The sequence below is a fragment of the Miscanthus floridulus genome, chromosome 18 (genome assembly GCF_019320115.1).
Source record: "Miscanthus floridulus cultivar M001 chromosome 18, ASM1932011v1, whole genome shotgun sequence".
Taxonomy (NCBI): Eukaryota; Viridiplantae; Streptophyta; class Magnoliopsida; order Poales; family Poaceae; genus Miscanthus; species Miscanthus floridulus.
Window position 1 is genome coordinate 60,342,378 of NC_089597.1, and position 72,089 is coordinate 60,414,466.

Genomic DNA, 72,089 nt, shown 5'->3' on the forward strand with positions numbered 1-72,089 from the left:
GGACGTATTCCGAATGTGGCGGGATGATGACCACGCTCTAGAACCAGGATGCCAAGTACGGTACAATGAGCTTGTTAATGAACTCCTTCCACCAATCCAATGGACTGAACGTGTGCTCATAGCTTAAGACCATATTGTTGTCGCAGTCATCCAAGAAGAGCCACCTGCACAGAGCACCTTGCTAATTGTTTATGTAGGACTCCTAAAGAAGGTGAACCATGGTATCTGGTGATAGCTCAGTGCCCCATCTCATTAGATCATCAAGACATGCTACCGCATGTGCCATTCTTGACATCAGCTTGTCACGGACCCCTCCTAGTTCGCGCATCACGTATGTCACGATAACCCGTTGGCCAACTCGCTCCAAACGTCATCCCAAGCAGCGTTCTTCCATGGAACCACCATGTTGTAATTTTTGTAGGCGCCTTCGCCGGTAGACTTGGTCAGGAGGTTCTTGAGGGATTTGAGCACCATGTGTACCAGTGGCTCGAGGAACTGCCGCCTGATGATGGACATCTATGGACACAACCGTACCCATCTTGGTTCTGCTTCCCACGCCGCATTGAACCTCTCAGTGGACTTGGATAGCTCTGGCTTCACCACATCCTATAGGAATGACTACAAGGGCGGGAGCTACGGTGGTAGCCTTAGCAAGAATAGTACCAGTTCATTTTTCCGTGGGTAGTTGATTGTCCATGACCTCCTTAACTCCGCTAGATTGGGGCCAACCACCAACTCTGCTAGCAACGCGATGTACCGACGGATCTATCGGTGCGGTCGGTGCCCAAACCCATGCACCAATGGTGCAGTCATCCCTACAGTTGACATCCCCTTGATGGTGCCTACCCAGGCCATGGCCACCCTTCTATCCCCAGCATTTCATCATTTACTACATCTCTATGTTCTTGAAAAGAGTCGACGTAAAAGTGCCTACCGCCGAGGTAAGTGTTCTCCAATGGCCAGAAGATGACTCCAAGCAGGACTACAGATCCATAATGCCCCCCAAAAAAATTTGATGGGTTGATTGTAATCCATACCTGTAGCTAGCATGGCGCCAGAGATAGCCTCTAGTTCCAACAGTGTCGGCGCCGCATAGTCACTGTTGCCATTGGCATCACTGTAGTTGTACTCTGGTGCCGACATATGCTAGAAGTTGTCACCAATGAGCTCATTGAAGTCCATGGGAAGAGTCGACTGAGGACTGAGTGGGATGCGAGTGCTCAGCTATTGCAGAACCGTCCAATTTATAAGAGCACAAGTACAAAAACGATCATCAAAACGATTAAATTCTCGCACTTGAGCCCATATAAACCCTGTAGTCAACTGAAACCACGAAGGATTTCAAACCAACTTGCATACAACCAAGATCATAGTAATTCAACATAACACATCACACATTACAACATTTCACAAACAGTTCATAGATAGATTACAACACATTAGAGTCATAGTTATTACAAACCAAGTCTTGTAAAATAGCGGAAGCAAATAGTTTAACTCACACGCCCGAGTTCAAATACAAGTACTAGCTTGCCGATCACATCCCACAAAAGCATTCGGATAAGATAAATAGAGATCATGCCCGTGATCTAGTCTTCGTCACCCGTCGGGTGGAGACAGTACTTACAGCAGCCCTGATAAAGAAGGTCATCTACAACAAGAGGGAATAAACCACAAAAATGCTTGGTTTCTTGCTCTTTCATCTTGCGCTTGATGTGGAACACACCTAGATCTATCTTCTGTAGCTCAATAATTCGACTCTATAGAGTACAACTGATAGTGATGTTGTGAAGGACTACAGGATGTAGGAGTCTTGACAGATGGAGGTCACTTTCAGTCAAAGAGTGGCAATGAGATTTCCTGCTTAAGGCATCCGCAATGACGGTTGCCTTGCCAGGATGATAGTGCACTTGGAGGTCATAATCCTTGATCAACTCGAGCCATCTTCTCTGACGCATATTCAACTCAGGTTGAGTGAAGATGTACTTAAGACTTTTATGATTAGTGTAGATGTGGCACACATTGCCAAGCAAGTAATGTCTCTAGACCTTCAAAGCATAAACAACTGTAGTGAGTTCTGAGTCATGTGTAGGATAATTCACCTCATGCTTCTAAAGTTGGCGAGAGGTATAAGCAATGACTCATCCTTCCTGCATAAGAACACCTCCTAAACCTGTGTCGGATGCATCACAAAACACATCAAAAGGTTTCTTGATGTCCAATTGCGCCAAAACTAGAGCCGAAGTTAGAAGGGTTCGTAGGGTGTGAAAAGCCGCATCACACTCGGGAGTCTAGACAAACCTTGTGTCTTTTTGTAGCAACCGAGTCATAGGCTTGGCTATTTTAGAGAAATCCGGGATGAAGAGACGATAATAACCAGCCAACCCTAGAAAACTCCGAACCTCGTGCACAGAGATTGGAGCCTTCTAGTCCAACACTTCTTGCACCTTGGTGGGATCCACCATAATTCCACCATCAGACAACACGTGTCCGAGAAAAGGTAACTCACGAAGCTAGAATTCACACTTGCTGAACTTTGCATAAAGCTTGTGTTCACGCAATCTAGTGAGAACCACTCGCAAATGTTCAACGTGATCTTCTTCATTCTCAGAATAGACCAAGATATCATCTATAAATACCACCACAAATTTGTCCAACTCGGTCATAAACACCGAATTCATCAAATACATGAAGTGTGCGGGGGCATTGGTCAATCCAAAAGACATAACAAGATACTCATAAAGACCATATCTTGTAGAGAAGGCAATTTTTGCAATATCCTCAGGTCAGATTTTTATTTGATGATAACCAGATCTCAAATCAATCTTGGAAAAGACTTTTCCTTTAGACAACTGATCAAATAAGATATCTATGCGTGGCAGAGGATACTTATTCTTGATTGTGACTGCATTCAAGGCCTATAATCTACACACATGCATAGTGATTGATCCTTCTTCTTCACAAAAATAGCCAGACACCCCCACAGAGACGAACTAGGACAGATAAGGCCTTTCTTTAGAAGTTCATTCAACTGGGTCTTAAGTTCAGCTAGTTCGTTGGGAGGCATTCTATAAGGTCTTCTAGATATGGGCGTTGTACCAGGTAGCAACTCTATCTTGAACTCCACATCCCGATCTAGAGGCAAGCTAGGCAAATCATCAGGAAAAACATCTAGAAAATCACACACTACTAGGATATCTGCAATAGCCTTTGCTTGCACCGCATTTGCCGCACAAGAGAGATTGATGTCCCTAGGTAGTTGCACTAGAAAACCTTCCTGATTACTAGGATCTCTGAGCATGACTACTCTAGTCGATGTATCAATAAGCACCCCATGGCTGCTCATCCAATTCATTCCCAATATCACATCAATACCCAACCTCGGTAAAACTACTAGATCCACCTGATAACTTTGTCCCTCTACCTCAAGTTGCACACCCCCAACAACTAGCTTTGTGGGGTTAGTACCACTGGTAGCCCTAATACAATAACCCTCACCTTCTACAGTGTATGTTTTCTATTTAGACTTGGATGCAAATGCGGGGCTCATAAAAGAATGTGAAGCACCCGAATCAAATAGTACAACTGCAGGGAGTTGATCAACCAGAAACTTACTAACAGTGACTACCTCTCCTAAAGGAATATCAGCAATATTAGTGTAGTTCACCTGCCCCTGGCGGCCACCTTGGTTGTTATTATTCCTAGGATAAGGACACTTCCTTGCCCAGTGACCTAGCTTGTTGTAGTTCCAGCATGGCATGTTGCTTGGAGGAACATTGGAGCTGCCTTGACTAGTAGTGCCCTTGGGAAGAGCAACTGTAAAAGCCTTGCGAAATCCAATCTTGCCTAGATTCTTCTTCAGCAGTGGCGGAACTTAATAGCTGATGTCGGAGGATGGAATGGAGCCTTAGATGTGACTAGAGCTTTGGACTGTGAGGCACCTACCTCATAGGCTCTCTTGCGATTCTTTGAAGCGGCATAAATAGCATTGTTGTTTTCTTGAGATAAAGCATCACTAACAAACTCATTAAAGGTAGCACACTTACAATTTCCCATAGTCTTCATCAATTTGGGGCTAAGTCCCTGCTTAAAACTAGCGATCTTCTTGGCATCAGTGTCAACAAACTCAGTAGCATACCTTGCAATGTTATTGAAAGCCTATAGGTATTCATTCAAGCTCTTGTTCCCCTATGTTAGCTTCATAAATTCAGTGTGCTTGATTACCATGAGACTAGGAGGAATATAATTTCCCCTGAAAGCAGACTTGAACTGATCCCAAGTGATTTGGGCATCAGCGGGCATAGTGGATCGATAATGACTCCACCAAATACCAGCTGCCCCATGTAGTTGGTGAGATGCACATACTCAATCTTCAGCACCTCAGTCAAGCGAAGCAGACAGAATTTCTACTCGAGAGTGTTCAACCACTCATCAGCTTGGAGGGGCTCTTCAGCCTCCTTGAAGATCGGTGGTTTAGTGTCAAGGAAATCTTTGAAGTCGCTATACTGATTTGGTTTAGGTCCTTGGCATGCACCACGGCCATCACGATTTGCAATCGTGCGGAGAGCATTTGCCATAGTACGCTGTCCTTCAACTAGTATTGCCATCAATTCCGCTGGTGTGGGTGTTGGTGGCGGTGGGAGATCATCATCATCACCAGCCACACCAGTGGCACGAGTACGTGGCATCTGCAACAATGCGCAACCAGCAATTATTGGTGATGTCAGCACATTGGAGAGGACCAATGTAATTATGCCAAACTGAATTTACTGGAAAGAATGAAAAATTCATGCAATAAAACAGAGACAATAATTCATTCTCCAATCACCACATCATCAATAGATTACTAGCGCCATTCACATTGCATTCCAACATGACAAGTTTTAAAATCCACCAACTAAGATAAACATCCTGAAGGGAGTAGATTAAGGTACATTACATGCCAAGTTCAAATTAAAGGTACATCCAACATCCACCACAGTACTTGGTCCATCACACAAATGGCTGCAAAAGCTTAAACTAGCAAGACTTGCTAGCTAACTACTAGTCGTAGTGGTCACTGTCCACATCGGAGATGCCCTAGACTTCTTCAGGGTCATTCTCTTCCTCTTCCTCTTCATTTGCAGGTTTAGCTGCATTGACATCTATCTACATGTCCTCGTCTTCTTCATCGGCCTCAATCACTTGAGGTCCAAGATTTGGGTAAACTGGTGGAGGGTGAGGAATAGGAAACAGGTGGTTGTTTAGGTGATGGTATTCAACCTGAAGCTCCTGTAGCTGCTCTTGGAGCGCATTCTCCCTTTGAAAAGCATTGTGGTTAGCCATGATCCATCCCTAATGCCCTTCTTCAGCTAACTCTAGAGCTGTATCTTTATGACGGGTCACATGGTCAAACTCCTGTACTACCTCCTCTCTCTCTATGGTGAAGTTCATAAGCTGGTTATGAAGCTCATCTCTCTCACGTGTTGCTTGCCCCCACTGCTGTAGGCAATAATTTGCAATGCCCTGAATCTCATCCACCTCTAGCTGAGCTTGCCCACATGCCTCTGCCCTATAGCGATACTTGTGGGCATGCAACCTGAACTTGCACTACGCTACCATTGCCTTGCCAACTTCTTCTAATACTCTAGAGAGTGTGTCCTACCTGACTCGACAAAGCTTCAAGACGACCATCATAGCACTCATTTCCATATTGTCGCTCTGAACACGTTCACCACGGCCTCGAACCAAGTCCTAGCCAGCTTCTTGAGTCCACTCAGCATCTGTAGGAGCCACTTAGGGAATGGATGAGGCTGGTCCATCCACCAATTCCTCTCCGAAACTCTATGCTATGTCCATAAGCACATCAAGAGCAGCAACTTGTGTGGCTTCCCATGGGCTTTGCCCATCAGACTCGGTGCTCCACCCATGCCATAGCGGTCTCGTGGGGTTCGGCGGCACCACCAAGGTCACATTGTACCATGGCACAGCTCCAAATGGCACTGTCTACACCCATATGTAACGGGGCACCTCTGGGTACCCAACTGAGCTTAGCACCCTCCAGAGCAAGGTAGGCATACCAAACTGATCCAAAAAGGTGCTGCTACAAGGAGGAAACACGGGCACGGCCATCTGTATCAAAAGGGATGCAACTCTTGTGAGAGGATTATTTTTTTGAGAGATGAAACTTAACATTTGGGATAAGCAATTATAAGGGAGGGATTAATGCAATATGAATGACATGAGTGAACATGATGCATGCACGTTCCGTAGGTCCTCACAAACCTAAGAAAAGTTAAGTTCTAGCGGAATATACGGTGGCATACACACGTTCTCTCGAATAGCGGTAACTAGTCGATCTACATGGTGCGTTGTTAGCGTACCTGCAAAAAATTTCATTGCAGCCCAACCCAACAAGATATAATGCTAACAATGAAAGTAGTAAACTAAGATACTCTCGATATATACATCCCTAGATATATATACTTTGGTATCCAAACTAACCGACAGATATACCCACAATTAAGTACCTTCATATGTACATGTATGCAACATGTAAATATTCCAGTAACTACAACTAACTCTCCCCTAGACCGACAGTTGGACAGTCATGCTCTCACAACTCACACTTACCTTAGTGTAGAGGCAATTGATCCATACATTACCATTCAAGCGAATGGCACCCATGCAATAGCACGCCACATAGACGATGAAATAGAAACAATCACTTGCCGCCAAGTTAGTAATTATATAAGCCACCTAAAAGTCCTTATGTGGGCTACAAGGGATGTGATCACCAGCACACTATAAAATTTCAGATTTTGAAACTCTTATATATAACTATAAGTTGGAAAACTGTTTTCACAACAAAAGCTTTTGTTTTTAAATACCCATATGACATGTTTAGTGTTGAATCTAGATCTGATACCAGCTGTCATAGAACCGACCAATTTATAAGAGCACAAGTACAAAAATGATCATCGAAACGATCAAATTCTCGCACTTGAGCCCATATAAACCCGGTAGTCAACTGAAACCACGAAGGATTTCAATCCAACTTGCATACAACCAAGATCACAGTAATTCAACAGAACACATCACACGTTACAACATTTCACAAATAGTTCATAGATAGATTACAACACATCAGAGTCATAGTTATTACAAACCAAGTCTTATAAAATAGCAAAAGCAAATAGTTTAACTCACATGCCCGAGTTCAAATACAAGTACTAGCTTGCCGATCACATCCCACAAAAGCATTCGGATAAGATAAATAGAGATCATACCCGTGATCTAGTCTTCATCACCCACCGGGTGGAGACAGTACTTACAGAAGCCGTGATAAAGAAGGTCATCTGCAACAAGAGTGAATAAACCCTGAGTACGAGAATGTACTCAACTAGACTTACCCGTCGGAATCCAAAAATAATTGACACCAAGGATCATGCATAGCTTAATTTAGTGGATCTGGCTAACACTTTCTTTTTGCGGAAAAGCATAAGTAATAATGATCAACTCTTAACCTGAGCTAGCAGTGACTTTTATCCATTAACCTGTCATCTATATTAGCACCTGTACTAAGCAATCACTTGATTAAGATGCAAACATTATTAACCATAGCAGGTATAAATGTGGCAACATGATCATCATTCTCCATTTAACAATATCGTTAAATTAAGTGAATCTATGTTGCTGCTACCCAGTCAAGTTCTCACTATCCAGGAGAGACGGCAATTTGAATCGATTCCTATCCAGCTAGAGGGGTATTCCTAACACAAACCCTGCTTCCCCAATCAGGGTCGCAAACAAGTCACCTTTGGTACAATTCAGGAGTCGCAGGTACGATCAGTGCCGCAAAACCAGAGAACCACTCTGCCATGAGTGCTCGGTGACTTAACCTGCCCTTGGGCTTACGCCAATGGTTCTCCGCACATCCTTACTGCCATCCAGATTGCGACCAACTGATCGTGCTCCTGGCCTAAATCGAGCTACTGGGCTTCATGGTCAGAACGACTTATCCGGCCAGCTAAGTGTTAAGCTGCGTTCAACATGACATGAGGACGTATAGCATATCAGTCCTTAAATGACACAGACGGAGTCACTATGTCCAAACCTACACAAGACTCCGCCCGGTCTTAATTCATTATTAACACGGTTCTTTTCACGATAGCAAATATAGCCAACCGTGACCCACCTCATCCTAAAGCTCGTAGGTGACAGAAAATCACCTGACTTCTACCGCACTAAGCATGGCTAAGCATTTAACCTGTTCCTGAACTTAAATAGGATTCAAGTGCGATATCTGGATAAGGATAGATATATAATGCAACAATTGGTTCCAACCAATTCCTAAACTTAATGCATCATCAACAATAAAAGATACTCAATATATTTGTAAAAACATGGGAGACTTAGAATGCTCCAGGGCTTGCCTTTCAGGAAAGAGGATGGGCGGTGGTCAGGGCACTCGGGCAACTCCTCCTCGGCGGCTGCTTCATTGGTTGCATGAACCTCGGGCTCCTCCTCCTAGCTCGCTCCCTCGAACTCCAGAAGCATCACTCCCTCCGGCACACCTATTGCATGTATGTGTAAGATAAATATCATGGATGCACATGAACGAAGTTAGGGATGCTCGGGGAATGCACATGCTTACTGCAGTCCGCATATTCTAACTTAAGCTCTATTCAAATCACTTTAACTTACCAAATTTATACAACCTAATGTACAATTGCTCATCTTCAGTTAAGGACCTAGCAGCTGCACCTATGCATGTTCTTAAGTTAGGCTAGCACCTAAACAATCAACAAGAACATTGCAACAAAGCATACACACAAACATTCGTATTTCAGCAATACAGGGACTATATAGTGGTATAGTAAACTGATCATAACTGGAGGTCTACAAATCGAAATGGCAGGAAAGAAGACAATTTGGAAAGCTTATGAAATTGCCTACAATTCATTTTCAGACCTCAAGGCAAAATTCCAACCTTTACCAGGTCGAATTTACATAAACACATAATCAGGTCTAAACAAGATAGAGAGCAAGCAAAACTGTGATTCAACTTTGAACAACTGTAACTTCTAAACTACTAGGCCAAATGCCACCATATTTTAACAGGAGCTAGATACATAAGTTATCTACAACTTTTGTATTCACCACTTTCCCAGAAAACTAAATTATCATGGTGAAATTTGCAAAGTTCCCATAACTATCCAGAAAGACATAATGCAAGAAAATAATTATTAACTTATGTTGCAAACATATAAATGGACAAAACCAACTTTACTAACTCATCACACATATCAAAATAACACCAGAAAGTAAAGTGTTCACCACCAATTCATTTCTTTTAATGTCTTTCTTAATTTATCTAATTATTTAAGAGGAATAATAAACATATATAAAAACTACACCATTTAATCTACACAAATTACAGTAGGTACTACATGCTCCAAGTAGGCTAATGTAAAAATTTCACATCATTTGAACAAGTATTACATCCTACACAAAAATGACAAGGCATAAAGGCTAAAAATAACATAAATAGGAAACCCTAGTGAAAAGTGTCAAGCAATAGATTTTATATTTTTTTAGCATCCTTAAGGTACTAGGACAACCTCCAATAAATTTTATAGTCATTGGATTGATAGATTAATTATTAAAATTCACACAAGGATCATCTAATGATAAAAGGAAAATATATAACTCAAAAACTATTCATTCACTGACTCTAAAATTTTTACCAGAGCTTCAACTCATCAAGGAGAGCTCACAATCCAAATTTCATAATTTTTGGAGCACAGGAACTCTAGATATGAATTAAACAAGTTTGCATCCATTTAAAAACACATTTCAAGTTTCAATTTAATTCTTCCAGAAACTCTACTACAAGTGCTAATATTTTTTCTAAATACTACACTTCACCAAGATCCTAACAAAATTGGAACCACCCAATTTGCATCTACAAAACTGGAGATATAAATTTTACAAAACAACATTCAAATCTGAAATATTTGAACTATCTTTCTAACTCTAAGTCACTGACAACCGGGGCCCGCTTGTTAGCGAAACAAAAACAGAGCACGGCGCGGGATCAGCGCTAGCTCGCCGACGGCGGCTTCTCCGGCGACGAGGAGGGTACCACCATGTCCGCCTCGACCACCCGCATCGATTGACCTCCTAAATCTAAACTCTACCGGCCTCTAGTTGCGTCGGCCATGGCGCACGGCGGTGCTCCGACGAACCCCAGCGCTAGATGCCTGGACAAGAAGCGCATCAGCTTCCTAGGACCATGGCGGACCTTCCTACGCTACTACTACTGGCTGTGGTGAAATGGTGGAGCGTGGCCGCGTGAGCTCACCGGCAGCAACCATGGCGCGGTGGTGCTCGGCCGTGTTTCGGCTCAGCTGAATCAGCATTATCAGTAGCGTCATCACTGGAGCATCTACACGTGATGTGGAATACGAGACAAGAGCTAGGGAAGGAGGAGAGGTGCCGTGCTGTGCTAGCCATGGTGGACCGTGAGAGCGGCGGTGCTCCGGTGAGCTTTCACCGGGGCAGAGTCGGCAATGCGGCTCACCTAAGGCTTAGCTGGCTTAGCAAGAATGTTGCCGAGGTCCATGAGGTGCTAGCAGAGTTGTGGTTAGAATGGCATTGGCTGTGGTGTAGCAGCGAGCTCACGCGAGCTCGACGGAGCCAATGGCGACGGTGGTGGTCTACTGCGGCTGCTGCGAACGCGAAGGGAGGAGCAGGAAATGGAAATGGAACACTGGGGAAACACGGGCGGACCTTGGGGGCTATGATGGCACGCGATAGCCTGACATGACCTGGCTAGGTAGGACATCGGCGACGAGTGGCCTCCACACGGCACTGAAACTCTGAAACCGGGTAGGTACTGTAGCTTCGATTTAGTTAAGACATCAGGGCCTGACAGCACAAGTTGATGATGATAAAACTCCTAATCCATTGATCATTAGCAAAAACAATCTAAACCAAAGTTGTACACCTACATACCAGCTACAATTTATATTAAAGGATCATGGCCTAATTCTCACTGGTTAAGGAGTAAAATCATCTCCAATGTCGAGCCAATGAAACTGAAATTTGGTTTTTGACTTACAAAATTTCTGAGTCTCCAAATAGACCTCAAAACTGACTTGTGGGCCATTTTTTAGCATGTTCTGCACATTTTCATGAGATGGTCATAAAATAACTTTTGTTCCTTATAAAATTTCCTACAACTTTTCTTTAGGTTGCTCAGACATGCAAACACTCTAAGCTATACTTTTTAAATAGTCAAACAAAAGAGCTCTAGGGGTCAACACAAGTCAAACTATTACTTGGAAACATAATTAGGCAATATGGTCAACATGAACATTGTTCCTAATGACATTCTAAGTGTAACTAAGTTGTTTAAGAGGATAATTAGCCATACCACACATTGATCACACAAAAATCAAGCATCACATGTGTTGAAACAAGGAAGAACAAGTGAGATGTTACTTTTGTTTCAAAGCCATGTTTCAACAATCCAAGCTCATGAATGGATGAATGATGCTCATGTTTATGAAATGCCAGTGCAAATGTGGAAGCCAAACACCTCATGTGTTACATCAGTGAGAGTTGTGTAGCGACAGTTCCCAACACTAGGTGAAATGATGGCCTGTAAATGCTTGAAGCAATGCGGTCGAATTGAGATTGGGGCTTTTCCCCTTCTCGCACCAGGACACACGTCTCCTCAAGAATCACCTTGGGATCTAGATCTGTGGAACAGTGATAAATATGAATAAAATAATCACTGATGGGTCATGTCAAACTACTTCAACAGTACTTTTCAGTGAATGAACAGTATTTTCTCTCACAACAAATCAGCATAAGCATCAGCTTAAGCCAAATTTTAGCACAACGAACAGGGCCTAATATGAATAAAAGTTCACAAATAGTCTGCACATTCGAATCATACCAACGAGCTAGCAAATCTTTAATTAGATTCATTACAGATATTGTTTAGGAATGGATGCAAATCTTATTAAAATTCATTACAAACAAAGTGCTTATACTACAACTGACAATCTCAGAACAACACGTCTCAAAATTGGAAACAAATTTACAAACTCACATACAATTTACATAGTCCATCACAAAAACTAAGAATATAATAAAACAAAAAGTCAATCAGAAAAATTAGAATCTTTAAACTGGCAAACCTTGCCAACTTCACTCACCTATTCACCATTTGGTTCAACAACAATTGTATTGGGCATCATCGCCAGATCATCACTCACCTCTATATGTGGTACTTCACTATTCACCTAAACTTGTTTGCTCTCAACTTCAGATGTATTGGGCTTCATCGCCGGTGCATGACTCCCCTGTGTATATGGTACTTCAGTATTCGGGTCAACTTCTTTATTCGCAACAGCAGTCATATTGGGCTCCACCATCAGAACTAGACTCCCCTCTATATGTGCTACTTCGCTATTCTCCTAAACTTCTTTGTTGCCAATATCTGTCTCCTAGTGCAACAGCCTTTCTATATACATCTCACCTGATGATTTCTAAGAATGATCGTCGCTAAGCATAGGACGAGAAAAACGTCACAAAGGCTGAGTACTGGGTGGCATAGGCACAGACAGTAGCATACCAGTCTTATTGAAAATGTATGCAAACTGATAGTCGTTGTGAGCTCTATCCTCCCTCATCTGCTCAAGAAATGTCTACTGGCCTAAAAATAACAAAGCCAGCGCCTCATCGTGCTTCTGTGATTTCCTCATCACAGCAACAAACCTGTCTTCTTGTGACTTTCTCATATGAATTAGTTCCGATTGTAGGGATTGTGTAAGCTCAAATTGTGCTTGTGCCATGTTTGGTAGTCGGTGGCCTAGAACTAGATCCCGCAGTATCATCCCTCAATGTATAATCCTTGTCATCATTGTCACTATCTAGTAGTGCAGCACCAAGTAAACCCTAAAACCTAGAATGTGCCTCTACCTCTCGCAAAGCTAGGTCAGCTTCCTCATTGTTGGCTATATCAGTTGGTGTCATGTGGTCATGTAGTGCCCTCATAGTGTGCCCTCCTCTATGTCTGTTAGTCAGACCAGGAGGTTTATACTCAGGGAACATACTCCACTAGGAATATCCACTTCTATGACGATCAGCTTTCATCACTGAAGGAGCCAAATTTGTCATAATTTCAGTTTTATGATGAATTTATGACAAAAAATGGTTTGTCGTACAAGTCATGTCATGCTTGAACTTCTATGATGAATCTAGAAATTTGTCATAGAATTGGATAGATCTATGACGAAAAACAGATCATCATAGAACTACTTTTGCATGGGTGGTAAGGGATAGCCACGCTAGCGGGTGCTTCCGTTAGAGATGCTTTTCATGTGTACATGCTATAGTCGGTTGCATTGGAGATGGTTCAGGTACGTGTCACCTTCTTATTGCACAAGGTGGCCATCTCTGGTTCTTCTACATTTTATGTTCTTACTGGACCATGTGTTGAGTCCCTATTGTTCCACATGTCTATTTTCTATTGGCACATGTGTTGTGTTGCAGTTGGGTCACGTGTCACTTCATTATTAGACCATGTGTCGTATTTTTATTGGTCCACATGGTCATTTCTTATTCGACCACGTGTCATGGTGCCGTCCATCTATGTTTCGTTTTTTGATTCGGTCATGTGGTTTGACAACTTCCTACCACGTGTTGGATTTTTATTAGCCCACGTGTTATGCCATGGCTATTTCATGTGTCATGCACTAGTTAGTCCACGTGTTGCATTTTTATTTGATCATGTGGGCTGCCCAAGTTCTACCACGTGCTCAACAATCAATTCATCATAAAAGTAATATGTGATCATCACTATTGCACAGATTGACTACATAATTATTCGATGAATATATACATAATTATTTAGAATGACAATCAAACACAACAAATTACTATTTACACATCAACAGCAACCCACTAATAATTTTAGCACATCAAACCAGCACACAAGTACACACATCAAACCACAAATGTTCACTACATCAAGTCAACAGAGTTGATGACCAATAGTTACCAGAAGAAGAGCTAAAGCACATGATATCCTAATGTAGCTTATTGTACTCCTCCTGTTGTTGTATCTTGAACTCCTCAAACTCCATTTTAGTCTTTTCTGTCATCCTCTTCACTTAACCCACTTATTCAATGAGGTTAGTGGAACTTTCCTATTCAGCAACAAGTTGTTCCTGAAGCATTCTCTCCACCAATGTCTCTGTTCTGGCAGAGCTTGTTAGGATACCAGCATTCTTCAAAAAAAGGGTGTTGCCCCTGACCTGGGAGTGGACCTAGACCTAGAAGAGGCAAAGGTCCTTGGGAATAGCATCAGCACTAGTCATTGGTTCGTGCCCATCAGCAACAGGTTCTGCTCGCACAGTTTCCATAGCTTCCTGTGAAATTCAAGTAGTAAACATTATGTTATAGATAGTGGAAGTGGACTTTAATTGAAAACCCAAGAGATTAGTTCAAAACAAGTAACACGTGTTTCATATTGTTATGGATTACATGCACAATGCACAGGTACTGATATGGATTACATGCACAATGCATAGGTACAACTGCACAATACACAGGTACTAATATGGATTACATGCTACAAAATTCAAGTAGTAAACATTAGGTTATAGATATGGATTACATAAGCACAATGCATAGGTTCCATATTGATTGGTGCAAAATTGCAACTTCAAAATTAAATGATGATGCCAAATTGGCTCCTGCCACTATTGCTTCTATTAACAGTGCACCTAAGTTTCTATTTATACAAAGGCTAGAGTAACAATAAAACACAACCATCACTTACAAATGATTGCAGATGTACAACATAGGAGCGAGATCCTATAGCATGGTGGTACTTCACTTTTGCACGGTTTTGCTTGTTCTTCTCAGATCCAAGAGTCAACTCTCCTGGTCGTGTTGACTTCACTCTCTTGGACTACCTTCCTCTAGGACTGATATCAGTGCTACCTTTTGTCCTACTGGTGGAGCCTCCTCTATGGCTTCTTTGAATCGGACGCTGAAATTGAAGAAACAAATTTAAGCAGCAAGCATGTACAAATTGCATTGCTATCTAGATAGCAAAGCAATGCATTGCTATCAGCACCCCCTAGACCCTCTCGCCCAAACTCAATACAAGATAGAACAAGCACCTCAACTGCAAGGGCCACTGGCTCATCTTGTAGATCTGAATATGTTTCATTTATATCACCAGATCGGTCAACTACCTCCCCTGGTTCTTCCATCTTCCTATGATTCTTTGCGATTTCTGCCTCCCGCTCTTGTTCAAAAGCATTTAGTGGATGTTCATTGAGATTGCAAAGGTATTTATTAACTAAAGCTTCTACCTAATATCAACATAATAGAGCAAGAGTTTACAAATAAGCGCCTAACTAGTAACTACAACTTATATGGAAGTCATTAATCCAGTAAAGCACATGTCATCTACACTCAATATAGGAGATATGTAACCCCATAGCTATCTATATATCCCAAGTTCAACCACTACAATACATCACACTATCATAAAAGCAATTTGGGTACCTCTTTCTCCGTGTACCCTGGCTACGCTTCATCATCGGCACCGTGGTCTTGTTGTCGTGGTCGCAAAACTGGTGGGGCCGGCATTGACGAAGGGGTACTAGATCCAGCTCTGGCTAGGGTTCAGATCTAGCTGGTTATGATAGGTACCAAGGTAGGGGATCTAGATCTGGCCAATATAGTCATCGATAGGTGCTGAGGTAGGGGTACCAGATCTGGCTATGGCTAGGCTGACCTACTGTCGACCAATCAAAGGGATCTGGCTCTAGCTAGGGTTTAGAAAGGTATGAGAGAGGGTGTGGCTAGAGAGTGGAGATTGATGAGTCAAGCTACTATGCTGATGGCACCTAGGGTCTGAAGGGGGTGGCAGAGGGGGTGGTTGGAGATTGGAGAGGAAGGCCATGGGGCTAGGATTTGGAGCGGGAGGAGAGACAGTGGTGGCTGGAGGATGGAGATCGAGGTAGAGACGATGACTCCTTGCGCTTTTATGTGGCCATCATAGTACCACAAATGCCCTTGTCTGAAATCGATGGCATGGTAAACCTAATTTCCATGCAGAGGGCACAAGAGAGACATCTAATTTTCGGTGCGTGTTGGCGGCACTACTCGACGTGGTGCGAAATTTTAGCCAAAAATCAAATTTTCACGTGGGCAGATCTCCCCATCTGTTCGGGGCCCACGAACACTACAAAATGGAATGAAGAGAAATGGACAAAAGAAACTCAAAAACTTAAAACCAATCAGATTTCATAGACCGATAGCTTTGGCGGGAACCCTAGCTCCAATGCACGCAAGTCCGCATTTGAATGGAGGTGGACGATGGCCAAGACTGATGTAGCCCCGTGGCGAAGGCCTTGCGTCACTACCTCTTGGATCCATGTTGGCAGAGCATGGATGCGCTCAAGGAAGTTTAGCCCCACCAGTAGCAAAAATGGGCGTTTAGCTGCTCCATGACGGCTAAAAGAGCAAGAACAAGAAAACTGTACCAATTAATAAGGTGTAGGGCCACACAAAACAAGAAGATATGGATTACATGCTACAAAATTCAAGTAGTAAACATTAGGTTATAGATATGGATTACATAAGCACAATGCATAGGTTCCATATTGATTGGTGCAAAATTGCAACTTCAAAATTAAATGATGATGCCAAATTGGCTCCTGCCACTATTGCTTCTATTAACAGTGCACCTAAGTTTCTATTTATACAAAGGCTAGAGTAACAATAAAACACAACCATCACTTACAAATGATTGCAGATGTACAACATAGGAGCGAGATCCTATAGCATGGTGGTACTTCACTTTTGCACGGTTTTGCTTGTTCTTCTTAGATCCAAGAGTCAACTCTCCTGGTCGTGTTGACTTCACTCTCTTAGACTGCCTTCCTCTAGGACTGATATCAGTGCTACCTTTTGTCCTACTGGTGGAGCCTCCTCTATGGCTTCTTTGAATCGGACGCTGAAATTGAAGAAACAAATTTAAGCAGCAAGCATGTACAAATTGCATTGCTATCTAGATAGCAAAGCAATGCATTGCTATCAGCACCCCCTAGACCCTCCCGCCCAAACTCAATACAAGATAGAACAAGCACCTCAACTACAAGGGCCACTGGCTCATCTTGTAGATCTGAATATGTTTCATTTATATCACCAGATCGGTCAACTACCTCCCCTGGTTCTTCCATCTTCCTATGATTCTTTGCGATTTCTGCCTCCCGCTCTTGTTCAAAAGCATTTAGTGGATGTTCATTGAGATTGCAAAGGTATTTATTAACTAAAGCTTCTACCTAATATCAACATAATAGAGCAAGAGTTTACAAATAAGCGCCTAACTAGTAACTACAACTTATATGGAAGTCATTAATCCAGTAAAGCACATGTCATCTACACTCAATATAGGAGATATGTAACCCCATAGCTATCTATATATCCCAAGTTCAACCACTACAATACATCACACTATCATAAAAGCAATTTGGGTACCTCTTTCTCCGCGTACCCTGGCTACGCTTCATCATCGGCACCGTGGTCTTGTTGTCGTGGTCGCAAAACTGGTGGGGCCGGCATTGACGAAGGGGTACTAGATCCAGCTCTGGCTAGGGTTCAGATCTAGCTGGTTATGATAGGTACCAAGGTAGGGGATCTAGATCTGGCCAATACAGTCATCGATAGGTGCTGAGGTAGGGGTACCAGATCTGGCTATGGCTAGGCTGACCTACTGTCGACCAATCAAAGGGATCTGGCTCTAGCTAGGGTTTAGAAAGGTATGAGAGAGGGTGCGGCTAGAGAGTGGAGATTGATGAGTCAAGCTACTATGCCGATGGCACCTAGGGTCTGAAGGGGGTGGCAGAGGGGGTGGTTGGAGATTGGAGAGGAAGGCCATGGGGCTAGGATTTAGAGCGGGAGGAGAGACAGTGGTGGCTGGAGGATGGAGATCGAGGTAGAGACGATGACTCCTTGCGCTTTTATGTGGCCATCATAGTACCACAAATGCCCTTGTCTGAAATCGATGGCATGGTAAACCTAATTTCCATGCAGAGGGCACAAGAGAGACATCTAATTTTCGGTGCGTGTTGGCGGCACTACTCGACGTGGTGCGAAATTTTAGCCAAAAATCAAATTTTCACGTGGGCAGATCTCCCCATCTGTTCGGGGCCCACGAACACTGCAAAATGGAATCAAGAGAAATGGACAAAAGAAACTCAAAAACTTAAAACCAATCAGATTTCATAGACCGACAGCTTTGGCGGGAACCCTAGCTCTAATGCACGCAAGTCCGCATTTGAATGGAGGTGGACGATGGCCAAGACTGATGTAGCCCCGTGGCGAAGGCCTTGCGTCACTACCTCTTGGATCCATGTTGGCAGAGCATGGATGCGCTCAAGGAAGTTTAGCCCCGCCAGTAGCAAAAATGGGCGTTTAGCTGCTCCATGACGGCTAAAAGAGCAAGAACAAGAAAACTGTACCAATTAATAAGGTGTAGGGCCACACAAAACAAGAAGATATGGATTACATGCTACAAAATTCAAGTAGTAAACATTAGGTTATAGATATGGATTACATAAGCACAATGCATAGGTTCCATATTGATTGGTGCAAAATTGCAACTTCAAAATTAAATGATGATGCCAAATTGGCTCCTGCCACTATTGCTTCTATTAACAGTGCACCTAAGTTTCTATTTATACAAAGGCTAGAGTAACAATAAAACACAACCATCACTTACAAATGATTGCAGATGTACAACATAGGAGCGAGATCCTATAGCATGGTGGTACTTCACTTTTGCACGGTTTTGCTTGTTCTTCTCAGATCCAAGAGTCAACTCTCCTGGTCGTGTTGACTTCACTCTCTTGGACTGCCTTCCTCTAGGACTGATATCAGTGCTACCTTTTGTCCTACTGGTGGAGCCTCCTCTATGGCTTCTTTGAATCGGACGCTGAAATTGAAGAAACAAATTTAAGCAGCAAGCATGTACAAATTGCATTGCTATCTAGATAGCAAAGCAATGCATTGCTATCAGCACCCCCTAGACCCTCCCGCCCAAACTCAATACAAGATAGAACAAGCACCTCAACTACAAGGGCCACTGGCTCATCTTGTAGATCTGAATATGTTTCATTTATATCACCAGATCGGTCAACTACCTCCCCTGGTTCTTCCATCTTCCTATGATTCTTTGCGATTTCTGCCTCCCGCTCTTGTTCAAAAGCATTTAGTGGATGTTCATTGAGATTGCAAAGGTATTTATTAACTAAAGCTTCTACCTAATATCAACATAATAGAGCAAGAGTTTACAAATAAGCGCCTAACTAGTAACTACAACTTATATGGAAGTCATTAATCCAGTAAAGCACATGTCATCTACACTCAATATAGGAGATATGTAACCCCATAGCTATCTATATATCCCAAGTTCAACCACTACAATACATCACACTATCATAAAAGCAATTTGGGTACCTCTTTCTCCGCGTACCCTGGCTACGCTTCATCATCGGCACCGTGGTCTTGTTGTCGTGGTCGCAAAACTGGTGGGGCCGGCATTGACGAAGGGGTACTAGATCCAGCTCTGGCTAGGGTTCAGATCTAGCTGGTTATGATAGGTACCAAGGTAGGGGATCTAGATCTGGCCAATACAGTCATCGATAGGTGCTGAGGTAGGGGTACCAGATCTGGCTATGGCTAGGCTGACCTACTGTCGACCAATCAAAGGGATCTGGCTCTAGCTAGGGTTTAGAAAGGTATGAGAGAGGGTGCGGCTAGAGAGTGGAGATTGATGAGTCAAGCTACTATGCCGATGGCACCTAGGGTCTGAAGGGGGTGGCAGAGGGGGTGGTTGGAGATTGGAGAGGAAGGCCATGGGGCTAGGATTTAGAGCGGGAGGAGAGACAGTGGTGGCTGGAGGATGGAGATCGAGGTAGAGACGATGACTCCTTGCGCTTTTATGTGGCCATCATAGTACCACAAATGCCCTTGTCTGAAATCGATGGCATGGTAAACCTAATTTCCATGCAGAGGGCACAAGAGAGACATCTAATTTTCGGTGCGTGTTGGCGGCACTACTCGACGTGGTGCGAAATTTTAGCCAAAAATCAAATTTTCACGTGGGCAGATCTCCCCATCTGTTCGGGGCCCACGAACACTGCAAAATGGAATCAAGAGAAATGGACAAAAGAAACTCAAAAACTTAAAACCAATCAGATTTCATAGACCGACAGCTTTGGCGGGAACCCTAGCTCCAATGCACGCAAGTCCGCATTTGAATGGAGGTGGACGACGGCCAAGACTGATGTAGCCCCGTGGCGAAGGCCTTGCGTCACTACCTCTTGGATCCATGTTGGCAGAGCATGGATGCGCTCAAGGAAGTTTAGCCCCGCCAGTAGCAAAAATGGGCGTTTAGCTGCTCCATGACGGCTAAAAGAGCAAGAACAAGAAAACTGTACCAATTAATAAGGTGTAGGGCCACACAAAACAAGAAGATATGGATTACATGCTACAAAATTCAAGTAGTAAACATTAGGTTATAGATATGGATTACATAAGCACAATGCATAGGTTCCATATTGATTGGTGCAAAATTGCAACTTCAAAATTAAATGATGATGCCAAATTGGCTCCTGCCACTATTGCTTCTATTAACAGTGCACCTAAGTTTCTATTTATACAAAGGCTAGAGTAACAATAAAACACAACCATCACTTACAAATGATTGCAGATGTACAACATAGGAGCGAGATCCTATAGCATGGTGGTACTTCACTTTTGCACGGTTTTGCTTGTTCTTCTCAGATCCAAGAGTCAACTCTCCTGGTCGTGTTGACTTCACTCTCTTAGACTGCCTTCCTCTAGGACTGATATCAGTGCTACCTTTTGTCCTACTGGTGGAGCCTCCTCTATGGCTTCTTTGAATCGGACGCTGAAATTGAAGAAACAAATTTAAGCAGCAAGCATGTACAAATTGCATTGCTATCTAGATAGCAAAGCAATGCATTGCTATCAGCACCCCCTAGACCCTCCCGCCCAAACTCAATACAAGATAGAACAAGCACCTCAACTACAAGGGCCACTGGCTCATCTTGTAGATCTGAATATGTTTCATTTATATCACCAGATCGGTCAACTACCTCCCCTGGTTCTTCCATCTTCCTATGATTCTTTGCGATTTCTGCCTCCCGCTCTTGTTCAAAAGCATTTAGTGGATGTTCATTGAGATTGCAAAGGTATTTATTAACTAAAGCTTCTACCTAATATCAACATAATAGAGCAAGAGTTTACAAATAAGCGCCTAACTAGTAACTACAACTTATATGGAAGTCATTAATCCAGTAAAGCACATGTCATCTACACTCAATATAGGAGATATGTAACCCCATAGCTATCTATATATCCCAAGTTCAACCACTACAATACATCACACTATCATAAAAGCAATTTGGGTACCTCTTTCTCCGCGTACCCTGGCTACGCTTCATCATCGGCACCGTGGTCTTGTTGTCGTGGTCGCAAAACTGGTGGGGCCGGCATTGACGAAGGGGTACTAGATCCAGCTCTGGCTAGGGTTCAGATCTAGCTGGTTATGATAGGTACCAAGGTAGGGGATCTAGATCTGGCCAATACAGTCATCGATAGGTGCTGAGGTAGGGGTACCAGATCTGGCTATGGCTAGGCTGACCTACTGTCGACCAATCAAAGGGATCTGGCTCTAGCTAGGGTTTAGAAAGGTATGAGAGAGGGTGCGGCTAGAGAGTGGAGATTGATGAGTCAAGCTACTATGCCGATGGCACCTAGGGTCTGAAGGGGGTGGCAGAGGGGGTGGTTGGAGATTGGAGAGGAAGGCCATGGGGCTAGGATTTAGAGCGGGAGGAGAGACAGTGGTGGCTGGAGGATGGAGATCGAGGTAGAGACGATGACTCCTTGCGCTTTTATGTGGCCATCATAGTACCACAAATGCCCTTGTCTGAAATCGATGGCATGGTAAACCTAATTTCCATGCAGAGGGCACAAGAGAGACATCTAATTTTCGGTGCGTGTTGGCGGCACTACTCGACGTGGTGCGAAATTTTAGCCAAAAATCAAATTTTCACGTGGGCAGATCTCCCCATCTGTTCGGGGCCCACGAACACTGCAAAATGGAATCAAGAGAAATGGACAAAAGAAACTCAAAAACTTAAAACCAATCAGATTTCATAGACCGACAGCTTTGGCGGGAACCCTAGCTCTAATGCACGCAAGTCCGCATTTGAATGGAGGTGGACGACGGCCAAGACTGATGTAGCCCCGTGGCGAAGGCCTTGCGTCACTACCTCTTGGATCCATGTTGGCAGAGCATGGATGCGCTCAAGGAAGTTTAGCCCCGCCAGTAGCAAAAATGGGCGTTTAGCTGCTCCATGACGGCTAAAAGAGCAAGAACAAGAAAACTGTACCAATTAATAAGGTGTAGGGCCACACAAAACAAGAAGATATGGATTACATGCTACAAAATTCAAGTAGTAAACATTAGGTTATAGATATGGATTACATAAGCACAATGCATAGGTTCCATATTGATTGGTGCAAAATTGCAACTTCAAAATTAAATGATGATGCCAAATTGGCTCCTGCCACTATTGCTTCTATTAACAGTGCACCTAAGTTTCTATTTATACAAAGGCTAGAGTAACAATAAAACACAACCATCACTTACAAATGATTGCAGATGTACAACATAGGAGCGAGATCCTATAGCATGGTGGTACTTCACTTTTGCACGGTTTTGCTTGTTCTTCTCAGATCCAAGAGTCAACTCTCCTGGTCGTGTTGACTTCACTCTCTTGGACTGCCTTCCTCTAGGACTGATATCAGTGCTACCTTTTGTCCTACTGGTGGAGCCTCCTCTATGGCTTCTTTGAATCGGACGCTGAAATTGAAGAAACAAATTTAAGCAGCAAGCATGTACAAATTGCATTGCTATCTAGATAGCAAAGCAATGCATTGCTATCAGCACCCCCTAGACCCTCCCGCCCAAACTCAATACAAGATAGAACAAGCACCTCAACTACAAGGGCCACTGGCTCATCTTGTAGATCTGAATATGTTTCATTTATATCACCAGATCGGTCAACTACCTCCCCTGGTTCTTCCATCTTCCTATGATTCTTTGCGATTTCTGCCTCCCGCTCTTGTTCAAAAGCATTTAGTGGATGTTCATTGAGATTGCAAAGGTATTTATTAACTAAAGCTTCTACCTAATATCAACATAATAGAGCAAGAGTTTACAAATAAGCGCCTAACTAGTAACTACAACTTATATGGAAGTCATTAATCCAGTAAAGCACATGTCATCTACACTCAATATAGGAGATATGTAACCCCATAGCTATCTATATATCCCAAGTTCAACCACTACAATACATCACACTATCATAAAAGCAATTTGGGTACCTCTTTCTCCGCGTACCCTGGCTACGCTTCATCATCGGCACCGTGGTCTTGTTGTCGTGGTCGCAAAACTGGTGGGGCCGGCATTGACGAAGGGGTACTAGATCCAGCTCTGGCTAGGGTTCAGATCTAGCTGGTTATGATAGGTACCAAGGTAGGGGATCTAGATCTGGCCAATACAGTCATCGATAGGTGCTGAGGTAGGGGTACCAGATCTGGCTATGGCTAGGCTGACCTACTGTCGACCAATCAAAGGGATCTGGCTCTAGCTAGGGTTTAGAAAGGTATGAGAGAGGGTGCGGCTAGAGAGTGGAGATTGATGAGTCAAGCTACTATGCCGATGGCACCTAGGGTCTGAAGGGGGTGGCAGAGGGGGTGGTTGGAGATTGGAGAGGAAGGCCATGGGGCTAGGATTTAGAGCGGGAGGAGAGACAGTGGTGGCTGGAGGATGGAGATCGAGGTAGAGACGATGACTCCTTGCGCTTTTATGTGGCCATCATAGTACCACAAATGCCCTTGTCTGAAATCGATGGCATGGTAAACCTAATTTCCATGCAGAGGGCACAAGAGAGACATCTAATTTTCGGTGCGTGTTGGCGGCACTACTCGACGTGGTGCGAAATTTTAGCCAAAAATCAAATTTTCACGTGGGCAGATCTCCCCATCTGTTCGGGGCCCACGAACACTGCAAAATGGAATCAAGAGAAATGGACAAAAGAAACTCAAAAACTTAAAACCAATCAGATTTCATAGACCGACAGCTTTGGCGGGAACCCTAGCTCCAATGCACGCAAGTCCGCATTTGAATGGAGGTGGACGACGGCCAAGACTGATGTAGCCCCGTGGCGAAGGCCTTGCGTCACTACCTCTTGGATCCATGTTGGCAGAGCATGGATGCGCTCAAGGAAGTTTAGCCCCGCCAGTAGCAAAAATGGGCGTTTAGCTGCTCCATGACGGCTAAAAGAGCAAGAACAAGAAAACTGTACCAATTAATAAGGTGTAGGGCCACACAAAACAAGAAGATATGGATTACATGCTACAAAATTCAAGTAGTAAACATTAGGTTATAGATATGGATTACATAAGCACAATGCATAGGTTCCATATTGATTGGTGCAAAATTGCAACTTCAAAATTAAATGATGATGCCAAATTGGCTCCTGCCACTATTGCTTCTATTAACAGTGCACCTAAGTTTCTATTTATACAAAGGCTAGAGTAACAATAAAACACAACCATCACTTACAAATGATTGCAGATGTACAACATAGGAGCGAGATCCTATAGCATGGTGGTACTTCACTTTTGCACGGTTTTGCTTGTTCTTCTCAGATCCAAGAGTCAACTCTCCTGGTCGTGTTGACTTCACTCTCTTGGACTGCCTTCCTCTAGGACTGATATCAGTGCTACCTTTTGTCCTACTGGTGGAGCCTCCTCTATGGCTTCTTTGAATCGGACGCTGAAATTGAAGAAACAAATTTAAGCAGCAAGCATGTACAAATTTCATTGCTATCTAGATAGCAAAGCAATGCATTGCTATCAGCACCCCCTAGACCCTCCCGCCCAAACTCAATACAAGATAGAACAAGCACCTCAACTGCAAGGGCCACTGGCTCATCTTGTAGATCTGAATATGTTTCATTTATATCACCAGATCGGTCAACTACCTCCCCTGGTTCTTCCATCTTCCTATGATTCTTTGCGATTTCTGCCTCCCGCTCTTGTTCAAAAGCATTTAGTGGATGTTCATTGAGATTGCAAAGGTATTTATTAACTAAAGCTTCTACCTAATATCAACATAATAGAGCAAGAGTTTACAAATAAGCGCCTAACTAGTAACTACAACTTATATGGAAGTCATTAATCCAGTAAAGCACATGTCATCTACACTCAATATAGGAGATATGTAACCCCATAGCTATCTATATATCCCAAGTTCAACCACTACAATACATCACACTATCATAAAAGCAATTTGGGTACCTCTTTCTCCGCGTACCCTGGCTACGCTTCATCATCGGCACCGAGGTCTTGTTGTCGTGGTCGCAAAACTGGTGGGGCCGGCATTGACGAAGGGGTACTAGATCCAGCTCTGGCTAGGGTTCAGATCTAGCTGGTTATGATAGGTACCAAGGTAGGGGATCTAGATCTGGCTATGGCTAGGCTGACCTACTGTCGACCAATCAAAGGGATCTGGCTCTAGCTAGGGTTTAGAAAGGTATGAGAGAGGGTGTGGCTAGAGAGTGGAGATTGATGAGTCAAGCTACTATGCCGATGGCACCTAGGGTCTGAAGGGGGTGGCAGAGGGGGTGGTTGGAGATTGGAGAGGAAGGCCATGGGGCTAGGATTTGGAGCGGGAGGAGAGACAGTGGTGGCTGGAGGATGGAGATCGAGGTAGAGACGATGACTCCTTGTGCTTTTATGTGGCCATCATAGTACCACAAATGCCCTTGTCTGAAATCGATGGCATGGTAAACCTAATTTCCATGCAGAGGGCACAAGAGAGACATCTAATTTTCGGTGCGTGTTGGCGGCACTACTCGACGTGGTGCGAAATTTTAGCCAAAAATCAAATTTTCACGTGGGCAGATCTCCCCATCTGTTCGGGGCCCATGAACACTGCAAAATGGAATCAAGAGAAATGGACAAAAGAAACTCAAAAACTTAAAACCAATCAGATTTCATAGACCGACAGCTTTGGCGGGAACCCTAGCTCCAATGCACGCAAGTCCGCATTTGAATGGAGGTGGACGACGGCCAAGACTGATGTAGCCCTATGGTGAAGGCCTTGCGTCACTACCGCTTGGATCCATGTTGGCAGAGCATGGATGCGCTCAAGGAAGTTTAGCCCCGCCAGTAGCAAAAATGGGCGTTTAGCTGCTCCATGACGGCTAAAAGAGCAAGAACAAGAAAACTGTACCAATTAATAAGGTGTAGGGCCACACAAAACAAGAAGATATGGATTACATGCTACAAAATTCAAGTAGTAAACATTAGGTTATAGATATGGATTACATAGGCACAATGCATAGGTTCCATATTGATTGGTGCAAAATTGCAACTTCAAAATTAAATGATGATGCCAAATTGGCTCCTGCCACTATTGCTTCTATTAACAGTGCACCTAAGTTTCTATTTATACAAAGGCTAGAGTAACAATAAAACACAACCATCACTTACAAATGATTGCAAATGTACAACATAGGAGCGAGATCCTATAGCATGGTGGTACTTCACTTTTGCACGGTTTTGCTTGTTCTTCTCAGATCCAAGAGTCAACTCTCCTGGTCGTGTTGACTTCACTCTCTTGGACTGCCTTCCTCTAGGACTAATATCAGTGCTACCTTTTGTCCTACTGGTGGAGCCTCCTCTATGGCTTCTTTGAATCGGACGCTGAAATTGAAGAAACAAATTTAAGCAGCAAGCATGTACAAATTGCATTGCTATCTAGATAGCAAAGCAATGCATTGCTATCAGCACCCCCTAGCCCCTCCCGCCCAAACTCAATACAAGATAGAACAAGCACCTCAACTGCAAGGGCCACTGGCTCATCTTGTAGATCTGAATATGTTTCATTTGTATCACCAGATCGGTCAACTACCTCCCCTAGTTCTTCCATCTTCCTATGATTCTTTGCGATTTCTGCCTCCTGCTCTTGTTCAAAAGCATTTAGTGGATGTTCATTGAGATTGCAAAGGTATTTATTAACTAAAGCTTCTACCTAATATCAACATAATAGAGCAAGAGTTTACAAATAAGCACCTAACTAGTAACTACAACTTATATGGAAGTCATTAATCCAGTAAAGCACATGTCATCTACACTCACTATAGGAGATATGTAACCCCATAGCTATCTATATATCCCAAGTTCAACCACTACAATACATCACACTACCACAAATGCCCTTGTCTGAAATCGATGGCATGGTAAACCTAATTTCCATGCAGAGGGCACAAGAGAGAGATCTAATTTTTGGTGCGTGTTGGCGGCACTACTCGACGTGGTGCGAAATTTTAGCCAAAAATCAAATTTTCACATGGGCAGATCTCCCCATCTGTTTGGGGCCCACCAACACTACAAAATGGAATCAAGAGAAATGGACAAAAGAAACTCAAAAACTTAAAACCAATCAGATTTCATAGACCGGCAGCTTTGGCGGGAACCCTAGCTCTAATGCACGCAAGTCCGCATTTGAATGGAGGTGGACGACGGCCAAGACTGATGTAGCCCCATGGCGAAGGCCTTGCGTCAATACCTCTTGGATCCATGCCGGTAGAGCATGGATGCGCTCAAGGAAGTTTAGCCCCGCCAGTAGCAAAAATGGGCGTTTAGCTGCTCCATGACGGCTAAAAGAGCAAGAACAAGAAAACTGTACCAATTAATAAGGTGTAGGGCCACACAAAACAAGAAGATACTATAATGACAATGCCTTGCCAGTGAGTTGTGCCTGCGCTTAACCCGCTACTGCTTCAGCTATGGCCGTCTCCCTATTGGCTGCGGCGAGTGTCGTCTCCATAGAGGAGAGGCACGACCGTAGTCGCTCCGCCTCCTAGATCTCTGCATGGTGAGCCTACCTAGACACATCTAGGTCCCGCACCATGGTGCAAATGTCCCCCCCCTTGCTTGTCACTCGAATAGCTAGAAGAGGAGGTGTCGACATAGAATTTCATCCCGTGCCGAGGACACACACAGCAAGCTGGAAGGGTCCGCTCGATGGAGCAAATCCACCTAGCTTCAGCGCAGGGGTGGTCGATCCTGTGTAATCCTCTCGAGGCATGTCAGTCAATTTGACCCTGCAATTGATAAGGAGAGAAAATTCATCAGTAATTAAGGGTAGAACTTGCCGATGTTGTCAGACAGCCCCAAACGTACGGCTGTGAGAGCCGATATGAAAGGAAATTGGCTAAATAGCCGATTCCAGTATATTCATGAGAATAAGTCAGTTAGAACTCATGGGGTCGTGTGAGGAGAATCGGTTATCATTCAGGATAAACATCATTTAAACGAATATTAATCAATAGCAATAAGATATCAATGATGATCGGTCCATACTTAGCCAATGATCTCTACTTCAACGATCTCGTGATATGAACTATTCATGAAAGCATTTGATATCGGCTAAACAGTCGATTCAGGCATAGCACATAGTTAAGGTCATGTCTTCTTCGGAACGGGTCTATCAACCAATGATCCCCACTCCACGGTGCCAACAGTGGGGTGAGAGGTAGAATCCCATAGGCCGTGATGATGGGCCATGAAACAGTTCTTGCAAACCGATAGATCTACTCAAGATTGAACATGCCTTAACCGCACACTATCCACGATTAAGATTGACGCAAAACAGCTGATAAAAACATAACTCATCGCTTAAGATGTAGATTAGATCAGTTTTAGAATAGCAAACAATGAGTTAAACAAGATATAAGGCCGATCCAGATCAATCTCAATCGGGCAGAGTGATATTGCTGTAATTAGATAAACAATGAAAGCATTAAGCAATATCGGTAACTTAATGAATCTACCAAAGACTGCCACTCTAAGATAGAGCCGATAACTTGACCTTGATCCAATTCAAGCAGTGGGGTGTGAGGCAGAATCACACAGGCCATACTTGAATTACCCAAGAGTCAATAACTAGCTTATACCAGAGCCGCTGTGGGGGTCGACCAGATCGATGCAGCCATACGAACAGAGGTATAAACTATGACGGTACTTACAACAAGCAGTGGAGGTCGACCGGATCGATGTAGCCATACTTGCCAAAGAACTCGCCAAGATCTACTCTACTCCTACTCCTAAGGGGTGGTCGGAACCAAAAAAAGTAATTGACTTGTATTTGATTGATTGGTTGATGTCTTTACAATAGCCGAGGTTTGGTATTTATACCTGGGAACCCTACTCGAGTATGACTTAATACAATCTTTGGCATAATAAAAACATTCCTAATTTAAGATAACTTGGACTCTAATCTTTTCCTTTTTGTAGAGTCCAGCATGTCTCATCTCAGCACCGATCATAGCCTCCATCGTTATCTGCTGGCGCTATCTAAAGAAAGCTGATTCTAGAGTTGCATCTGAATTAGCTGGTTTCGATCTGCACGCAACTGATCCCCTGCTGTCATGATCCTGGGAGCTCCCGAGCTTCTGAGATCCTTCTACCAAATTCCAGTGTAAACACATGCCCCCCAATTTTGGGATAAAGGTAATTTTATTCCAAAATTATCATGTATGCATCCCTAATTGGTCCATAGTCACGGGCAGAGAACCTTGATCCGGGGCCCACTATTTGTCACCGCTTGCGTCCATTCATGAGCCCATGCCTCAAAACTTCTTACAAGAGCATCACTGTTTTACGGGCACTTGGATTCATTTTCCCGGGCCAGCTATAAAATGCCTATCCGACCCCAGCTAGAGCAACTCAACTATTCAGCTATGTTTCTCTTCTTCCTACCCTCTCGAGCTATGACTTCACTGGACCCTCCATGGTTCATCTCTTTGCTATGAAGATCCTGAGTGGTTAGAAGAATTCTTGTGCATAGGGTGATTGTGTCACTCATTCTAGCACCTTGTCGAGGAAAAGAATCAGCTGCTGTGGCTAGAAGAAGTCTTGTGATGTCGCCTACGTCTTCTCACTAGGCTCGTAGAGCTATTCTAGTGTTTGCAAGGGCTAGAATGTGTGGACACTTTTCCCTTGTTTGCTTCATCAAATGCCCACTAGGAGAGCCACAGGCTTCTTTCCTGCAATTCCCAGTCTCTGAGAGACTAGTTAGGCGTCTGTTAAGCGGGCGGCCTTTCCCTTTCTCCTGACATAAGTTTGCTAACTGGCCAATGTGACTTAATTCTTGATAACCTTTGGCCTTGTGGGGACCCGGACTCCCTTCAATCAAAAGAAGTCTTGGGGGGTTAATTTCTGGTCAATGTAAATTCTTTGTACTCACCCCACGATGTTTCGTAATCTGGGGAAGCAATAAGCCCGAATCTGTAATCTCTTCATTATCTATCCCCTGAAATCCGGAATGCCGATCCATTTCCGTATCTATTTTTAGTTTTCACATCCTCGGCTAAATCCATCTCCTTGCCTCCCTAGGCTATATATATAGACCACGGCTGGGGCTCCAAACGCTACCTGTCTCATCTCAAACCTTTTGCGTCCTTAGTATAGTTCCTGCTCTTCTATAGGTTTGAGATCATGGAGAATAGCAAGAGACCTACTGAGGAGGCTCTTAATGAGCCCGCATCATCACGCCAGCACCTTCATCGCCAGGAAGGTGCCACTCGGGATGTCGCCCTCGTTCTGGAGCACAAGGTCAACCTGGCTCAGCCATCAGGATCATCCTCAACACTGATTCATCGCCATCTCCCTTGTTATCCAAGGAGGTAGATCAATAATGTTGATCTAATCGCTTCCATCGATCAGACTGATCAGAGTCTATCCAACTACCTTTCCCTCGTGGAATCGGCTCTAGCCATGATTCAAATCCGATCGTCTTCCGAGGCTGACCTAAGGGAATGGCTAGCCAAGGCTGAAGCCATCACAGGCGAGAAGGCTACCACAATCTTATTAGCTTTTCTTAACTTTTGCTTTCGAGATTTTCTGATCATCCCTTCCTTTGAATTTTTAGATCTAACTGCTCAGTTGGAAAGCCTTCGATCAGCCGCGGATCATGCGGTGGGGTTTGTCAATGCCAGGGGTGCTGTTCTAGCAATCCGTTTGCATGATGTTCCAAACCGCGTCAGGGAGGTTGCTCTCCATGGTGTTCGCCATGGCGCTGCCACAGCGTTGGCCACTGCACAAGTCCGCTCTGGCCACAATCTTCAGCTTCTTCCTCATGGTTTCTTGGATGCAGTGCCCCCTGAGGATCATGAGTGTTTGACTAAGGAATTCTCTAGCGTTGCCAACTCTGTAGCTTTCAATACTTTGGCCGACGATGTAGTGAGCAAATTGTTCTCCAACCCATAGCTTGTAATAAGTGATTTTTAGCAAACAATTCCCTCATCATGAATGATTTTCCTTTGTTTTCGCACTTCGTATTATGCATATTACTTCATCCATGCTTGCTTTCCCCCTATAGGCAATACGCATTGTACCGGCTTTTGTTCTTTTGGGTTCATTTTTTGCACTAAAGGCGATACCTTTCTGACATCGGCTATTAGAGCTGTCAACCGAACAAATTGGCTTTTTAACTGTTAATCCAAACGCTGGGATAATATTTCTTCATATATTTCCCATTGATTGATCAGCCAAACTCTTCTTCTCCTCCTAGTTTCTCCAAAATATACGCATTACCAGGAGCACAACGTTTGATCCAATAAGGCCCTTCCCAATTGGGTGACCATTTGCCGAACTTGCTATCCTTCAAAAAATTGCTTATTCTTAACCTTTTTATTGTAATATTTTGCGACTCTCAGTTTATTGGCTTCAATATTTTCGAGAGCACGTAGCCGAAGGCAACTTAAGTCTTCTAAGCCATCCATCATAAGATTTTTGTAGACTTCGACTGTCAAATCATTCTGTAACATAACACGCCTCGATCCAGTCTGAATTTCCCAAGGAAGAACTGCGTTATGGCCGTACACAAGTTTGTAAGGTGATGTTTTAATTGATCCATGACAGGCCATCCTGTATGCCCATAATGCCTCATTAAGCGTCGAATGCCACTTCCTTGGTTGTTCCTCAATTTTCTTCTTGATCAACTTAATCATAATTTGATTGGACACCTCTGCCTGGCCATTAGCCTGAGCATAGTAAGGAGATGAATTTAGCAGCTTGATCCCCATACTGGCAGCAAAATCTCTGAATTCCTCTGATGTAAACATGGTCCCTTGATCGGTAGTGATGGTTTGAGGAATCCCAAAATGATACACGATATGCTCCTTGACAAAATCAACAATATTTTTTTAAGTTACCATTTTTAGGGGAACTGCCTCAACCCGTTTGGTGAAGTAGTCTGTTGCCACCAATATGAACTTATGCCCCTTGCTTGAGGGTGGAAAGATCTGGCCAATCAAATCAATTCCCCAGCCCTGAAACGGCCATGGCTTGATTATTGGGTTCATGGCCGACGTAGGTGATTTCTGGATATTACCAAAAACATTGACAGTCTTGGCATCCTTTGTAGTATTCAAAACAGTCTTCTAGTATTCTTGGCTAGAAATATCCAGTTCTGTGAATAATCCATTTCATCTTATAAGCCGATTGATGAGCTCCACATATCCCTTCATGCACTTCTCCCATCAATACCTTAGCTTCTTCTTGGTTTAAGCATTTGAGCAACACTCCGTCGACTGTTTTATAATATAACTGCTCATCCAACAAAACATATTTAGTCGACTTATACCTTAGCTTCCTAGTAACTTTCTGAGACGGATCCCTAAGGTAATTGGCTATTTCAACTCTCCAATCATCAATTGAGGCTTCACTACTCAATATTTCCCGAAATACTCGATACCCTAATGCACTTTGAGCCAAACGGTTAGCTTCTTGGTTTTGCGCTCTCAAGATATGTTGGAAAGAGACGTGAAGAAACTCCTTGATTAACTTTTGGTAGCCATCATAGTATTCTTTCAAAGTCTCTTCTTTGCACTCATATAGGTCGATCAACTGATTAATAATTAACTATGAATCTCCAAATACCTCAATTGCTTCGGCCTTTACTTCATGGAGAAGTTGAAGTCCTTTGAGAATAGCCTCATACTCCGCTTGATTGTTAGTAACCATTGGTTCAGCTGGGAAAGCAAACTCAAAGCTTGCCCCCCAAGGCGAAATGATAACAATACCAATGCCACCACCCTGCTTGCATGATGATCCATCAAAGAACAGTGTCCAGGGCATCGGCTCTGTATAACTAATGCTTGGCTTGTGATGCTGAGTGATAAAATTGGCCATTACCTGTCCTTTGACTGCTTTAGCCGATTCGTACTTCAAGTCCAATTCTGATAATGCAAGAATCCACTTTCCCAATCTTCCATTTAGTATTGGCATTGATAACATGTGCTTAACCACATCAGCCTTGGAAACAACCGTGCACTCGGCCGATAATAAGTAGTGTCGTAATTTAGTGCAAGAGAAATATAAACATAAGCATAACCTTTCGATGGGAGAATATCTTGTTTCTAGATCCAGTAGCCTCCTACTTAGATAGAAAACAACCCTCTCTTTTCCTTTGAATTCTTGCATCAGGGCCGACCCAATTGTCTTGTCATCAGCTGATATGTACAACTTAAATGGCTTACCTTGCTGAAGAGGGACCAGTACGGGTGGACACTTCATATATTCTTTTATTTCTTCAAACGCCTTCTATCGTATGTCACCCCATGTGAATTCTTGATTACTTTTCAATCTCAGCAAGGGAGAAAATGGCTGGATCCTTCCCGACAAATTTAAAATGAATCTTCTAATGAAATTAATCTTTCCCAGCAGAGACTGTAACTCTGTTTTGGTGGTTGGGGGAACCGCTTCGTCAATTGCCTTTACACTTTTCTGACCAACTTCGATTCCTCTTTCATGAACCATGAATCCCAAAAATTGTCCGGCTGATACTCCAAAAGCACACTTGTTAGGATTCATCTTCAAACCGTGCTTCCTCGTGCATTCCAAGGTTTCTCGCAAGTCAGCTAGGTGTTCTTTGTATCCCTTGGATTTTACCATCACATCATCGATGTAAATCTCAACAATCATGCCGATCAACTTATGGAAAATATAATTCATTGCCCTTTGATAAGTTGCACTGGCATTCTTCAAACCAAAGGTCATTATGACCCATTCAAATAGACCGATTGCACCGGGGCACCTGAAAGTGGTCTTTGCTATGTCTTCCTCAGCCATGAAAATTTGGTTATATCCTGCATTACCGTCCATGAAGCTCATAACCTTGTGTCCAGCTGCTGCATCCACTAACATATCAGCTATCGGCATTGGATAACCATCCATAGGTGTGGCTCTGTTCAGATCCCTTAAATCAATGCAAACCCTCAATTTCCCATTCTTGTTATATACAGGGACAACATTCGATATCCACTCCACATATCGACATGGTCAGATAAATTTTGCTTCCAGCAACCTCTTAGTCTCCTTTTTGATATCATCAAGCATGTTCGGGTTGAATATCCTTGGAGCTTGTTTAAACGGACGATGTCCAGGTTTGATTGGCAACCGATGTTCGACAACCGATCGGTCCAAACCAGGCATCTCATAGTATTCCCAAGCAAAGCAATCCTTGAATTCCTTTAATAAATCAATCAATTCTCATCTATACTCAGGATCCAACTTAGCACTTATGTATGTCAGCCTAGGTCTATCTCTAGGACCAATGTCTATCTCTTCTAATTCATCGGCCAATGTGAAGCCCTGTCCTAGTTTGCCATTTGTGCCATCTATTGGATTATCCAAATTCTCAAAGCCGACTGCTTGGATCAGCTGTTGGCTTTCGCCACTGACTCTGAATTCTGACGACAATAGAAAAACCATTTGGATATTAGTCGATGGTTGCTTTCTATCAGCTATTTGCCACACTTGAGTTTTACCGGGTGCCTGAGCCTGTTCCATCTCTCTGTTCCTTAGACGCTGCACCCTCCTCTTTTAGCTTCTCATTAAATCTCCTGGGCACCACTGGCCTTTCTATCATGTGTATCTTCTTTCAGTGCCTTCCTCTTCATGATCAGCCCAGTCCTGTCCAATGACTCTTTTTCCCAACCGATCATGAACACTTTCGTTTTTAAGCGTCGATCCATGTTGTTATGATGATATGCATCTTGAGCACGGATAGACTGGCGGTTGGTTCGAGATTGCCTATACTCCCGATATTGATTGCTACATTCTGGACAGTCGTGTCTGGTAGGCAACTTCAAACCTTCATTCCAGCAATGCCTAAAGAAGGGACAATTCCAATGTAATTTAGCTTGTTCCCTTTTATACTTCTCTTCTTCTAATTGATGCTGGTATGCTTTTTAACCAACGTTGATAATCCTTTTCCTTCTACCGCTGCCATTTATTCAACAGAATCCGAGATGTGACCCACGGCTTTGACATCTCTGCTTTCAATGTTTTCCTCTACTCATATCGGCTCTTTTGTTTGGCACAACATCTTCTAATCTCTCTGTACTCATCAGCTGATATTTGCATTTCGGGATCGACTATCCTAGCTTCTCTCGATTTGGTCGATGTTAGGACCTTGGTTTTTCCTTTGAACAGCCCAGCATCAACCATGTTCTGATCTCCTGGGAAAGGATTATCATCGACTTTCATCTTTCGAGGTGTATTGAATTTGAGCCTCCCTTGCTAAATAGCTCTCTGTATATGCTGTCTGAAGATTCTGCATTCATTAGTGGAATGAGAAGTAGTGCTATGGAATTTGTAGAACTTCTTGTTCTTCAACTGATTAGGGAGCAACATGACATGACCATCGGGCAACTTGATCTGCCCCTTATCAAGCAAGAAATCGAAGAGCTTGTCCGATTTGGTAACATCAAAGTCATAACTCTCCTCAACTCCTCTTCCCCAAGGATTTGGCACCATCACTGTCTTCTTGCCCCAATTCCATTCAGCTGCAGCAACCTCTTCTTCTTCTTCATAGCCATCATTGACTGAATATGGATCATAGGCTTTGGCCACTGAGGTACTCTTCTAGAATCGGGTATCTCTATGTATGCTCTGGAATTGGCTATTAAGTGCTACCACTCGTTGAGCCAATTGACCCAAGTTGTCAAATTCATGTCCCAGCAGTTTCTCTTTCCAAATCAGCAGCATTCCTTGGATGGCTAAAGCAGCTAGTTGATCATCGGCCAAGCTCAACGAGAAACATAGATTCTTAGTCTCTTGGAATCTCTGAAGAAATTCAGTGCCCAATTCATTAGTCCTCTGTTTCATGGTTGTCAAATCGGTTATTTTTTCTCTCCAGTCCTAGTGTAAAAATATGTATGAAACTTCTTCTCTAGGTCAGCCCAATTGGCAATGGAGTTGATTGGTAGTGACGAGAACCAAGTGAAGGCTGGCCTTGATAGGGACAAGGAGAAGAAACGAACTCGATGGGCTCCTCAACTGATGCTTCGCCCAATTGTGTAAGATACCGACTGACATGTTCTATTGTGCTTGTACCGTCTTGACTAGTGAACTTGGTGAATTCTAGGAGCCTGTAATTTGTAGGAAGGGCGACCAAATCATACCATTCTAGATATGAGCGTTTGTACGAAAAGGTCATTCCTTTTGGCTTTAGACCGAACTGATTCTTCATCATCTCGGTCACCTTGAGCAGCAACTTGTTAGCTTGTGGATTTGGATTTCTCGGTACTTGCTGACCCATCTGTGGATTGAAATCCCATGTGCCTTGATATCTTGGATTTTGTATCATGTGGAGGGTGTTATAATCCATGCCATAGTGATAGCCTTGTGGAATCTCAATCTGTTGGGTCCTTTGCTGGCTTGCTACTTGAAGTCTCTGATTATAGACATAAGGATCTATATCTCTACGGATCCTTTAAACTAATGGTGCTATCTTCTGAGCCAACAATGGTATGTGGCCTGATGTGCCAAAATTGATCATCTGGTTTTGACTTTGCCTCGCTGGCTGCTGCACATGTTGTACTAATGGTCCAGGATTGTACTGTATCTGATTTGTAGCAGTACCCAGAATTTGTTCAGATGAACCTTGAAGTGTCTAGACGCCACCATTACTAGTTGGTGCTGCTTCTTGATGATTGGTACTGACTTGATTTGTCCCTTAGGTCAACAGATCTAGAATATTATAACAAGTCGATCCAACCTGACCAACTAGAATTCCATGAATCGCCTCTTTCATGGCATTGTGAAATGCGTCAACAAAAGCTTCATTGTGGCTTGATATGACATCACGAACAGACTTGTCTATGGCTTCCGTAAAGAAATGCCTGTCTTTAGCTTCGACCATATCTGTCTGCCCATGTAGTAGAACTCTTGGTAGTGGAAATTTCTAAATAATTGTGTTGTCACGTGTTTTGGTGTAGGACAACAAACACTTCTTCTGAAATTCTTTCATAGCTTTGTTGATGGTATCCTTATCTTCATTAGGCAGGTCTTCATAATGTACCATAAGGATGCTATTGTTGTTGTGAACCGCCATGATGACTATGGTGTCCCATCGGGCGTGCTAGAAACATGTGTTGACATAGAATTTCGTCCCGTGCCAAGGACACACACAGCAAGCCGGAAGGGTCCGCTCGATGGAGCAGATCCGCCTAGCTTCAGCGCAGGGGTGGTCGATCCTGCGCAATCCACCCGAGGTGTGCCAGTCAATTTGACCCTGCAATTGACAAGGAGAGAAAATTCATCAGTAGTTAAGGGCGGAACTTGCCGGTGTTGCCAGACAGTCCCGAACGTATGGCTGTGAGAGCCGATATGAAAGGAAATCGGCTAAATAGCCGATTCCAGTATATTCATGAGAATAAGTCAGTTAGACCTCATGGGGTCGTGTGAGGAGAATTGGTTATCATTCAGGATAAACATCATTTAAACAAATATTAATCAATGGCAATAAGATATCAATGATGATCAGTCCATACTTAGCCAATGATCATGAGCAACCGAACTCCTTTTTATACAAAGAAACAATTCAACATCACTTAATCATTTTAATAAAGATAAATCTAATGAACATGTTAGATCACATCTATCGCCATGACCAGTGGGGCATGAGGCAGACTCATGCAGGTCGTTGAAACAACAATAGACTCGATGACCCTAACTCGTTACTAATATCAGTGGGGCATGAGGCAGAATCATGCAGGCCGTAATACCATAACAAGATCATGGGGCTAACACATCTTTCAACTTATCTCTACTTCAATGATCTCGTGATGTGAATTGTTCATGAAAGCATTCGATATTGGCTAAACAGCCGATTTAGGCATAGCGCATAGTTAAGGTCATGTCTTCTTAGGAACGGGTCTATCAACCAACGATCCCCACTCCACGGTGCCAATAGTGGGGTGAGAGGTAGAATCCCGCAGCCATGATGATGGGCCATGAAACAGTTCTCGCTAACCGATAGATCTACTCAAGATCGAACATGCCTTAACTGCACACTATGCATGATTAAGATTGACACAAAATAGCCGATAAAAACATAACCCATCACTTAAGATGTAGATTAGATCAGTTTTAGATTAGCAAATGATGAGTTAAACAAGATATAAGGCCGATCCAGATCAATCTCAATCGGGCAGAGTGATATTGATGTAATTAGATAAATAATGAAAGCAATAAGCAATATCGGTAACTTAATGAATCTACCAAAGACTGCCACTCTAAGATAGAGCCGATAACTTGACCTTGATCCAATTCAAGCAGTGGGGTGTGAGGCAGAATCACACAGGCCATACTTGAATTACCCAAGAGTCAATAACTAGCTTATACCAGAGCCGTAGTGGGGGTCAACCAGATCGATGCAGCCATACGAACAGAGGTATAAACCATGATGGTACTTACAACAAGCAGTGGAGGTCGACCAGATCAATGCGGCCGTACTTGCCAAAGAACTCACCAAGATCTACTCTACTCCTAAGGGATGGCCGGAGCCAAAAAAAGTAATTGACTTGTATTTGATTGATTGGTTGATGTCTTTACAATAGCCAGGGTTTGGTATTTATACCCGGGGCCTAAAATGAACCCTACTCAAGTTTGACTTAATAGAATCTTTGGCATAATAAAAACATTCCTAATTTAAGACAACTTGGACTCTAATCTTTCCCTTTTTGTAGAGTCCCGCATGTCTCATCTCAACGCCGATCATAGCCTCCATCGTTATCTGCTGGCGCTATCTGAAGAAAGTCGATTCTAGCGTTGCTTCTGAATCAGCTGGTTTCCATCTACATGCAACTGATCCCCTGCTATCATGATCCTAGGAGCTCCTGAGGTTCTGAGATCCTTCTACCAAATTCCGGTGTAAATAGGAGGAGCCCGCCAATTGCGAGGAATGGGCCGCCGACCACTAGGACAATGAGGGTCCATCACCACCAATGAGAGGCCATTGTGTTGGTCAATCCATGGAGATGGCACTGCACCAAGAAAGAACTTCAGAATCTTCCCAAAAAGATTGAGGGCAAGATCCATACTCACCCAGCTTCCACTAGTTTGACACAGAGCACGGAGGGCCCTGAATACCCTCTCCTCGGATGGTCCCCCGTCGTCTCCTCCCTTGGACGCTTCTACGCCACCATGGTTCAAGCTTGAAGAATGAGGTGCTAGGGAGGAGGCGGCGAGCAAGAAAGGTGTGTTCACAAGTTTACAAGACAACTGTACTAACTCCCCTATTTTTCCTCTATTTTTATAGCAGGGGACGTGCATAGTTGTTCGAATTCCAGCAGATACCGGGTGATAGCGGGAGGTAACGCAAGGTCACATCTCCACGATCTCTGAGGAGCACACCTTTCGAGAAATATGCATTGAGAAACAAGCCGCCGAAATTGACTAGCTAAATAGCTGCTCATATTTTACTGCACTCGCAAGAAAGTCCGAATACGGCACATTTCATCTCATCGGACACTATATAGTACAGAACTATGAGCAAAACTATTGCCTATGGAGTGTACTTGGTCACAACATTTGTATCAATAGTAGTAGTAGTAGTCATGAGTCCCTTTATCTATGTTGAACCCAACTAGTCTTATTTTTGTGTATTTGATAAGATTTGTTGAACTTGCAAGAACCATGCATCAAAGATAATTTTAATCAGAATTCAGATTTTATAATCTGATGTGTGCCTCTACAAACTAAGAGAAATTGAAGCAAGTCCTTAGTCTGCCCCTTGACTATTATGACTGCTTGGATTAGACTACATGGTCTACTTTACAGGATAACAAAAGGTCTGGCCATCTAAAATCTTGACTACCCAGACAACATGCTCCTTCATTCTCGCGTAGGCGTGCGCGCATGGGTGGCATCAGTAGCCTTTTATAGTAGGGGATGTCACCCCCGACCCATCACATGGATGGGACAGGGCAAAGCCCCACTGTCCACCCACACAAACATCTCGGTCGTGGGGTGGTCGTCGGCCCCTAAACTATATCAGCGGAGACAAGGGGCAAGAGAGAAGGTTATACCTATTGCCTTCTCTCTCTAGAGCTCTTGATTCCATCCCAAAGCTTTTGCCTTCCACCCTACTGCACCACCATCGCCTCCTGCTAGGACCATGGCAGAGTGGACGAGGTCATCTGTCGATCGGGCTAAGTTTGACCAGTTGCAAGAGAGGGGGTGATCCCGAAGGCCACTAAATAGCTCAAGTGGAGAGTCCCGGTGAGAAGCAACATGGAGCTAAGGCCGAAGGCAAATGATGTAGTCTCTTTTGTCCTTTTCCACCATGGGTTTGGGCTGCCTACGCACCCCTTACTGAGGTGGTTGCTCTACTACTATGGGCTCTGCCTCCATGACTTAACCCTAGAGGGGATCCTCCATCTCTCAGTCTTCATCATGCTATGCGAGGGCTTCCTGGGAATACCTACCCATTATTATCTATGGTGGTTTCTTTTCTGGGTGGTTCCATTAGCGTCCTCTTGGCATCATCATTGTCTGATGGGGGTTGCCTTGATCCAAGTTCATCCTGGATTGGAGGAGCGCTACCTGAGCCTTGTCCGCCACTATGCTGCACACCTAGATTGTGAGCATAGGTGGTTGTACATCCCTAACAATGAGCAGCCACCGTTGTTGACTTTTTCTCATGACTGGCTACGTCCTAACATGTTGGAATCATGGTCAAGGCCGCCAACCCTGTCAATACTATAAGATTTGTGCTTATTGCTAGATGTGATTGAGGATCTGAAGGACCGGGGACTGACAGCACCAAGGGTGATCCATACCTTCTTTAGTCGTCGGGTACTCCCCTTGAAGATGAGGGGCCACCCCCAGTGGGAGTTCTAGGGTGTGATGGACCCTACAATCGAGTCGAGCATCCCCATCCATGTGGTGGTAGACGATCTGATGATGACAGCGATTGGAGTGTCCACGCACGATCGTGGCGATGGGGAGGCCCCGGATGCCATCCATGCCGGCAATCCTCCACCAATAGATGAACCTCTCATCGGCATGGTCTCGAACCCACCACCAGTTACACCTTCGAAGGTGGATCATCACCATACCATGTTCATGTTGTTTATCTTCATTTAACTAGAATATGCGAGCAATGCTCACACTAGCTAGTATGTGTTCATGCTGTTTAATTTAACAAATATTTGGAATGTGCCTACTTCCTCTATAGGTGAATGTGGGTGTGTCAGTGTCCCAAGCCTCGTTGGCCCTGGAGTCTAGTTCTTTGTCCATGATTGTGCTCAGAAAGCATCCCCACGAGGCATCCACTGATGGGCGCAGCCACCCGCGATTCCATGCCATGTTGAGCCGGTTAGTTCGGTATAAGTCATTTGCAGTCTCAATCCGATCGCTCTCCCCATTATCCTATATGGGCTTGAACTTGGCTTGCATTGTGTAGCGATTTCTCCATGACGGTGCCATCCCCGATCATGGGTCTTCCCCCCCGATGTTACCAAAGAGTCATCCCGTCGCCATTCGCCGTCGCCGAGGCCGTGTGCTCCTGCACAGCCCTCTGGTTATGAAGTGGGCAAATCATCAGAAGAGCGTGAATACTCAGACAACATAGACTACCATCAATTATTGAAGGATTACCGCAAGGTCCAAGTGTTGTTGTCATTGTCTAGGCTGAACGCTGAGATGATGCGTGGTGAGCTAGACGCCGCGCGCGATGCACTTCAAGTTTCTGAGAATGAGGCCTCCAGGCATGAGTTGACTGGGTGATTGTTGGTGTTTATTAACATGTCACTTGTTTGACGTACTTAGCCACCTATTATAAACCTATATCCCTAACATTACTAGGTTGTCATCCCTAGTGATGATGCCAAAGATATGTGTTGGTACTACATAGTATTACTACTAGAATAACACTAAGCAGTTCTTTATTAATGTATGTGACTAGAGAGAATATATATAAATCTATGGATGAAAAGTATCAGTAAGCGCATAGATAATATACCATTGTAGCATTTTACTCAAGAGTATTCTAGGTATCGTTATTTATATTTTTACCACTAGGATGGTCTAGCATGGATATGTATTGATTACTTATACTATTGAAGGAGAAATAAACCATAACCAATGTTCTACTCATAACAGGGATAAGTCATAAGATATATATATATATATATATGTGATAAGTAATGATAATGATAAATCACTCAGAGCACTCCTTTCTATGGCATTAGCATGGTCAGGTAGAATATTAGAGGAATAATTCCTAACTCATTCTTAATTACAAGTCAAAGCATACATTTGATTATTGCAATTACACCTAGTAATCATTGCTAAGATCATCTTTATATCTACACATAAGGGATATTACTAAGGAAGATTGAGGGTAGAGCTCGTTCTACCTTCATAATCCGACTCTACGTGCACCTATATTCGGAGAGTGGACTACAAAGAACTCAATGGGAGTGTCACATCCACGATCTACCACATGACCTGGAATATAGGGTGTATCCATAGGTAAACAACGTATAAGCACCAAGCTTACACAATGTCGACCACCCATCCCATGTACTTTAGAGTGACCCCTATATGAACTTGTGCATAAACATAATGATAAACTAGCTATACTAAGTATATAATCAAAGTAGACGTTGAACATCATAACAAAGAACATGAATGAGATGAACACTAAGATTGTCATAACAATTGTAACTAGCATATAAAATAATGAAGAAACAAAAGAGAGAGGGGTACAAGGTTTATACCAAACCACGTTCTTGATAAGATCAGGAATCCAAGCGAAGTCCTACTTGCCTCCCTCTAGATCTATCCTAACTAGCTATGCTATGGAGGAGGAGGAGCTCTGAGGATATTAGGGTTTCTGTCTTCTCAAATGACTTGATGACTTATGATTCTTGGGGGAGGCAGGGGCTGGATTATATAGCCCTGAGGGTCCAACATGAGCCCTTGGATCAAACAGACTCAAGCAATAGCCTAGATGCATCCCCAAAAGTGGTGGGAGACTGACATACAAAGCTGGCTGATAGGTGGGCCAGGGGGGCCAGGTGGCCCCACCTGTAGGCCGGGCGGCCCCACCTATCAGCGGGTGGCCCTCCGCTTCGATGATATGGCTTCTGGACCCTTCTACAGTCTTCCCACATAGGTACCATGGTGGAACTCCATATTTTCCTTTAACAATTAGGTCCTCCTTGGCTTTTTTCTGATTAAACCCTGCTGGAAACACAGATTCACCAAAACTCATGGAATTTATTAGTTTAAACCCCTAAACCTTTATTGGTGATTATATTTATGCCCTTATACATGTTTAATTAACGGTTTAAATTGGTTGTTAACTACTGTCAACAGCGATCATCAAGAACCAGGCCCATAACATGATGATCCTTCTTATGGAACTAAGGACGTGGGTCTAGACCCTGCAGCTGTGCGTGCAAGCTGCATGTGACGTGGCCTTCCCCATGGAAACAGCGGATAATCCGGTCGTCGCAGAGGGGGCCTCCAAGCTCTGTCGGTCTACCTTCGAGCCATTATGACCGAAGCCATTCATCAAGGGGCTACCACTACGCTGGTTGCTGCCTAGCTTTAGATTGGTGGAGCGGTGAATGTCCAGGTGGAGGAGCAGGGTTTTTAGCCGGGATCGAAGGATGATGACATCATCGATCTGGTCGAGAGTTTGAGCCAGCCGCCAATGCCATCTTAGCGAAGGTGGCCATGGAGCTGATCCTGCATGCCAACCTCGACCCTATCTATGGGACATATCAATAGTATTAGTAGTCATGAATAGGTTTGATCTGTGGGACGCCCTTGCGAATATGTGAACTCTTATTTGCATGTTGGTGTTAACTTTTGTTGAACTTTGTATTAGGTGGGTTCAACTCTCTGTTGAGCGTGGTGTAGCTCAGGTCCTTTGGTCATTTTGTAGCTGGTTTCTAGCCTCTATTGCTTGCTTTTCGCTATAGATTTATTTCTAGTTGTCTTTGATCTAATCTATAATATGCTAAACATTCATGAGTGCCTTCGATAAAATTTGTTGACCTTGAAAGAACTATGAAGCGAGGAGTTCATCTGAACAAGTCTCATCTCGATCTAATGTAGAATGGAGGAGCCATAGCTGTTGACTTTTACTATGAACACAAGAATGTCCATTCGCTGAGTATTTGATCTTGTAGGATAGAATAAAGTGTCGTATGGAGTAGCAATCAGTCTGCCCCTCGACTGCTATGACTACTTGGATTGGAGTGAAATAAGTATAGAAAAGACCTATTACAACTGCACCAGGCATTCAGGTGTCAAGGGCATTCAGGTGTCAAGCGTGTCATGGTGGTCAAAAGCTTTTTCTATCGATTGACTTCTTGTGTCCAGCTTTCCTGCCGTATTCGCTTCACTCTCGTCAGTCATGCAAGGTTTATATGAAAGGAGCGTCCCCCTTCCCTCATCCGGTAGCATTGCATCAATCGCCTACCTTTGGGCTCCCCCTTTCCCTCACCCATTTGCATTTTCCCAACCTTCTCGCTCACAACTTTTCCCCCAACCATGTCCCTCTATGATATTAGATGAAATGACGTTTACCTATTTCTAGTAAACCGTATGTTCGCCTGATAGTCTGAGCAATGTAAATTTGAATGGGCTAGACATGTAACTCTTGTACTCAGCTATGAGTAGAACTTTTGCCTGATCGGCTGTGCTACAAACAGGAGCTACACTGTCTGTGGCTGCATGCATGAAGTAGTAAGGTATTGGGTTCCTAAAGCGATAGCTTCAAACATAGCTGAGGGTGTGTAGATGATCAGAACATATGAAACCATGTAGCCATCTCTAGCTAGTTGCTGCTCCTACAACTACTTGGAATGCACTGCACTGTATACTTCCCCAGATGATAGAAGGTCCAACCATCTAAAATATTCAATACTTGGATAGTACTAGTAATGATGAATGTCGTGTGGTCACATCAGTAGTTTGTTCCAGCCTTGGCGTCCCTGTGTGTACAAAGCCTAGCCTCACTCTCATTGTTTCACTCCCCATTGCATTGCGCAGAAGCCCTGGCCTCACACTACTTCGCAAAGTCCCCATCTCCGCCTCTCCATCGGTTCCCATGAAGCGCTCCAGGTCCTCCTCGAGGAACCATGGTCGGGCACCGGCCCATGCTTCCTATTCACATTTCTTACTACAATCACAAAGTGAGGAGGTTTTAAGTCCATCACCGACAATGGTGCCAGAAATGCTTGTTGGCATTTCTTAGTGCAATCACCAAGTGAGGAGGTTTTAAGTCCATCACCGACAACGGTGCCAGAAATGCCTATTGGTATTTCTTAACACCATTAGTAAGATTGAGATAATCTTAGCAATGTCGACAAGAAACACCAACTATGATAGTCCTTAAAGATTACAGACAATATCCACAAGCGTACGGATCTATCATTGTAGCATTTCACCTAGAAGTATTCAAGGTATCATTATTTATATTTTCCCAAAGGAGGGCAAGGTATATATATTCTAGCATAGACATAAACATGATTACATACTTGCATAGTGGACCATAGCTCATAATAGGGGTAAGAATAGTATTTCATGGATAGTGGACACTCATCTGGGCTAACCTCAAGGATAAAAGGAAAACAAAGAATAAAAGAATATTCCTAAGTGGAGCCGGCATTATTCTAATATAGCCATGCAAAGAACAGTTGATGATCATACAACGTATATGGTTAGAGCTAGAATTAAGTGTAAGATAGGTCAAGAGGCCACCGAGTACTGGTCTGCCAGCAACCTCATGTGACAATTTAGACTCCTACACCCTACCCAAACATGGGGGATTACAAAGGATGGATAGGGCTATCACCACCCGGCACCTATCCCTCAACTGTGGCGTAGGAAATGTATTCACTTGCTCCTATGTACCCGGGCACCTCGCCCGATTACATAGAAACTACCTACATCTCCCCGGGACTCTGACCCTATGAATCGACAAGCATAGGACATGGGCACACCCGAAGGCACGATGAACCGCCACCTCAACTTAGCTCTAATTCTACTCATATAAGTTATATTAATGATTAAGCATAAAGTTCTGCATGTCAATATCATCACACATAAACTATATGCTAGCTCATATATCATGATTATAACATGAGAACTATAGTCTAGTTCATAAGCACTACTATATAAATGATATGAGAGCATGAATATGGAAGAACTCTTCATAGTATTATTCCTACCAAAGTTGTTCTTCTTCCAAGGAGACAAGCTCTCCAAGTAGCTTTGCTAGCTCAAAATACTACTAAGAACTAAAGCTAAAAGAGTACAAGAGTAGGGTAGTGAGGTGAAGCTCCAAATGATGGTGTCCTTTGAATATGAGCTCTAGCCCTTCTTTTATAGTGGAGTGAGGACTGTTTGGCGCTGGTAAATTAGGAAACACCCGGGAACCACCTATGCATGGTGGCATGCAACCGCCAGAGATGTGTGGGGCTGAGAGGAGGCGGTGGGGGTATGGCCGCACCTAGGGTGCGCCCGCACCCTGGTGGGCCTGCCTCACAACCGCCTTCACTAGGTCAGTTCCTAGATGGGCCTGAACCCCATCCACGATGGTGTTCTACCAAGTAAGTTGTGTAGGTGGGCTTCTCTTCTTATTTCCTTCGTGCATTTCTGCTTTACGCTTTCTTTTTTGCGCCTTTTGCTTGGTTTTGTTTATTTTCCACTTGTATTCGAATATGATTCCTAAAAACATGTTTTCTCCAATACAAGTGGAACTATGTCAATAGTACATGCATATGTGTCAAAAGTATGTTCATTTCTCCTATTTTGGATAATAATTGGTTGTTGAATGTTGTCGTTAGTGACTACCATCACTTCCTCCAATGTGCTAACGCACCCTGCTTCGATGCATGTTCGTACCCTTCTTGACTGCTGGTACCTATCACGCTCCCGCATGCCATCTCCTAGCCTGCTATTTGTCTCCCAGTCACCCACAGCGACGTCGTTGATGCCACTAGCACCAGTGGTTCGCTCACCATCGTCGCTCCCAGTGCAGTCCACCTCGCCATCGTTGCAAGCACTATTGTGGTCCTGCATGCTGTCCCCTGGGTTGGCATTGGTCCCCCCATTGCCCTCAACAATGATGTTAATGCCACCAACATCAGTGGTTTGCTCGCCACTGCTGCTCCTAGTGTGGTCCACCTCACCGTCATCGATGGCACCGTCATGGTCGAGCTCACCATTGCTGGATTCACTCCCGGCGCCCCACGATGGGAGCGGGTCTCCTACAATGTCATGGTCCTACTCACCGTTCGCTGAGGACATGTCCGAGGGCTCTACAGAGGTGGCCCCATCATGGTCTAGCTCACCTTCGCTAGATCGGCTCCTGGTGGTCCACGGCAGGAGTGGGTGAAGTGATCCTCCGGTTCGACGTGGCAGAGAGGTTTGTTGGTTTCAACCCAGGCAGGTTAACCTTGTAGGGGTTGGATTTTGATCATGCCTATTGGTACCCTTGTTGCATGACTTGCTTAGAGCTATGGGATGGCACCACTCATTAAATTAATTAGTAGTATCAAGTCTTGTAAACATTTGTAGTTAGGATGAGTATGTTGCCTAGTGCTCATTACTACTATGAATTCATGTTAATCATCTACAATTAGAACTAGTATGTTTATGTAGTAGTTGTATGACTTTGAGTAGTGTGGCACGTTTCTCCACTTATTATGGTCGATGAAGACATGGTTATGTAGTCTGAACTCATATCGTTATTGTACTCCACATATATATATATGAAGTCTGGTTTGATGTTATGTTATCTTTCTAGTAGCACTGCTCTCCTCTTATTATGCATGTAAACATGCCTAGCTCTACAAAACCAACCAAGACCCAAGAATATGTGCCTAATCTTTTATGCCACCAAAGCACAGTCCGGCCATGATGTATTAGACAAGGCCAGACCATATATTAGTTGTCTGCCTAGATCTTTTATCTTGGACATGCAAAATCAACAACCAAAGGATAGTCTGCCCCCCTCATTTTGCCATAGGCCGAACATGCAAAAGGGGTGCAGAAGCAGAAGGGCAACAAGATGAGTTAGGCGATGGTTTGAACTTAGTTAATTGTGTTATGTATCTAGATGTCAATAATGTTGATGTATCTCAATCTATAATTGGCAGTGTGCTTGCTTATTCAGTATTTGTTCAGTGTTTATATCAGTTTGTTCATTTCTTCATAGTGGTGTTCACTATTCAAAGAAAGCCATTACCTGTGTGCCCTCATCAAAATAAAGCACATTCCAAAATACATGAAAAGCAGTAAAAAATAGTTAAAACCACCATTATATTGATTCCAATATTTATCTGGTATATGAGACCATTCAAAATAGACCAAAAGTGCATTTCAATGCACCCGCCATTGTACTACTAGTTACTACTACCAACTGTTATTATACTATTTAACACCAACTGATCGACGCCGCCGCCACCACCGTCGCCGTTACCGCCACCCCTCCTCGTCGTCCTACTCTGACGAGGAGTCATCCTCATCCTACATGATCATGTTGGGGGATGGAGGGTTGAACCTACACTTTTTATAGAGTGGAATGGGGGTGAACCCCGGTGGAATGGTCTTAGTGATGTTGTCCACCTCCTCCACTAGTGCCTCATCCTCCTCTTGCTCCTCCTCCTCTATCTCCGATAGTGCCTCCTCCTCCTCATCGTCGGTGGGCTCCCCATCATCTTCAGCAGGCTCCTCCGCTGACAATGGATACTGCTCACGCTCAGGGCTCGATGTCGGTTGATTCACCTCCTCACCATCCTCACCTTCATAGTCGATGGAATACTTGCCGGATGACCAGTGCCCCATTGCTCGCTCTACGCTGAAGTCGCTGCCGATGACTAGAGATCGGAGGAGGTGATGTGATGGACTATTAAGTAGAGTACGTATGAGAGAATACCCTAGTAGGTGGTGCTCTCTATAGCCTATTGATCATTTTAATGAGGAGAGCCAAGCGGTTGCTCTCCCACAGGACATGACACTCAGGATTCACGGTTTGTTGGCATCCCCTAGCCTATTTCATGTTTTGACTCCTAGGTTTCGAAATAGTGTACTCTACATTCAATCCACCCAGTCGCCTACCCACCTAGTAATCTAAACTGTGTCATCATTGTGAGTTACAACACTAGTTCACAGAGGGCATTTAAGAACTCCTACTATAACCTCCGCTCGGCCGCCTCCTCCTCAATCAAAGTAATTAAGTCGATCATGATGTTCCACCTCTCCAGCCCTCTGTCTCACCGCCATCCACATGGCATAGCTCCATCCACCCAGGCAATCATGTCGCTGATGGTGCTCCCCACCGATGTGCAAATTGAGATCGTCGGCCACCTCACTGTGACCTCGGATTGGCCCACGGGTGACCTCCACAGCCTACAGGTGACCTGCTCATCCATGCGCCACATCTATGGCAACCCTGCCATCGGTCGGTGTCTGGCACTAGATCGGTTCAGACACGAGAGGACAGGGGCCAACCCCGTCGACTACTATGCCCTCCTTGCTAGCCTAACCCAAGCCAGCAACCCAGAGGCTTGCTTCCTCACCAAGATACAAATTGTATTCAAGGAAAAGCACAGCCTCCGACCATGCCTCAATGATCTTGCCTGTGCAGCCGATGGCAGGCACAATCTGGTAGCCTATTGGTTGCCCTATTGCTCTATGGGCACAATGGCGGTGCCGGTGATGACGACATAGCGAGGCGGTACATGAGATGGGTCGAGGGCGAGGAAGAATCATGGGCGGTGGTAGCAGGCAGTAGAGGTAGACCAACGAGAAGGTGGCTAAGCAATAAGGGGTGTGTGTTGTGCCACCACCTAGCCATCAAGGTGATCTACAATAGGATGTGGGGACGGTTGTCGCTATTGCCGCCGGCACAAGTGCACGGCGATCTTCCTTGCAAAGGCGGCATCTGTGGCTATATTGTAGACGGATGGGAACTTAGGGCTCTGTATTGCAGCAAGAACTATAGGCTTTGTCAACAAATCCATTTTTTTGAATGGCGATTTGGAATAAGAGACTAGTAATTCACTCTTTATGTGCGAGAGTGAATTACTCCCTCCGTCCTAAAATGTACTGTATTTTGGCATTTGAAATTTGTCCTCGAATATAGTGTATTCTGCAGCTTTTGATTTTCTATTGCCTTTGCTTTTCTATTGTTTTGTTTCAATTATATTTGTTTCCTTTAGGGGTTCAACGAAAGTAATAGTATGAAATAGGTTTCCCTATATAACATGAGATGTGTCTGACCCGGTCAGATTTACAATGCTCGAACTTTTTTGTGTGTGTAGTAAAATTTGAATAGCTATGTGTCTCCTCTGTTAGGCATTAGATCAATGCGAGACTAGATTAGATGAATTCTGTTATGCATGTTTACCACACTATAGATCAGAAAGAGAACCAGAAAGAAACCTGCAGGCAAAATCAACCAATAGGGGCTAGAAACCAGCTACCAAATGACCCCTAGTTCAGTAGTTGTGGTAGACATTAGTGCCTTTGATCTGTGTTGAACCCAACTTGTCTTATTTTCATGACTACTTCAGTCTTCAATCTGTAACTCATTAGTCTTCAGTCTTCAGCCTTCAGTCTTCCCTCGACTGTCATGACTGCTTGCGTGCTCCTGCATTCCCGCATAGACGTGCATGCGTGGGTGGCATCAACAGCTTGTTGCAGTAGGGATGTCGCCTCATGGCCTATTGCATTGACGTGACGCGGTGAAGAACCTTGTAACGAGGAGCAAGTGTCGCCTCAGTCTAATGCAGAGCTGAGTCTCCATTAGTGTTGAAATGTTATTGCACACGTAAGAAAGTCAAACCATTGTACATTTGGACATGTCTAACAGTATCCTCCATAGTTTTTCCTCATTTTCCTATGATGCTTGTTACTGTGTCATTTACAATTTTAAGTTTGACTAACTTTATAGGAAAGAGTAATAATATCTATGACATAAAATGCAAGGGAAGATACATAAAGGAAGAGTAACAAGATAAGGAAAGAGTAACAACATGTATGTCCCAACTCCCAACATAAGGAAGATACATCAAATGCAACATGACATAACATCAAATGGAACTTCATTTACTCCTCTGCTAATGACTCTGAGAACAAGGGAACATAGAACTACAAAGTTTAACACCAAAGAACCTAGGGTGTTTGGTTTGTGACTAAAAGAGACTAAAGCTATTAAACAAGACCAGAATGCCCTATTAATTGCCTAGGATCTTTGCTGTTGCTGTACTATTGAGGGGCAGGGGTGTCTTTTTTGGCCCTCTGCATGTCTATGTTTACTTTTATTGAACTTTGTATTGGGTGGGTTAAACTCTATTGAGCATGGTGTAGATTAGGTTCTTTGGTCATTTAGTAGCCGGTTTCTAGCCCCCTGTTGGTTGGTTTTGCCTACAGGTTTTTTTTTGTTCTTTTTATGATCTGTAGTATGGTAAACATGCATAACTGAATTCATCTGATCAAGTCTCGCATCGATCTAATGCCTAAAGGAGGAACCACATAGCTATTCAAATTTTACTGTACACGCAAGAAAGTCCGAGCATAATAAATATGACCGGGCCGGACACATCTCATGTTATACAGGGAAACATTTTTTTCATATGAGTACTTTCATTGAATCCCTAAAGGAAACAAATAAAATTGAAACAAAACAACAGAAAATCAAAAGCTGTAGAATACAATATATTTGAGGGAAAATTTCAAATGCTAGAATACACTATATTTCAGGACAGAGGGAGTAATTCACTCTTGCATGTAAAGAATGAATTACTAGTTTCTTATTCCAAGTTCCCATGCAAACAACACAAATTCACAGTGAAGCCTACACTCCTTGCTGCAATACACAACCCTTCCTTTCCATCCGTCTATATCGCCGCAAGGCCGCCTATGCACAAAAGATCACCGCGCACCTGGGCTGGCGGCGGTAGTGTGAAAGCTCTAGTTTGGTTTTGGTGAATTGATGAAACCCTAAGTGCTAACCTAGTTTATCAAGTGATCATGAGATAGGTAGCACATTCCAAGTGGTGAAGCAAATGAAGATCATAGCATGACAATGATGATGCCATGGTGATGATCAAGTGCTTGGACTTGGAAAGAAGAAAGAGAAAAACAAAAAGCTCAAGGCAAAGGCATAAACCATAGGAGCTATTTTGTTTTGGTGATCAAGACACTTAGAGAGTGTGATCACATTTAGGTTTGATAGTCGTACTATTAAGAGGGGTGAAACTCATATCAGAATGTGATTATCAAAGTGCCACTAGATGCTCTAACTCATTGCATATGCATTTAGGATCTAGTGGAATGCTAACACCCTTGAAAATGTTTGTGAAAATATGCTAACACATGTGCACAAGGTGATACACTTGGTGGTTGGCACATTTGAGCAAGGGTGAAGAAGTTAGAGGTGAAGAGGAGTTAGTCTCGCTGGTCACAAGGTGACCAGACGCTGGTTCCAGTGGAACCGGCGCGTCTGGTCAGTTATACCAGCAGAGATGCTGGCGTCAGTCAAATGACCGGACGCTGGGTCTTGAATGACCAGACGCTGGCAAGGTGTGTCTAGTCCTGTTGTCGGGCAGCACACAGAGGCTAGGGTTTCTGACCGAACGCTGGCAGGGTCCGGTCATACATGACCGGATGCATCCGGTGGGCAAAATGCATTTCTGGAACCTTACTGGAAATGACTAGACGCTGGTGACTGAGCATCTGGTCAGTATTTTGTGCAGTGTCTGGTCAACTCAAGTGACTATTGTGATCAGGACTTGTGGCTGTCGTCGGGCGATCGGACGCTGAGGTCCAGCGTCCGATCAACATGACCAGAGCGTCTGGTCAGCCCACGTTGTGCCCAGTGAAGGGGTACAATGGCTCTATTTTGTGGGGGCTTCTATTTAAGCCCCATGGCCGGTTGAAGCTCAGACCTTTGGCCATTTTCATTGACATAGCAACCTTGTGAGCTTAGCCAAAGCCCTCCCACTCATCTCCATCATTAATTCATCATCTTTGTGAGATTTGGAAAGAATCCAAGTGCATTGCTTGAGTGATTGCATCTAGGGGCACTTGGTGTTTGTGTTTTGCTGTGGATTTCACTTGTTACTCTTGGTGGTTGCTGCCACCTAGATAGCTTGGAGCAGCGAGGATCATCGAGCGGAGAGTGGTGATTGTCTTCGGCTCCGATCGTGGTGATTGTGAGGGGTTCTTAACCTTTCCCCGGTGGAGAGCCAAAAGGTACTCTAGTGGATTGCTCATGGCTTGTGTGATCCTCATCTTGTGTTGGTTGTGCAGCACCCTATTGAGGGTTTGGCGTGTGATGCCAATTAGTGCGTGAACCTCTAAGTGAGTGAATCGCCACAACAAGGAGTAGCTTGCCGGCAAGTAAGTGAACCTCGGTAAAAATCATTGTGTTCATCATTTGATTCTGAGGTGATTGGTCTTCATTGTTATTCATCCTTGTGATTGATTGGTTCCTTCATCTACACGGCGGTATAACCTTCTTCATCACTCTCTGTGGGGGTATTAACCCCTATACCCTTATGGCTAGGCCTGGGCCAGCCTAGACCAGAGGGCCTGGCCCATTAGAGGACGACACGTGGCCCAGCCAATCCGTTCGGAGTCCTATGCAAGGAATCAAGGCAGATTTGGAGATCAAGCAAGATCCTGGTCGGTTAGAATAGGAATCCTTATCCGGCCACATATGGCAATTGTAACTGGTTAGGATTAGTTTCCAGATCTATAACCCTGCCCCCGGATTATATAAGGCAGGTAGGGGACCCCTCTAAAAAACATCTCTCATTGACATACAGCAATACAATCAGACGCGGGACGTAGGTATTACGCCTTCACAGTGGTCAAACCTAGATAAAATCTCATGTCTGTCTTGCGTCACCATCATGTTTGTAGCTTGTGCATCTGTCTGCCGATAATCTACTACCTTGGGCATACCCCTAGGTAGACTACCGACCATATTTCGTCGATAGTGGCGCGCTAGGTAGGGGGTATGCATACTGCTCTCCAGGCGAACAAGATGGTCATCACCCCTGGTTCCATGGCTACGCCGCATGGCCTCACGTTCACCATCGGCCAGATCACCTAGACCACTGGCTCTGACGACTTCATCACCATGACCCTAGAGGAGGTGCAGGTTCAATCTGCGCCAACCACTGCTTCACCTACATCGGCAACGACTCCGACCATGGTGGATCTGGCTCCGACCATGGTGGATCTGGCTCCGACCATGCCAGCATCATCTTTAGCCACGCCGACAACCCGTCGTCTGCTTCCTTGCTACAAAAGGAGGCAGATCAACAACACCGACTTGCTCGACTCCATCGATCGGGTCGGCACTAAACTTGCCGAAACCCTAGCTCTGGTAAGTTTGATTCAAAGTCAACCTAATGAGTAGGTAACTATGACCCACAACAGATCTACCCGACCAGCTCGGGCCAGTCATCCTACACGACTCGATACAGATCTCGTGGTCACATCTACTCCTGAAGGGTGCTCTGTTTGTTGCCGGCCAGCCCCTGCGACGGGTCTCCAGCTCTCCAAGTACGAAGCCTCGATGGAGAACCACCAGGCCTAGCCCTACGGCCTACGCAACTTCATCAACATGGTCCGGATTGAGGATTATCAAGAAGGATCGGTCCACACAATTCAAGAGGGTGGCTCAAGCTCCTCGTCCGGCATCACATCTAATGCCTCCGTTCACACCAAGCTCTAGCATCATGATGATGAAGGTGTTGAATACGATCTAGATATCCCAAACCATGCCCTGGGATTCCTGCGATTCCCATCCTTCCCACCAAGGCGAGGAGACTTGATCAATGTTGTCAGTAATGACGAACCACCGGCAGTCGGCGAAATATAACAAGAAAGGCTAGCACGCGAAGCATGCAATATTGACCGGTTTAATCACCGACAAATCGAAGCCGAGGCAGAAGAGGAGGCCCGACGCATAAGGGTCCAGCCACGCGACCTTAATAATGCCTTTGATAGGGTGGGGGACAAGCATGTCTTCAGGACTCCAAACGCCAACGTAGCTATTGCTATGGCAACAATGCAACGACTACCCAATACCCCGGAAACATAGGTAGTTCGTGATGATATACAAGCTTACCTGACGGCTGCTATGGCCCAGACCGTAGAGATTGTAAATCAAGCCCAGGCTCCATCCGTCTTAGTCAAATCAAGCCACAGCCGCCAGTACTCAAGTCGCTCACAGCCACCCAACCAACGTGGCTCGCACAACAATGATCCATCAGACAGCCGTCAAGGTGCAAACGATGGCCATGATGGTGGTCAGGACGACAACCACCGTCGGGATGACAACCGCCGTGACTTCTGGGACGACAACTGTCGAGACAACCACGATAATCACCACAATAACCACGGTCGTAGGGTTAATCAGGGTGGCAACCGAGATCGCCGTGATGGCAATAACAATCTCTGCCATTATCTCGGAGAACGCTGTAACAGAACCGACCAATTTATAAGAGCACAAGTACAAAAGCAATCACCGGAGTGATCAAACCATCATACTTGAACCCATATAAACCCGGTAGTCAACTGAAACCACGAAGGATTTCAAACCAACTTGCATACAACCAAGATCACAGTAATTCAACATAACAAGCCACATGTTACATCCATTTCACAAGTAGTTCAAAAGTACCACATACATCAGAGTACACATAGTTATTACAAAATGAGTTCTCAAATAGCGGAAGCAAAGTAGTTTAACACCATCACACACATGTAGTTCAAATACAAGCCAGTACCATAGTCATATCCAGCAAAAGCAGTAAGATAAGATAATATAGACGATCATGCCCATGATCTAGTCTTCATCCCCCGTAGGGTGGAGACAATACTTGCAGTAGCCGTTATATAGCACGTCATCTACAACAAGGGGGAATAAACCCTGAGTACGAGAAGGTACTCAGCTAGACTTACCCGTCGTAAACCAGAAATAAATGACACCAAGGATTATGCAAGGCTTTATCGGTGGGTCTAGCTTGACAACCATTTTGCATAAAAGCTTTAGTGATATGAGAGCATAATTTGCTTTATGAGTAAGCAGCAATTTAACAATATTAACCTATCAACTAGATTAGCACCTATACTAGAGCAAGCAATTGATTAACTCCAAACATTAGTAACCATATCCGGTATAATGTTGTATCATCATCATCATCAATTTAACCATCAAGTTCAATTAAGTGCATCTACGTTGCCGCTGCTCAGTCAAGTTCTCACTATCTGGGAGAGACGGTGATTCGAATCGATTCCTATCCAGCTGGAGGGGTATTCCTAACATAAACCTAGGCATACCTCGCGAAGGCAGCCTTAGGTCACCTTTGGTATATCTCAGGAATCGCGGCTCCGAGCAGCGCCGCACCCTCAGGGAGTCCACTCTGCCAGGTGGTCAATCTCACCTCGGACTTACGCCAATAGCTCCCCGCACATCCTTACTACCGCCAGGGTGCGCACTTTCACTTCTTGGTCTTCTGGCCTGAGTTGAGCTACTCGGCTTCGCGGTCGGAACGAGTTATCCGGCCAACTAAGTGATAGGCATGCGTTCAACATGACATGAGGACGTACAGCGAATCGGTCCTTAACCGACACAGACGGGGATAGATCCACACCCAAGACCTCCTTGCCTTGTTGCTTCTCTATCGACCTCCCGCCCGGTCACAATTCATTAATAACACATGGTTATTTTCCACGATAGCAATTATAGCCAACCGTGACCAGACATTTTCCCTAATATGCAGGTGATAGGAAATCATCTGACTCTAACCGGTCTAAGCATGGCTAAGCTTTGATTTGCACCTAGACCTAAATAGGATTCAGGGTACGTATACTGGTCAAGGAATAGGTATATATGCAAGAAGTGTTCGCATCCAATTCCTATCACTTAATGCATCAATAAATAAAGATACTCAAAGTAACCATTTTTAAAACATAGGAGTCTTAGAATGCTCTAGGGCTTGCCTTTCAGAAAAGATGAAGGTTGGTGATCGGGGCACTCAAGAACTTCTTTGTTGACTCCTTCGGGGACCTGCACCTCCTGCTCCTGAGCTTGCTGCTGCTCCTCCGGAAGTACTGGCTCGAATTCCAGAAGCGTAACTCCCTCCGGAACACCTATTGCATGCCGATGCACAAGATAAATATCATGGATGCATAAGGAATGATATGATGCTCATGATGAATGAATCACAGTAAGTGTTTAACGAAACATCACTGGACACTCGTTTACCGATTAAGAATAGCCCTATTCAAATCACTTTAAAACAAGTATCTAAACTTAACTTGAAGAACAAGATCAACTTACCTAACTTGCATAACCTAAGGTAAAGCTGCTCATCTTCAGTTAAAGGCCTAACACCTAAGAACATTACCATAAACTTAGAAATAGTAAAGGTATACATAATTTAACATTTAAAGCTTCATATGCATACAAGTAGTCCCTTAATTCAATCACAACCAGAGTTCTACAATTCCAAATGACTTGTATGAGGACATTCTGGAAAGCTTAGGAAATTCTCAACAAAACAATTGTAAACATCACAGCATGATACTTACGTTATCCAAAACGAATTCTAGTAACCTAGAATTTATCCAGAACGGCAGGGTTACTAACTTATTTATTTAACGATGATGCAAAAGCCTAATTTGACCAAACCAAGCTTACCAACTTATTGCACATACCAGAAGAACACTAGAAAGTATGGTGCTGACTTCTAAATAAATTATTTAATATCATTTTCCAATTTATTTAGTTAATTAGGTGATTAAAGCAATATATAGTAAAACTATTCATAAAAATCTACAAAAATTACAGTAGCTATCTCATGCTTCACATAGACTACCACAAAAATTTCAAATCCATTGAGCAAGCAGAACTTGCTGTACCTAAAATAACGAGTGGTATGTCCATTTTTAGCATAATTAGGAAGTCCTAATGAAAAGTGTCAAGCAACAGATTTCACATTTTTCCTAGCATCATTCTAGCATAAGAACCTTACTCACCAAATTTTACCTACACTGGATCTATAGAAAAATTATGAAAATTCACATAAGATCCATCCATTGATAAAAAGAATTTCTATAACTTAAAAACTATACATGCACTAGCTCTGAAATTTTAACCAGAGATTCTACTAAGCAATAATAGACTACCCATAAAATTTCATCATTTTTGGACCACAGAAACTCAAGATAAAATTCAAACAAGTTTGCACATATCCAAAAACACATTTCAAAGTCCTATTTAATTTATCCAGAATTTCTAAAACATGTGCTCTTATAATATTTTTATTAAATACTAGACAATACTAGGAACTCAACAAAATTAGAACCATAACAATTGGATCTACCAACTAGGAGATACACATTTTTGAATCTATATGCCAAACTGTGAAATAATCCAAACAAAACAAATAAGAAAACAATCACAGCCACAGCTGTTGGGCCGGCCCGAGGAACGGCGGCCCACGAGCGACGCTGGCGCGGCCCAGACAATGGAGCGGCCCACGCTGGGCTCCCGCCTCAGCCACGGCGGCTGACAAGGTGGACCCGCGCAATAGAGAGAGAAGCAGGGGAAGGAAGAAGACGACGGCGGGACTCACCGTCGGTGGCTTCTCTGGTGAAACCAACGGCGTTACGGTGCTCACTACAGCAATGCGCAACTAGCCATGCCCTTGATTGAAGCTTTTGGCATGGCTACAGGGTCGGCGATGAGCAATGGCGGCGCACGGCCGCGGCAGGGCCGGCTCTAACGACGCTACGGCGTCAAGGTTCCTAACGGTGACCCTACGTGCTCCGGTGGTACTCCTATGTCCTAACGTGAGCCAGAGGAGGGAATGGAAGGACGCGAGGAGCGCTGGCTGCGAGAAGCGCTACTCCAGCGAGGTTCGACAAGGCAGTGGTGGGGAAAAGATTGGCGATTGACCCTTACCGATGCACGATCGACTCGCGAACACGGTGGAAAAGGAAGAGGGGATCACGGCGGGGCTCTGGGTAAGCTAGGCAACGTGTTTTTGCCAAGACGCGGGAGCTAAGCGAGGGCGAAGCTCCGGCGGCAATGGCAGGCGGCTTCGGTGCTGCGCTGCGGGAGGCGAGAAATGCAACTGGGGCTGGCGACTCGATCGGGCAGGCGTGGGGTGGCTTCAAGACACGGCTGGCCATGCCAGGGTGCCCACGGCGCGTGGCCTGCACGCTCAGGCGAGCGGCGATGAGTGGCGCCACGCAGCCAGCGGATTCTGAACCGATCGGCCATGACGGTCACTGACCGTTTTCTGAAAACAGCGATTCAGGTTCATCAACGATGACTGATAGCGCCACTTCAACACCTTATCCTGACTAATCCATTGTTCGTTAGTAAAAACGGTGTACATGAAAATTGTAGATGTACCATCCAGCTACATTTTCCTTTCAAGGACCAAGCCCTAAATCGCCATGGATCAGCAGTTACATGAAGCCAAAGTTGACCTGATCCAACTGAAATTGCAGTTTAGGACTTAGACAAATTTTTCAGTGAAAAACAGCATGGACATCTGACTTGTGGGCCTTGTTTGAACATGTTCCACACATTTTCATGAGTTGGTCATAAAACAACTTTTGTTTCTTAATAAATTAGCTACAACTTTTGTAAAGAGTGTAAAGCCATGCAAGGTTTCTAAGTTGGTCATTTGAATCAGTCAAACCGTGACACTCCAAGGGTCAAATCTAGTCAAACCTTCACTTGAGGGTATTTTGGTCATTTTGATCTACATGATCAATGTTCCAACAAGTAACCTAAGTGTAGTTAAGGTGTAATAGACCATGATCAACCACTTTACAAAATTGTTATACCACTTCTAACGATCACGTGTGATAAAGCAACTAAAACAAGCAATTCATTCATATGTTGCAATGCAATGTTTCATATGTTGCATGACTTTTGTTGCAAGCCTAACTTGCCACATTCCTACCATGGTGCCATGTTTCCAGGTATGAGAAATAAATGTTGCATTCACATTTTTGCACTACTACCATTCATAAGCAAGAAACTATGAACAGACAGAATATGCGAATGTTGCATAAGCATGTTTCAGTGACAAATGGCAAGATGACATAGATGATGCACATGTTTATGAAATGAAATGCAATTATGCGGAAGCCAAACACCTAGGGTGTTACAGCCCTCCCCCCTTATAAAAATCTCGCCTTGAGATTTGAAAAGTTTACCATTTTGAATAAAAGGTAGGGTATACATCCTTCAAATAATCTTCCTGCTCCCATGTTGCATCGCTCTCACTACCCTGGTTACTCCACATAACCTTGTAGAACTTAACCACTCGATTTCGGGTTACTCTTTCTCTCGTGTCGATAACCCGCACGGGTCTTTCTTCATAGGATAGATCTGATTTCAACTTGACATCTTGAAGTGAAACTCTTTCTTCGGGAATACGGAGACATTTCTTCAATTGAGATACATGAAAAACATTGAATATAGCCCTCATCTCATAAGGTAACTCTATCTTGTAAGCTACATTCCCACTCTTCTCTATGATCGGGTATGGACCTACATACCTAGGTGCAAGCTTGCTCTTTACTCCAAATCGCTGCACACCTTTCATCGGTGATACCTTCAGATAAACGTGATCACCCACTTCAAACTCAATGGGCTTCCTTCTTTTATCCGCATAGCTTTTCTGCCTAGCTTGAGCGGCTTTCATATGTTTTTGGAAAGTACGGACTTGTTGTTCAGCCTCCTCGATAAAATCAATGCCGTAGTATCTCCTTTCTCCAGATTCAACCTAGTTCAAAGGAGTTCTACACTTGCGACCATACAACGCCTCGAACGGGGCCATCTTGATGCTTTCTTGATAACTATTATTATAGGAAAATTCAGCCAAGGGTAACCACTTATCCCATGAACCTTTGGATGATATGATGCAAGCTCTTAACATGTCTTCCAATATTTGATTCACCCGCTCCGTCTGTCCGGAGGTTTGGGGATGATAAGCAGAACTTCTAACAAAGTTGGTCCCTATCATCTTATGCAGTTGTTCCCAAAAACGAGCGGTGAACTGAGGTCCTCTATCAGATACAATGGTTCTAGGAACACCATGGAGACGTACTATCTGGTTAAAATATAGCTCAGCATAGTCACTTGGCCGATAGTCAACCCTAACTGGTATGAAATGAGCAGACTTTGTTAAACGATCCACTATCACCCATATGGAATTAAAATTCTTTTGGGTAGGGGGAAGTCCAACAATAAAGTCCATACTAATCTCTTCCCACTTCCATCCTGGTATAGACAATGGTTGGAGAAGTCCAGCAGGCTTCATGTGAATTGCTTTGACTCTACAACAATTGTCGCACCTTGCAACATAAGCTGCGATTTCTTTCTTCATCTTTGTCCACCAAAAGTGAGATTTCAAATCTTGATACATTTTACTACTTCCTAGGTGGATAGATAACTTGGATGAGTGAGCTTCTTCTAAGATTTGGTTTCTAAGCTCTTTGTCCTTCGGTACTACCAGTCTGTCCTTAAACCATAGAACACCCTTCTCATCAATACGAAAGTGTTTTGTCTCTTGTTCCTTCATCTTTCTTTTGATGTGGAACACACCCACATCGGTTTTCTGAAGCTCGATGATTTTACTTTCTAGAGAGCAACTAAGGGTAATACTGTGCAACACAGCAGGATGTAACAGATGCGCCAAATGATAATCTGCCTCCAAGAGAGAATTATAGTGAGATTTCCTACTCAAAGCTTCGGCAACAACATTTGCTTTACCCGGATGATAATGAACTTCTAAGTTATAATCTTTAATCAACTCTAGCCATCTTCTCTGCCTTATGTTCAATTCTGGTTGAGTGAATATATACTTGAGACTTTTATGATCGGTATAAATATGGCACATGTTACCGAGCAAGTAATGCCTCCAAATCTTCAACGCATGCACAACCGCAGCTAACTCAAGATCATGAGTTGGATAATTAGCTTCATGCTTCCTTAGCTGACACGAGGCATAGGCGATAACTCGACCTTCCTGCATAAGGACACATCCTAAACCGGTACCTGATGCATCACAAAACACATCAAAAGGTTTCTCGATGTCAGGTTGTGCCAACACAGGAGCTGATGTCAACAAGGTCCTCAAAGTGTAAAAAGCAGTCTCACACTCTAGAGTCCAAACAAACTTTACATCTTTTTGAAGCAACCTGGTCATGGGCTTGGCTACCTTAGAGAAATCTAGGATGAATCGACGATAATACCCAGCCAAACCAAGGAAACTTCTGATCTCATGTACTGAAGTTGGTGCTTTCCAATTCATGACTTCTTGCACCTTAGACGGATCAACCGAAATCCCTTCATCGGACAACACATGACCTAAGAAAGGTACTTTCTTAAGCCAAAACTCACATTTACTGAACTTGGCATAAAGTTTATGCTCTTGTAGCCTGGATAAAACAACTCTCAGATGCTCGGCATGTTCTTCAGCATTTACAGAAAAGATTAAGATGTCATCAATGAAGACAACTACAAATTTGTCTAGTTCTTCCATGAACACAGAATTCATCAAATATACGAAGTATGTAGGAGCATTGGTCAGGCCGAAAGACATAACCAGATACTCATACAACCCGTATCTGGTGGAGAAAGCGGTCTTAGGCACATCCTCTGGTCTAATCTTTATCTGATGATAACCAGATCTCAAATCAATTTTAGAGAATACCTTTGCCTTAGACAACTGATCAAACAAAATATCAATGTGGGGCAATGGGTACTTGTTCTTGATTGTCACCGCATTGAGTGGACGATAATCCACACACATGCGCAATGACTTGACCTTCTTCTTCACAAATATAGCAGGACAACTCCAGGGAGAAGCACTAGGTCGGATAAGACCTTTCTCTAACAGATCTTGTAACTGTACTTTAAGCTCTGCTAACTCATTGGGCGGCATCCTATAAGGCCTTCTAGAAATAGGTGCAGTGCCTGGCACTAACTCGATCTTGAATTCAATATCTCGATCCGGCGGTAAACCAGGTAGATCATCAGGAAATACATCTAGAAATTCACACACTACTGGGACGTCCTCAATTCTTGGGGTCTGGATAGCATTAGCAGTGTTGTGGAGTTCTAGCTCTCTAGGAAGTGGCACAAGGAAGGCTTCATTGCTGATAGGATCCCTCAACATAACGACCCTAGTGGAAGTATCAATGAGCACTCCATGACCGCTCATCCACTTCATTCCCAAGATTACATCTATCCCTAACCCTGGTAGAACTACCACATCGGCCATAAACACTCGTCCCTCTATTTCAATACTTACCCCCAGCACTATTTGATTGGTCGAAATATTACTTCCAGCTGCACTAATGCAATAACTACCCGTGGATACTGTAATTACCTTCTGATTGTATTTTGATGCAAAAGCTGGACTCATAAATGAATGCGAAGCACCAGAATCAAATAGGACAACTGCCGGATGGTGATTCACAAGAAACTTACCCGCAGTGACCACCTCTCCTGAGGGTATCTCGGTCACGTTGGTGTAGTTAACATGTCCTTGACGAGCGCCAGAATTCCCTTGCTTCTGATTGTTCTTCTAAGGATACGGACAATTCTTGGACCAATGACCTATCCTGCCACAATTCCAGCAGGGCCTATTAGCTGGCGGAACAAAAGAATTTCCTGGTCCTGTGGTACCCTTTGGAAGAGGTACAGTGAATGCCTTCTTGAACCCAGTCTTTGCCTGATTCTTCTTTTGTGGCGGCCGGTATCGAACGGCTATAGTCGGTGGGCGAAACTGAGTCTTTGCTACTAGAGCTCTAGCCTGAGAGACACCTACCTCAAAGACCCTCTTGCGACTTTTGGACGCGGCATAGACATTATCGTTATTCTCTTGAGTAAGAGCATCACTTACGAACTCATTGAAAGTGATACTTTTGTTGTTCCCCATGGACTTCATCAGTTTGGGACTAAGCCCTCTCTTAAAGCTGGTGATTTTCTTTGCTTCTGAATCAACGAATTCTGGAGCATACCTTGCCAGATGGTTGAAGGCATGAAGATATTCAGTGAGTGTCTTGGTGCCCTGCATCAACTTCATAAACTCATTGTGCTTGATGGCCATCAACCCGGGAGGAATATAATGACTCTTGAAAGCCTCCTGGAATCGATTCCAAGTGATCTGGGCATTTTCAGGTAGGGTGGACCGATAATGTCGCCACCATATACCTGCTGGTCCTTGTAGCTGATGCGAAGCATACTCCGCCTTCATCTGCTCTGTCACCCTGAGCAAACGGAACTTGTGCTCAAGCGTGTTTAGCCACTCTTCTGCTTGGAGCGGCTCTTCAGCTTCCTTGAAGACGGGTGGCTTGGTATCTTGGAATTCCTTGAAATCACTAAACTGGTTGGGCTCTGGTCCCTGTCGTTGATTGCGGCCCTGGGCTTGATGCTGGGCCATGGTACGCATAGCATCCCCCAACGCACGCTGACCTTCCATGAGCATAGCCAATAGATCAGACGGTGTGGGCGATGGTGGCGGTGGAAGATCATCATCACCACTACCCCCACCACGGCCTAAACGTAGATTGCGCGACATCTGCAGAAGCGCATTTGTGAGTAATGATGGGCGATGTCAGATACATTGCAGACGAATTGTAGAATTATGCCAAACTGAACTTATTGGAGAGATTAATTTCATACAATAAACAGAGGCACAATAATTCATCCCCATAACATCGCCATAACTTTACTCCACACATTCATGCGATGCATCCGCTCATATGCCAAATTTTTGATCAACTTCAAGTTTTCAGAAATTTCTTCTAAGTACAACGAGACTGTTCCAGGGCTTGTGCTAGTGCGGCCATCAGTAGTAGCATTGCAACTTGGGTGTGAGAGGATTACCTTACAGGATGAGAAACTATAACGGAATAATTAGATAAGGGAGGGAGTGATGCAAAAATGTAATGGCATGAGTAAACATGATGCATGCACGTTCCGTACGTCCTCATGAATCTTAAGAAAATTTAATATTCTAGCGACATAGACGGTGGCATACATATGTTCTCTCATATACGTATCTAGTTGAGCTACACGTTGCGTTGTTAGTGTACCTGCAGAAAATTTCATTGCAGCCCATCCCAACAAAAGAAATAAGTATGCAATGAAAGCAGTAAACTAAGATACTCTCCATATATACATCCCCGGATATATATACTTCGGTATCCAAAGCTACCCGATTGATACACCCACAATTAAGTACCTTCATATGTACATGTGTGCAACATGTAAACATTCCGGTAACCAAAACTAACTCTCCCCTAGACCGACAGTTGGACGATCATGCTCTCACAACTCACTTTACCTAGGCGTAGAGGCACTTGATCCATACATTACCATCCAAGCGGATGGCATCCATACCATAGCACGCCATATGGACGACGAAATAAAATGAAAGCAATTACCCCCCCCCCAAAAGTCATTACTTAAATAAGCCACCTGAAAGTCCTTATTTGGGCATAGAGGATATGACAACTGGCACACCTAGATAAAATTTCAGATTTGAACACCTATATATATGTAGCTATAAGTTGTCAAAACTGATTTTCGCAAACAAAAGCTTTTGTTTTAAATACACATATGACATGTTTAATGTTGAATCTAGCTCTGATACCAGCTGTAACAGAACCAACCAATTTATAAGAGCACAAGTACAAAAGCAATCACCGGAGTGATCAAACCGTCATACTTGAACCCATATAAACCCGGTAGTCAACTGAAACCACGAAGGATTTCAAACCAACTTGCATACAACCAAGATCACAGTAATTCAACATAACAAGCCACATGTTACATCCATTTCACAAGTAGTTCATAAGTACCACATACATTAGAGTACACATAGTTATTACAAAACAAGTTCTCAAATAGCGGAAGCAAAGTAGTTTAACACCATCACACACATGTAGTTCAAATACAAGCCAGTACCATAGTCATATCCAGCAAAAGCAGTAAGATAAGATAATATAGACGATCATGCCCATGATCTAGTCTTCATCCCCCGCAGGGTGGAGACAATACTTGCAGTAGCCATTATATAGCACGTCATCTGCAACAAGGGGGAATAAACCCTGAGTACGAGAAGGTACTCAGCTAGACTTACCCGTCGTAAACCAGAAATAAATGACACCAAGGATTATGCAAGGCTTTATCGGTGGGTCTAGCTTGACAACCATTTTGCATAAAAGCTTTAGTGATATGAGAGCATAATTTGCTTTATGAGTAAGCAGCAATTTAACAATATTAACCTATCAACTAGATTAGCACCTGTACTAGAGCAAGCAATTGATTAACTCCAAACATTAGTAACCATATCCGGTATAATGTTGTATCATCATCATCATCAATTTAACCATCAAGTTCAATTAAGTGCATCTACGTTGCCGCTGCTCAGTCAAGTTCTCACTATCCGGGAGAGACGGCGATTCGAATCGATTCCTATCCAGCTGGAGGGGTATTCCTAACACAAACCCAGGCATACCTCGTGAAGGCAGCCTTAGGTCACCTTTGGTACATCTCAGGAATCGCGGCTCCGAGCAGCGCCGCACCCTCAGGGAGTCCACTCTGCCAGGTGGTCAATCTCACCTTGGACTTACGCCAATAGCTCCCCGCACATCCTTACTACCGCCAGGGTGCGCACTTTCACTTCTCGGTCTTCCGGCCTGAGTTGAGCTACTCGGCTTCGTGGTCAGAATGAGTTATCCGGCCAACTAAGTGATAGGCATGCGTTCAACATAACATGAGGACGTACAGCGAATCGGTCCTTCACCGACACAGACAGGGATAGATCCACACCCAAGACCTCCTTGCCTTGTTGCTTCTCTATCGACCTCCCACCCGGTCATAATTCATTAATAACACATGGTTATTTTCCACGATAGCAATTATAGCCAACCGTGACCAGACATTTTCCCTAATATGCAGGTGACAGGAAATCACCTGACTCTTACCGGTCTAAGCATGGCTAAGCTTTGATTCGCACCTGGACCTAAATAGGATTCAGGGTACGTATACTGGTCAAGGAATAGGTATATATGCAAGAAGTGTTCGCATCCAATTCCTATCACTTAATGCATCAATAAATAAAGATACTCAAAGTAACCATTTTTAAAACATAGGAGTCTTAGAATGCTCCGGGGCTTTCCTTTCAGAAAAGATGAAGGTTGGTGATCGGGGCACTCAAGAACTTCTTCGTTGACTCCTTCTTCGGGGACCTGCACCTCCTGCTCCTGAGCTTGCTGCTGCTCCTCCGGAAGTACTGGCTCGAATTCCAGAAGCGTAACTCCCTCTGGAACACCTATTGCATGCCGATGCACAAGATAAATATCATGGATGCATAAGGAATGATATGATGCTCATGATGAATGAATCACAGTAAGTGTTTAACGAAACATCACTGGACACTCATTTACCGATTAAGAATAGCCCTATTCAAATCACTTTAAAACAAGTATCTAAACTTAACTTGAAGAACAAGATCAACTTACCTAACTTGCATAACCTAAGGTAAAGCTGCTCATCTTCAGTTAAAGGCCTAACACCTAAGAACATTACCATAAACTTAGAAATAGTAAAGGTATACATAATTTAACATTTAAAGCTTCGTATGCATACAAGTAGTCCCTTAATTCAATCACAACCAGAGTTCTACAATTCCAAATGACTTGTATGTGGACATTCTGGAAAGCTTAGGAAATTCTCAACAAAACAATTGTAAACATCACAGCATGATACTTACGTTAACCAAAATGAATTCCAGTAACCTAGAATTTATCCAGAACGGCAGGGTTACTAACTTATTTATTTAACGATGATGCAAATGCCTAATTTGACCAAACCAAGCTTACCAACTTATTGCACATACTAGAGGAACACTAGAAAGTATGGTGCTGACTTCTAAATAAATTATTTAATATTATTTTCCAATTTATTTAGTTAATTAGGTGATTAAAGCAATATATAGTAAAACTATTCATAAAAATCTACAAAAATTACAGTAGCTATCTCATGCTTCACATAGACTACCACAAAAATTTCAAATCCATTGAGCAAGCAGAACTTGCTGTACCTAAAATAACGAGTGGTATGTCCATTTTTAGCATAATTAGGAAATCCTAATGAAAAGTGTCAAGCAACAGATTTCACATTTTTCCTAGCATCATTCTAGCATAAGAACCTTACTCACCAAATTTTACCTACACTGGATCTATAGAAAAATTATGAAAATTCACATAAGATCCATCCATTGATAAAAAGAATTTCTATAACTTAAAAACTATACATGCACTAGCTCTGAAATTTTAACCAGAGATTCTACTAAGCAATAATAGACTACCCATAAAATTTCATCATTTTTGGACCACAGAAACTCAAGATAAAATTCAAACAAGTTTGCACGTATCCAAAAACACATTTCAAAGTCCTATTTAATTTATCCAGAATTTCTAAAACATGTGCTCTTATAATATTTTTATTAAATACTAGACAATACTAGGAACTCAACAAAATTAGAACCATAACAATTGGATCTACCAACTAGGAGATACACATTTTTGAATCTATATGCCAAACTGTGAAATAATCCAAACAAAACAAATAAGAAAACAATCACAGCCACAGCTGTTGGGCCGGCCCGAGGAATGGCGGCCCACGAGCGACGCTAGCGCGGCCCAGACAATGGAGCGGCCCACGCTGGGCTCCCGCCTCAGCCACGGTGGCTGACAAGGCGGACCCGCGCAACAGAGAGAGAAGCAGGGGAAGGAAGAAGACGACGGCGGGACTCGCCATCGGTGGCTTCTCCGGTGAAACCAACGGCGTTACGGTGCTCACTACAGCAATGCACAACTAGCCGTGCCCTTGATTGAAGCTTTTGGCATGGCTACAGGGTCGGCGACGAGCAATGGCGGCGCACGGCCGCGGCAGGGCCAGCTCTGACGACGCTACGGCGTCAAGGTTCCTAACGGTGACCCTACGAGCTCCGGTGGTACTCCTATGACCTAACGTGAGCCAGAGGAGGGAATGGAAGGATGCGAGGAGCGCTGGCTGTGAGAAGCGCTACTCTGGCGAGGTCCGACAAGGCGGTGGTGGGGAAAAGATCGGCGATTGACCCTTACCGATGCACGATCGACTCGCGAACACGGTGGAAAAGGAAGAGGGGATCACGACGGGGCTCTGGGTAAGCTGGGCAACGCATTTTTGCCAAGATGCGGGAGCTAGGCGAGGACGAAGCTCTGGCAGCAATGGCGGGCGGCTTCGGTGCTGCGCTGCGGGAGGCGAGAAATGCAACTTGGGCTGGCGACTCGGTCGGGCAGGCGTGGGGTGGCTTCAAGACGCGGCTGGCCATGCCAGGGCGCCCACGGCGCGTGGCCTGCGCGCTCAGGCGAGCGGCGATGAGTGGCGCCACACGGCCAGCGGATTCTAAACCGATCGGCCATGACGGTCACTGGCCGTTTTCTGAAAACAGCGATTCAGGTTCATCAACGATGACTGACAGCGCCACTTCAACACCTTATCCTGACTAATCCGTTGTTCGTTAGTAAAAACGGTGTACATGAAAATTGTAGATGTACCATCCAGCTACATTTTCCTTTCAAGGACCAAGCCCTAAATCGCCATGGATCAGCAGTTACATGAAGCCAAAGTTGACCTGATCCAACTGAAATTGCAGTTTAGGACTTAGACAAATTTTTCAGTGAAAAACAGCATGGACATCTGACTTGTGGGCCTTGTTTGAACATGTTCCACACATTTTCATGAGTTGGTCATAAAACAACTTTTGTTTCTTAATAAATTAGCTACAACTTTTGTAAAGAGTGTAAAGCCATGCAAGGTTTCTAAGTTGGTCATTTGAATCAGTCAAACCGTGACACTCCAAGGGTCAAATCTAGTCAAACCTTCACTTGAGGGTATTTTGGTCATTTTGATCTACATGATCAATGTTCCAACAAGTAACCTAAGTGTAGTTAAGGTGTAATAGACCATGATCAACCACTTTACAAAATTGTTATACCACTTCTAACGATCACGTGTGATAAAGCAACTAAAACAAGCAATTCATTCATATGTTGCAATTCAATGTTTCATATGCGGCCAACTAAGTGATAGGCATGCGTTCAACATGACATGAGGACGTATAGCGAATCGGTCCTTAACCGACACAGACGGGGATAGATCCACACCCAAGACCTCCTTGCCTTGTTGCTTCTCTATCGACCTCCCGCCCGGTCATAATTCATTAATAACACATGGTTATTTTCCACGATAGCAATTATAGCCAACCGTGACCAGACATTTTCCCTAATATGCAGGTGACAGGAAATCACCTGACTCTTACCGGTCTAAGCATGGCTAAGCTTTGATTCGCACCTGGACCTAAATAGGATTCAGGGTACGTATACTGGTCAAGGAATAGGTATATATGCAAGAAGTGTTCGCATCCAATTCCTATCACTTAATGCATCAATAAATAAAGATACTCAAAGTAACCATTTTTAAAACATAGGAGTCTTAGAATGCTCCGGGGCTTTCCTTTCAGAAAAGATGAAGGTTGGTGATCGGGGCACTCAAGAACTTCTTCGTTGACTCCTTCTTCGGGGACCTGCACCTCCTGCTCCTGAGCTTGCTGCTGCTCCTCCGGAAGTACTGGCTCGAATTCCAGAAGCGTAACTCCCTCTGGAACACCTATTGCATGCCGATGCACAAGATAAATATCATGGATGCATAAGGAATGATATGATGCTCATGATGAATGAATCACAGTAAGTGTTTAACGAAACATCACTGGACACTCATTTACCGATTAAGAATAGCCCTATTCAAATCACTTTAAAACAAGTATCTAAACTTAACTTGAAGAACAAGATCAACTTACCTAACTTGCATAACCTAAGGTAAAGCTGCTCATCTTCAGTTAAAGGCCTAACACCTAAGAACATTACCATAAACTTAGAAATAGTAAAGGTATACATAATTTAACATTTAAAGCTTCGTATGCATACAAGTAGTCCCTTAATTCAATCACAACCAGAGTTCTACAATTCCAAATGACTTGTATGTGGACATTCTGGAAAGCTTAGGAAATTCTCAACAAAACAATTGTAAACATCACAGCATGATACTTACGTTAACCAAAATGAATTCCAGTAACCTAGAATTTATCCAGAACGGCAGGGTTACTAACTTATTTATTTAACGATGATGCAAATGCCTAATTTGACCAAACCAAGCTTACCAACTTATTGCACATACCAGAGGAACACTAGAAAGTATGGTGCTGACTTCTAAATAAATTATTTAATATTATTTTCCAATTTATTTAGTTAATTAGGTGATTAAAGCAATATATAGTAAAACTATTCATAAAAATCTACAAAAATTACAGTAGCTATCTCATGCTTCACATAGACTACCACAAAAATTTCAAATCCATTGAGCAAGCAAAACTTGCTGTACCTAAAATAACGAGTGGTATGTCCATTTTTAGCAT

General features: G+C 43.7%; 1 protein-coding gene across 1 annotated transcript; it reads right to left on the minus strand.

Annotated features, from left to right (window-relative positions):
- Positions 1–14,330: 14,330 nt before the first annotated feature.
- LOC136523923 (uncharacterized) lies at positions 14,331–49,350 on the minus strand. The gene is made up of 10 exons (XM_066517437.1): positions 49,132–49,350; positions 47,407–47,787; positions 27,020–27,214; positions 25,086–25,280; positions 23,106–23,300; positions 21,126–21,320; positions 19,146–19,340; positions 17,166–17,360; positions 15,186–15,380; positions 14,331–14,426 (listed from the first exon to the last, which is right to left on the minus strand). Exons 1-10 carry the CDS (start codon positions 49,348–49,350, stop codon positions 14,331–14,333), a joined length of 2,061 nt encoding a protein of 686 aa, XP_066373534.1.
- Between the last annotated feature and the right edge of the window lie 22,739 nt (positions 49,351–72,089).

Bases quoted from the DNA above. Each gene is read 5' to 3' on its own strand.
- LOC136523923 (XM_066517437.1), bottom strand. From the start codon at position 49,350: ATGGGGCACTGGTCATCCGGCAAGTATTCCATCGACTATGAAGGTGAG. The intron at 47,788-49,131 runs GTGGACAACATC...AACGGTGAGTAG, and splicing joins ATGAGGCACTAGTGGAGGAG to GACCATGACATTGTAGGAGA. The intron at 15,381-17,165 runs GTGCTTGTTCTA...TGTTGATATTAG, and splicing joins CAGTGGCCCTTGTAGTTGAG to GTAGAAGCTTTAGTTAATAA.